Source organism: Mirounga leonina, unplaced genomic scaffold (genome assembly GCF_011800145.1).
Source record: "Mirounga leonina isolate KUSES-001 unplaced genomic scaffold, KU_Mleo_1.0 Mir_106, whole genome shotgun sequence".
Taxonomy (NCBI): Eukaryota; Metazoa; Chordata; class Mammalia; order Carnivora; family Phocidae; genus Mirounga; species Mirounga leonina.
This window is the reverse complement of record NW_023270232.1, coordinates 4,580,131-4,652,219: the sequence shown is the minus strand read 5'-3', so window position 1 is coordinate 4,652,219 and position 72,089 is coordinate 4,580,131. Positions and strand designations below refer to the sequence as shown.

Genomic DNA, 72,089 nt, shown 5'->3' with positions numbered 1-72,089 from the left:
GAATTCCACATATGAGTGAGATCATATAATTGTCTTTCTCTGATCGACTTATTTCACTTAGCATAATACCCTCTAGTTCCATCCACATCATTGCAAATGGCAAGATGTCTTTCTTTTAGATGGCTGATTAACATTCCATTGTATATATATATATACCACATCTTCTTTATCAATTCATCTGTTGATGGACATCTGGGCTCCTTCCATAGTTTGACTATTGTGGACATTGCTGCTATAGACATTGGGGTGCAGGTGCCCGGCATCTTGTTTTCTTTGTTTTGTTAATTCCCCAGATTCTACCATGAAGCCAGGGTGAGGAGCCACCAGCTAGAAGAATAGAATCAGGGGAGTGAACCCCACTGGGTTAAAGAGCTGGCATGAGAACAAGCCTGAACTCTGCTCCCATGACTGGAGCATGGGCATGGCTGCCCACTCATCAAGTCTTTACCTCTGGGTGCTAGCCCAGGCCGGGTGTTGTGTGGGGCATAGAGAACACCATGGGAGCCATCCTAGACCCGCACGGTTGTGTCCACTCTCTCTTTAAGTTCCATACCCTGGTCCATCCAGTCTCTCCCCACCTACCTTACCCCTAGCCAACTGCCTTGAACAATTCTAGCAGCACCACTTGCTTTGTGTTTTATGAAAATGGCACCCCCTGGAGTTGTGCAGAGAGGGGAACTGCCCGCCCAGCTCTGCACCCAACTCTATTCCCCACTGCCTCTCTGCTTCCGGCAACAAGCCTGGCATACTCTAGAGGTCCTCTAAAGAATTCCTTTCTCTGGCGCCTGGGTGGCTCAGATGGTTAAGCATCTGCCTTCAGCTCAGGTCATGATCCTAGGGTCCTGGGATTGAGTCCCACATTGGGCTCCCTGCTAGGCAGGGAGCCTGCTTCTCCCTCTGCCTCTGCCTCTCTCTCTCTCTCTCTCTGACTCTCATGAATAAATAAATAAAACATTAAAAAAAATAATAAAGAATTCCTTTCTGGGGGTGCCTGGGTGGCTCAGTTGGTTAAGCATCTGCCCTTAGCTCAGGTCATGATCCCAGGGTCCTGGGATCGAGCCCCGCATCGGGCTCCCTGCTCCGCGGGAAGCCTGGTTCTCCTTCTCCCACTCACCCTGCTTGTGTTCCCTCTCTCATCGTGTCTCTCTCTGTCAAATAAATAAATAAAACCTTTAAAAAAAAAAGAGTAAGTAGCAAAGAAAAAACCCAATTCCGTTCCTATTGTCCGGAAAAGAAAATACGACAACAGCATTGCATCACTTTGGCAATAGCCAGGGATAACCAGCCTCCGCCCAGCCAAACAATGGGGGAAGTAGGGCTGGAGGAAGTGAAACCCTTGAACTAGAAGCCTTGGAAGGCCCCTCCCCACTGCCACCCCCACCCAAGGCTGGCAGCTCCGGATGGAGAGGCTGGATGCCCTGTCCCCAACCCAGGCCTCTCTGCTCGGCCTGAGTCCTGGCACCTTGGGTGGGTGACCCACATCACCTGTGCCCTCCCTGTGTTCCTTGAACTCATCAGCACTGTCCTAATTCAGGGGCTTTGTGCCTGCTCTTGTCTCTGCCCTGAATCTCTGACCCCACATGCTTCTGTAACTCCCTGCTCTGTTCTCAAGTGTTGCCCCACAATGGTCTTCCCTGCCCATCCTATCCTATCAAAAATAGCCCACCACCTCTACCACGGGCTCCTCTCTGTCCCACCACACACACTGCTTACCACAACTCAACATTATATTATATACCCATGTATTGCTCATCTATTTCCATCACTAGAGAGTGAGTTCCATGGGGGCAAAGACTGTCATATTCATCATTGTGTCCCTAGAGTCTGGACCAGTGCCTGGCATACACTCAGCACTCTGTTCTGCCTTTCCTGGCATTAGGAGATGCTGCCGAAACCACCCAAGAACTAACCAGATTATTTGGAAATATTTTCCTCACAAAAGATACCCACCAACTGCACTGGATTGAATAGTGTACCCCCAAAATTCATGTCCACTGAAATGTCAGAATGTGACCTTGCTTGAAAATAGGGTCTTTGCAGATGTAATCAAGTTCCAATAAGGTCATGCTGGGTTTGGATGAGGCCTACTTCAACTGTCCCTATAAGAAGAGGAAATTTTGGATACAGAAGAAAGATGTGAGACAGAGGGAAAAGGCCATGTGTTCACGGTGGGGCAAAGATTGGAGTGATGCATCTAAAAGCCAAAGATCGCTGGCCACCACAGAAGCTAGGGAAGGGGAAAGAAGGATCCTCCCCTAGAGCCTTCAAAGGGAGCATGGCCCTGCTGACACCTGATTTCTGACTTCAGGTCTCCAGAACGGTGAAAAAATGCATTTGTTCTAGCCAGCCGCTTGTGGAGCTTTGTGAGGGCCGCCCTGGGAAACGAATACACCAGTGTTACCTGGAGCTCTGATCTCAAAAGTGGCACTTCATTAGCTGGGTGCCCAACCTGGGAGGGACCCAGAAGCATTAGCCGTGGCCCTGCCCTCAAGGAGCTTTCAGTCTAGCTTTGGGAAGACACGACTTAGAGCCTGTTTTGCCAAGATTTCCATGCCCGTTCTGGCAACTGCTTCCTGCGGAAAGAGGAAGGGCTGGGCTTGCAGTGAAGCATGCGGAGCTGTGAAGCGCTGGCGCTCCCTCGCTGACCGAGGGGAGAGGGCGGTGAGTCCCCGCCAACAGCTCCTCCTCACAGAGCAGCGCTGCTCTGTCCGGTAGATACATCGTGCCAGCCGCATATGTCCTTTCAAATGGCCCAGCCGCTTTTTAATTTTACTTATTAATTTTTTTTAAGTAGGCTCTACCCCCACCGTGGAGCCCAACCGGGCCCGAACTCACAACCCTGAGATCGAGCCCTGAGCTGAGCTCAAGGGGCAGCCACTTAACCCACTGAGCCACCCAGGCGCCCCTCTAACCAGTTTTAAAAAACAGAAACAGGTAAAAGTAATTTTAATAAAATTTTCTATTTTGCCCCAAATATCCAACGTATCTTTTAATATATAATCAATATAAAAATTACTAATGAGATATTTTCATTCTCTCATAGTCTTCAGAATCCAGGGCGCATTCTGCACTTAGAACCCATGAGAATTGAGACCAGCCGCAGGTCAAGCGCTCAGCGACCACACGTGCCTAGAAGTCGCCACAGCGGCCCACACAGTCACGGAGGCTTCCAGACCGACCAGCGGTGTTTCACGTGGGGCCCACGGACCCCTGGGGCTTCGTGAATGCACTCTGGGAAGTCCATTCATTTCCCTGACACTGTCACCCAAAACTTGGGTGTATGTGCTTCTCTCCAACCCCCTCTAGGCGCCCCTCGCCAGCGCCCCTCAACAGCTTAGCATCCCAAAGCGCCCCCCCCCCCAGCAGGTTAGGAAGCCCCGTAGTAGGTGCAGACTCGAAGGCCCGAGCCGGGAGGGTGCGGGCGGGGAGGGGGCGCCTCAGCGCAGGCAGCACCGCCGGCGGGGACTCGGCCGCCCCTCCCCACGCGGCCCCGCCCCTCCCCACGCGGCCCCGCCCCTCCCCACGCGGCCCCGCCCCGCGCCGGTGACGTCAGCAGCGGGGGCGGGGCGCGGGCCGGAGCTGACGTCAGCAAGCGGCGGTTTCCCGGCCTCTTGCGACACTGTGACACACTCCTTTGCGCTCATCCTAGTTCTCACACAACTTTCAACGGAAAGAACGGCTTCCTCTTTCTTTGCTCTGGCCTCACCTTCCTCCTTACGAGCCTGTCCTCCGTTTCCGCCCGGCCTCTGGGAGGGAGGCTCCCCGTAGAAACCCCTCAGCCCCACCCCAGGCGGACCGACGAGGAAGGTGCTTTACGCTGAGGGTCGCCAGATCAGACTCGCCTGGGGTGGGGGTGTTGAAAGTGTCGGTGCCTGCGCCGCGGTGTCTGGGGAAAGGGGCCCGGAAGGGGTCCTCTACTGATGCTCAGCTGTGCCGGGGCCGCCGTGCCTATGAGCCTTTGGCCTCGCTTCTTTCTCCGAAGGAAGGTGGCGTGGCCGAGGGAGAAGGGCCTTTGCAGGCACCTGAGTTTTGAAGCTGGACTCCTGCCGCTGTCCAGCTCTGCGAATTTGGACAAGCGTTTTTTGACGTCTCTGCCTCTCCGTGTCCTTACATGCAGAGTGAAGGTACCATGACATTAAATCATCCGCAGCTGTAGGAGCCCTGCTCTCAGTCCTCCCGATGCCAGCTTCCAGGGCCCAGCCCCCCCCGCCCCCACCTCACCCCTGTCTCACCCCACCGATTTCCCACTCTTCCGCATCTGACTGGGAGAACCAAATGTTTCAGACACCAGCACATTTATGGTCAAGATACTTCCTCGAGTTCCTTCCTCCAAAAATGCCAAAATAAAGATAACCATACTTATTTCCCCCCCAAAGGATGGAAAAGGAATATTCTTGCGACCAATGTCTTGACATGATCCCAAACAACACTACGGATTTCTCACAAAGCCAGGGTCTGGGATCCTACGATTTCCATCAACAGAAATGTTACCTTTGACCATCAGCCACACTGAGGGATGATTTCTTTTTAAAGGTCGATAAATTCCCAAGTTTCGGAAAGATCCCCTGAGGGGGTTGACATGAGGGATAAGCATGGATTCCGCTCTTGCTGGGTGGATGATGGGGGAGCAGGAAACAGCTGTAGCAGGCTTGGCCTCCTGGAACATCCTGACATCCCCCTCTCTCCCCCTTCCCCATTCATGGACCTCCACTCCAAGCAGGCGGGGCTCCTCCTGATGCCCAAGCACTGCTGGGCTATCCTAGCCTGAGCCCTCATCACTACCCATCCCCCTTTTCCTCTTTGCCCTGTCTCAGCCTCCAAGTCCTTTCCTCCAGGAAGTTTCCAGACGTCTCCAGCTCCCAAGTTTGCAGGCTCCCTCCTCAGACTTCCCAAAGCCTGGAATACCTGCACCTCCTCCTTGGCCTCTGTGCTGGAAGCTAGAAGCCTGGGTTCCCAGGCAGGGCCAGGGGGTGGGGGTGGGGCTTGCACAAAAGAAGTACTCAACACGGTTTTACTCATCACTGTTCAATATGCTGCTTCAAGGGGTAGAAGTGAAAATTCAAGTAACTTAGGGCCTAGACATAAATTATATCAGCCTAAGAACTGGGCCTGTATGACTCATGTTTACGTCCAATCCCACTGAACTTGAAGTTGCAAAAGAGGAAACAAGGGTTACTACAAAACAGCCTAACCACAGCGTGCACTCATCTTGTTTGTTATCTGCATGTGATGCTTTTGGTTTCAGAAACATAGACCTATTGCAAGAGTGGGTCTCTGGGCAGGAACTAGTTCTTCTCTATTGGATCAGCTGGGGGCAGTGAGGGGTGGGCCTCTACTAAGGGTTAGGAACTTTGTCACATTCAGAAACACTTTCCATAAAAGGGCTTCCCTTCAGTAAAATAAATCACAAAGTCAAACAGGAAACATATTGAGAAGGGTGTGTTTTTCCTGAGTCATCAGTTTGTTTTACTTCATGGACATGGTGTTGAACTGTGTAATCAATCTAGTTTCCCTTTTCTCTTTGGCTCCTGGGAAGCTCAAAGACAATTGCGTGACCCGCCAAAGTGAGGATGTTCATTTCTGTATTAGTCTCTTGGCTGGCTCCATTTCATGTTCCCATATTCATTTTTTCCTCCATTTTTATCATCAACCTGCTGAAATTTGCCTTAAGTCCTATTTAGAATAAGGAGGAGGGTAAGAGAAAGGGAAAAAATGGTCCTTACCCTTGAGGAATCAAGAATAGATAAAGAGATAAGTAACAATAATGAAAATATTATGGAAGTTAGTATTTATGTAGCATGTATGCAAGGCATTATGGTATATATCATCTCGCTAAATTCCCAAACAGGCCCAGCAGGTAAATATAGAACTATTATTTTCCCCAAATTAGTATCACAGATGAGGAAAGAGCAACTGAGAGAGGTCAGGATCAGACCACTGGTGAAGGGTGTGGCTGGGACCCAAGCCCAGGTCTGGGTGACGCCAAAGCTTGGGTTCATAGGCACCGCATCTAAGAAATCACATGTAAGTGAAGGAGCCATTTGGGGTTCACAGAGAGTCTGGGAAATTAAGGGTTAGAGAGATCACTTTCGGCCAGACCACTCTAAAAACTACCAACATCTTTGACTCTCACAGAGAATATCACTAGGTTCTGGGTACCTGGGTTGTAATGACAGCTAAGATCTAAAGAGCCTGTGGGTCCCAACTCTAATGCCATGCATTGCTCCCAAACCTAGACCTTGGGGGTGACTGGGACTGCACAGCCCCTGAGGGCAAGGCCTGCGTCTTATTCCTCTGGGTCCCCAGAACCCAGCATGGTGCCTGGCCCAAAGTAGACCCTCATAATAGGTGTTACACTAAGAAGTGAATAAACAAGTTCGCGGATGCTTCACAATCATTTTTGGCACTGTGCACATGAAGAAAGCTATATCCGAACCCACACAAATGTACTCTGATCACATACGTGACACAGACACACACATGTTCAGAACCTGTAAGTTCCTACAGAGGCCCTGCCTTTTCCATTATAGCCATCCTTATATACGCGCTACAAGTTTTTCAAATTTTGGTGAAAAGGGAAAAAATAGTAAGCTGACCACTTTATATCCAGGGTAAAGGAGAAGATTCCAGGGCCCTAAGTAGGCCATTCACACTTAGATGGCTGGGACATTGGATTCTGTCAGCAGGGAAAGCCGGAGCCAACATGGAATTAGTAAGACATGGGGGTCAGTCCCTGGGGTGCCCCTCGCCAGGCTAGGCCATGGGAGTCTCTGGACTTTTCAACGCCCCTCAGTTTTATTCAGTTGAGGCCCAGATTACTCTTTTAGTCAATAAGCACTATCAGCAATTGGAAGGCAGAATGGGATAGTGAGTAAACTCCAGGGCACTGGACTCCAAACTGGGCTCAGTTCCCTTCTCAGGCACTGTACTAGTCAAGGTTTTCCAGAGAAACAAATTCCTTTCTCCTGGTGGACCTCAGTCTTTTCTCTTAAGACCTCAACTGATTGGTTGAGGCCCATGCACATTATGGAAGGTAATCTGCTTCCCTCAAAGTCTACTGATTTTTTAAGTATTTATCTCATCTGCCATCAATCGATTGTGTACCCCCCAAAATTCAGATGTTGAAACCCTAATCCCAGTGTGATGGTACAGGAGTATTAGGAGGTGGGGACTTTGGGAGGTAAGTGAATCATGATGGCGGAGCCCTCAGGAACGGGGGCCAGAGAGCGGCTCGCTCTGAGGATGCAGCCAGAAAATGGCTGCCTGCAACCCGGAAGAGGGTTCTCACCAGAACCCAAACGTGCTGACACCCTAATCTCAGACTTCCAACCTCCAGAGCTTTGAGAAATCAATTTCTATTGCTTCGAAGCCACCCAGTCTGGCTTTGTTACAGCTGCCCCAGTTGACTAAGGGATCAACTAAAAAACACCGTCCCAACGATGTCTACACTGATGTTTGGCCAAACAACTGGATGCCAGAGTCTAGCCAAGCTGACGCATAAAGTCAACCATCTCGGGCACTTAACTAGCTTTGTGACTCGGGCCTCAGTGACAGTCGTAAAGTTGTTGGCAGGTCCGGCAGGGGCACATACACGAGTGCTTTGCACAGTGCCCGGCACGTGGTGGTGGGGTCGGGTCCCAGCGGGGCCGGGGCAGCGGCGTTAGGAAGGGAATCCAGGCCTCTGGACTCTTGTACAGGTGTCTGGCAGCTGAGCCACCTTCCCAACCTGGCACATGCCTCCCGCCAGCCTCAGGAGAAGGAGAGCAGCGTGGGGGCAGGGACCCGCCCTCATGACTCACTCCTGGCAACGCAGAAGCCACAGGTTTGAGTTGCCGCTCTCCACATGGCCGGACCCGGGGGGGGGGGGGGGGGGGTGTCACTTTTTTTTTTTTAAGATTTTATTTATTCATTTGAGAGAGAGAGAGAGAGAGAGCATGAGTGGGGTGGGGAGAGGCAGATGGAGAGGGAGAAGCAGTCTCCCCGCTGAGCAGGGAGCCCAATGTGGGGCTCGATCCCAGGACGCTGGGATCATGACCGGAGCCAAAGGCAGATGCTTAACTGACTGAGCCACCCAGGCTCCCCTAGAGTTTCTGACTGAGCAGACCTGGGTGAGACTTAGGAGTCTGCATTTCCAATAAGTTTCCCGGCGCTGCTGCTGCTGATCCAGGGAACACACTTTGAGAACCACCGCTTTTAGGAAATAACACTGAATTTTTTTCAAAATATTTTATTTATTTATTTGAGAGAGAGAGAGAGTGCGAGTGCACAAGTGGGCAGAGGGGCAGAGGGAGAGGGAGAAGCAAACTCCCCGCTGATCAGAGAGCCCGATGTGGGGCTCGATATCAGGAACTTGGGATCATGACCGGAGCTGAAAGCAGATGCTTAACTGACTGAGCCACCCAGGTGCCCCAACACCCAATTTATGTTTTCTATTAAACTGAATCTCCATATGCAGAGTTTGCTTCACATGGGCTTCATGTGCACAGCGATTCACATCTTTTCATTCAAGGCGGGCACGGGGACCTGGGAAGCTTAGCGAGAACACACAATAGCTCATACAGGTTGGTGACTGAGAGTTGATGTCCTCCTCCTCCGTGGGTGTGGTGTAAGAGTCCTTTTTTGGGGGGAAAGGGGCAAAGGCAGAGGGAGAGAGAGTCCCAAGCAGCTCCAATGTGGGGCTCAATCTCACGACCCTGAGATCGTGACTTGAGCCAAAACCAAGAGTTGGATGCCTAACTGACCGAGCCACCCAGACGCAGCCTTAATTGCCAATGATGGATACCCGAATCGATCAAAGCAGAAGAGGTAATTTGTTGGGCGAGTTGGGGCTTCAGGCACAGCTGGGTCCAGGTGTCACCATCAGTATCAAGAATCTGACTGCATCTTTGGGCTCTGCTTTCCTCCTGTCGCCTCTACTCTCAGAAAGGTTCTCTCCCCACATGGTGACACAGTGGCCCCAGCAGCTCCACGTGAGGCTCAGGCCAACCCAGCAATCTCTGTGGTGACCAAGCTCCTTTGTGCCCCCAAACCAGCCAAGTCCACAAAACCACAGGTTTGCCCAGAACAGGGTGTGTCTTCCAGACCCAAGAGTAAAATGAGGTGTGCGCATGTCCTCTTGCCCCTGCACCCTTTAGAGCTTGAATGACAGATGCTCAAGGAACTCTGCAAGCTAGGGAGTGATGTGTGCTTCCTCCTGAGTCCCACAACACCACTAACCACAGAAATGAAGCCGAAGTGAGGGACTTGGGCGGACCGAGCTCTTCCCTGGGCCTCAGTTTTTCCATCTGTAGAGTAAGGAGCTTGTGCTGTTGTATATCGACCTCACAGCTCAGTCAGAAAAATGCAAATTAAAATAACAATGAGATCCCCTTTTCATCCATCAGGTAAGCAAAAAGTTGCAACAAGTGACCTCTAAAGTTAGAGAGGATGTGGGGAAACTGATATATTTGTGCATTACCTGTGGGAATGTGAATTGCTACAACTCTTGGGGAGAATAATGTGGCAATATCTTAAAATGAAAATATGTGCCCTGTGGGGCGCCTGGGTGGCTCAGTCGTTAGGCGTCTGCCTTCAGCTCGGGTCATGATCCCAGGGTCCTGGGATCGAGCCCCACATCGGGCTCCCTGCTCGGCGGGAAGCCTGCTTCTCCCTCTCCCACTCCCCCTGCTTGTGTTCCTTCTCTCGCTGTGTCTCTCTCTGTCAAATAAATAAATAAAATTTAAAAAAAAAAAAAAGAAAGAAAATATGTGCCCTGTTAGAGGTCAGGATAGAGGTACCCTTGGGAGGGTGGCCCAGGGGCACGAGGCAGGCTCCTCCAGTGCTGGCGATGTTCTGGGGGTTTGTTTTCTTTTATTTTTGAAGTACAGTTGACACAATGTCACATCAGCTTCAGGTGTACAACATAGTGATTCCACACGTTTATAGCTTCTGCTGCGCTCACCACAAGTGTAGCTCCCATCTGTCACCATACAACATTGTTATAATGCCATTGACCACATTCCCTGTGCTGCACCTTTCATTCCTGTGACTTATTCACTGCATAACTGGAAGCCCGTCTCCCACACCCCTTCACCCATTTTGCCCACCCCCCACCCCACCCTCCCCTCTAACAACCATCAGTTTGTTCTCTGTATTTATAGGTCTGATTCCACTTTTTGTTGTTGTTGTTGTTGTTGTTCATTGTTTTTTTTTTTTAGACCCCACATATAAGTGAAATCATGTGGTATTTGTCTTTCTCTATCTGACTTATTTCACTTAGCATAATACCCTCTAGATTCATCCATGTTACAAATGGTAAATTTCATTCTTTTTTTGGCATATATATATAAAGAATTTGTGAGATAGAGATAGAGATTTATATGTGAGATAGATACATGTTCTATATATCTCACATATTCTTTATCCATTCTTCTACCCATGGACACTTAGGTTGCTTCCATATCCTGGCTACTGTAAATAATGCCACAATGAACATAGGGGTGCATTTATCCTGTTTTTGTTTTCTTCAGGTAAATAGTAGTGGAGTTACTGGATCGTATGTTATTTCTACTCTTAATTTCTTGAGGGACCTCCATACTGTTTTCTAGCGGCTGCACCAATTTACATTCCCACCCACAGTGCACGAGGGCTCCTTTTTCTCCATCACTTGTTATTTCTTGTCTTTCTGATACTAGCCATTCTGACAGGTGTGAGGTGGTTTCCCATTGTGGTTTTGATTTGCATTTCCCTGATGGTTAGTGATGTTGAACATTTTTTCATGTCTGTTGCCCATCTGTACATCTTCTTTGGAAAATGTCTGTTCAGGTCCTCTGCCTGTTTTTAATTGGATTATTTGCTTTTTTGGTGTTTGCTTATATAAGTTCTTTATGTATTTTGGATATTAACCCCTGATTGGATATATCACTTGCAAATACCTTCTCCCATTCAGTAGGTTGCCTTTTCATTTTGGTGATGGTTTCTTTCACTATGTAAAAGCTTTTTATTTTGGTAGAGTCCCAATAGTTTATTTTTGCTTCCCCCCCTTGCCTGAGGAGACCTTTCTAGAAAAATGTTGCTGATGTCAAAGAGATTACTATCTATGTTTTCTTCCAGGAGTTTTATGGTTTCAGGTCTCACATTTAGGTCTTTAATCCACTTTGAGTTTATTTTTGTGTATGGTGTAAGAAAATGGTCCACTTACATCCTTTTGCATGTAACTGTCCAGTTTTCCCAACACCATTTGTTGAAGAGACTCTCTTTGCCTCATTGTATGTTCTTGCCTCCTTTGTCATAGATTTGTTGACCACATAAGCATGGGTTTATTTCTGGGCCCTATTCCATTACATTAATCTATGTGTCCATTTTTGTGCCAGTACCATACTGTTTTGATTATTATAGCTTTGTAGTATATCTTGAAATCTGGGGTTGTGATATCTCCAGTTTTATTCATTCTCAAGATTGCTTTGGCTAATTGGGGTCTTTGGTGGTTCCATACAAATTTTAAGATTATTTGTTCTAGTTCTGTAAAAAGTACTACTGGTATTTTGATAGGGATTGCATTGAATCAATGTTCTGCTTCTTGATCTGAGTTCTGATCGCACTTTTGTGTTCTGTTTGTGAGAATTCATTAAACCGTACGTTTTTTATGATGCACTTTTTGATACATACGTTGTACTTCAATAGAAAGTTAAAATTATATATGCAATTCCTTTGATCCAGTTATTCTAGTTTTAGAACTCTATCCTATAAGAGTAAAAGCAACATTATGTATCGATATGTAAGGATTTATTCACAAGCATGTTTATTGGTTTACAGTTACATAAAAACTGAAATAACATGACTGCTCATCAGTGGAGATAAGTGAATGGACAAGGTCTATGCATGCTATGGAATCAGAAGCTGCTTATAAAAAAAAGTTGTATTGGGGCGCCTGGGTGGCTCAGTTGGTTAAGTGTCCGACTCTCGATTTCAGCTTGAGTTATGATCCCAGGGTTGTGGAATCGAGCCCCACTCCCTGCTTCTCCCTGTCCCTCTGCCCTACTTGTGCTCTCTTTCACTCCATCTCAAATAAATAAAATCTTTTTTAAAAATGTGTACATATCAGGCGCCTGGGTGGCTCAGTTGGTTAAGTGACTGCCTTCGGCTCAGGTCATGATCTTGGAGTCCCGGGATCAAGTCCCACATCGGGCTCTCTGCTCAGCAGGCAGTGTTTCTCCCTCTGACCCTACCCGCTCTCATGTTCTCTCTCTCATTCTCTCTCTCGCTTGCTCTCAAATAAATAAAATCTTAAAAAAAAATGTGTACATATCACTCCTGCCAATGTATAAGTGAATGGATAGATGATTTGTGAGGTCGATGGAAGTTAAAAGGGAAGGATAGGGACACTAATATCCTTATCTTAGTGGATGGTCTTGACATGGAACAATACACATGTGTACATACATAGATATTTACATTGAAATAGTTAATATATATTAAGTACATTTTCATATATACATATTCATTACATATTATATTTATAGGCCTACCTCACATAACTATGCTTTGCTTTATTGCATTTCACAGATAATTTCATTTTTCACAAATTGAAGGTCTGTGGCAACCCTCCCCAAGCAGGTCGATTGGAGCCATCTTTCCAACATTTGCTCACTTTTTGTCTCTAGGTCACATTTGGTCATTTCCACGAGATTTCTAACTTTTTCATTTACATTTGTTAAGGTGATCTGTGATCAGGGATCTTTGATGTTACTGTTGTAATTGTTTTGGGTGCCACAGACTGTGCCCATAACAACACAGTGAACTTAATAAATGTCATGTGTGTTCTGGCCGCTCCACTTTCCCCCATCTCTCTCCCTCCCTTCAGGCCTCCCTATTCCCTGAGACACAACACTATTTTTAAAAATACTTTATTTATGTATTTGTCAGAGAGAGAGCACGCACAGGCAGGGGCACGGGCAGCAGAGGGCAAGGGAGGAGCAGGCTCCCCGCTGAGCAGGCGCTTAACCAACTGAGCCACCCAGGTGCCCCGAGATACAACACTATTGAAATTAGGCCAATTAAAAACCCTACAAATGGCCTCTAAATGTTCAAGTGAAAGGAAGAGGTGCATGTCTCTCTCTTTAGATCAAGAGCTAGAAAGGATTATTAAGCTTAGAGCAGAAAGCATGTCAAAAGCCAAGATGGGCTAAAAGCTACACCTCTTGTGTCAAACAGCAAGTCGTGAATGTAAAAAGAAAATTCTTGAAGGAAAATGAAAATGCTTCTCCAGTGAACACATGAATGATAAGAAAGCAAAATAGCCTTATTGCCGTTATGGGGAAAGGTTAGTGGTCTGGATGGAAGGTCAAACCAGCCACAACATTCCCTTAAGCCAAAGCCTAATTCCGAGCTCTCTTCAGTTCAATGAAGGCCGAGAGAGGTGAGGAAGTGCACTAAAGTTTGAAGCTAACAGAGGGTGGTACATGAGGTTTATGGAAAGAAACCATCTGCCTCACATAGAAGTAAAAGATGAAGCAGCAAATGCTGGTGTAGAAGCTGCAGCAAGTTCTCCAGAAGATCCAGCTGAGATCATTCATGAAAGTGGCTGAGTTACACAACAGATTTTCAGTGTAGGTGAGACAGCCTTCTATTGGAAGTAAATGCCATCTAGGACTTTCCTAGCCAGAGAGAAGTCATGCCTGGCTTCAAAGCTTCAAAAGCCAGGCTGACTCTCTGGTTAGGGGCTAATGTAGCCGGTGACTAAGTTGAAGTCAGTCTTCCTTTATTGTTCTGAAAATCCTAGGGCGCTGGGGCGCCTGGGTGGCTCAGTCGTGAAGCATCTGCCTTCAGCTCAGGTCATGGTCCCAGGGTCCTGGGATCGAGCCCCGCATCGGGCTCCCTGCTCGGCGGGAAGCCTGCTTCTCCCTCTCCCACTCCCCCTGCTTGTGTTCCCGCTCTCGCTGTCACTCTGTCAAATAAATAAATAAAATCTTAAAAAAAAAAAAAAAAGAAAGAAAATCCTAGGGCCCTTAGGCACCTGGTCCCCCAAGAGCTCTAATGGAGATATAGAAGGAGATTCATGTTATTACACTACAGACAGAACGGTTGGCAGCCCTGGATCAAGGAGTCATTTCAACTTTCAGGTCTTATTATTTAAGAAACACATTTCTTAGGTGCCTGGGTGGCTCAGTCAGTTAAGCATCTGCCTTTGGCTCAAGTCATGATCCCAGGGTCCTGCGATAGAGTCCCACATTGGGCTCTCTGCTCAGCAGGGAATCTGCTTCTCCCTCTCCCCCTCCTCCCTCTCTCTCTCAAATAAATGAAATCTTAAAAAAAAAAAAAATACATTTCTTAAGGCTATAGCTGCCATAGATGGTGATTCCTCTGATGGATCTGGGCAAAGTAAATTGAAAACTACTGGAAAGGATTCGCCATTCTAGATGTTATTAAGAACATTCGTGATTGGGGCACCTGGGTGGCTCAGTCGGTTAAGCGGCTGCCTTCGGCTCAGGTTATGATCCTGGAGTCCTGGGATCGAGTCCCGCATCGGGCTCCCTGCTCAGCAGAGTCTGCTTCTCCCTCTGACCCTCCCCCATCTTGTGCTCTCTCTCAAATAAATGAATAAAATCTTTAAAAAAAAAAAAAGAACATTCGTGATTAAGAACTGGCTGGGCTCAGTCGGTAGAGCATGTGACTTTTGACCTCAGGGTTGTAAGTTTGAGCCCCATGTTGGGTGTAGAGATTCCTTAAAAATAAAAAAATCTTAAAAATAAGAAAGAACACTCATGATTCATGGGAAACGGTAAAATATCAACATGAACAGGTGTGTGGAATAAGTTGATTCCAGCCCTCATGGATGACTTCGTGGGGTTGGAGACTTCCGTGGAGGAAGTAACAGCAGATGTGCTGGAAACAGCAAGAGAACTAGAAGTAGAGCCTGGAGCTGGGGCTGCATGGCTGCAATCTCATCATCAAACTTGAACAGCTGAGGAGTTGTTTCTTATAGGTCAGCAAACAAAGTGGTTTCTGGAGTTGGAGTTTACTCCTGGTGGAGATGGCTGAAATGACAACAAAGGATTTAGAATATTACATCCACTCAGTTGATAAAGCAGGGGCAGGGTTGGAGAGGATGGACTCCAGTTTTGAAAGAAGTTCTACTGTGGGTAAAATGCTATCAAACAGCATCACATGCTACAGAGACATCATCCATGAAAGGAAGAGTCAATCAGTGAGGCAAAATTTATTGTTGTCTTCAGAAATCACTGCAGCCGCCCCAACCTTCAGCAACCACCACCCTGCTCAGTCAGCAGCCATTGACATTGAAGCAAGACCCTCCACCAGCAAAAAGATGAGGACTTGATGAAAGCTCAGATGATGGTTAGATTTTTTTTTTTAGCAATGAAGTATTTTTATTTTTTTTAAAGATTTTATTTATTTATTTGAGAGAGAGAGAAGGAGAGACAGAGAGCACGAGAGGGAAGAGGATCAGGGGGAGAGGCAGACCCCCCACTGAGCAGGGAGCCCGATGTGGGACTCGATCCCAGGACTCCAGGATCATGACCTGAGCTGAAGGCAGTCGCTCAACCAACTGAGCCACCCAGGCGCCCAGCAATGAAGTATTTTTAAATTAAGGTGTGGACATCGCTTTTTTTTTTTTAACCTAAGGCTACTGCACACTTAGTAGACTAAAGGACAATATAAACATTATTTTTATATGCTGGGAAACCAAAAAATTCATTTGACTCACCTTATCGCAACATTCACTCTATTGTGGGGGTCTGGAACTGAACGCATGAAATGTTTGAGGTATATCTGTACTACATATATTGTTTAACCAAAAACAGTGTTAATAGTGAGTGATACTGGGGCGCCTGGGTGGCTCAGTCGTTAAGCGTCTGCCTTCGGCTCAGGTCATGATCCCAGGGTCCTGGGATCGAGCCCCGCATCAGGCTCCCTGCTCCGCGGGAAGCCTGCTTCTCCCTCTCCCACTCCCCCTGCTTGTGTTCCCTTTCTCGCTGTGTCTCTGTCAAATAAATAAATAAAATCTTTAAAAAAAAAAATAGTGAGTGATATTAAAGAGGCAAGGAGGGAAGTAGGGGGCTGTAAGTGGAAGAAGCCAGAAGATGATGCTGTAAATTGATAAATCAAGAAATAGTGATAGGAAGGTATTATTATCACATATCTGAGTAGCCACCAAAAGACAGTTACACAGGTTCCTTCTTGGGAGTGGTTGAGGGGGGTGTGTGGGGAAGGACAGTACCAGGGACTGCTACTTTCTGTTTTAAACTCCTTGAAACTATTTTTTTTATTTTTTTAATTTTTGTTAAAGATTTTACTTATTTATTTGAGAGAGAGAGAGCACAAGTAGGGGGAGCAGCAGAGGGAGAGGGAGAAGCAGACTCCCCGCTGAGCAGGGAGCCCAACGTGGGGCTCAATCCCAGGACCCCGAGAACCTGACTGAGCTACCCAGGCGCCCCCTCTTGAAACTATTTTTAAATTAGGCATATTTCTTAAATTGATTTTGTAAAATAGTATTTAAAGTAGCTTTTATAATACTAATTCAAAGGGATACATGCACCCGATGTTTACAGGAGCATTATCTACAATAGCCAAATTATGGAAACAGCCCAAGTGTCCATCGACTGACAAATGGATAAATGGTATATATACACAATGGAATATTAGCCATAAAAAGAATGAAATCTTGCCATTTGCAACAACATGGATGGAGCTAGAGAGTATTATGCCAAGCGAAGTAAGTCAGAGAAAGACAAATACCACATGATTTCACTCATCTGTGGAATTTAAGAAACATAACAAATAAGCAAAGGAAAAAGAGAAAGAGGAAAGAGAAGCAAACCAAGAAAAAGACTCTTAACTATAGAGAACAAACCAGTGGTTACCACAGGGGAGGTGGGCAGGGGGATGGGTGACATAGGGGATGGGGATTAAGGAGGGCACTTGTGATGAGCACCGGGTGTTGTACGGAAGTGATGAGTCACTAAATTCTACACCTGAAACTAATATTGCACTGTACGTTAACTAGCTGGAATTTAAATAAAAACTTGGATAAGAAAAATAAATTAACTTAAAAAAAAGGAAATGAATGTAATCATGTGCGTGTCTGAGTAACATTCGGCAATTAGTGAACTAAAAAGACTAAGAACTACACACTGATGATAACCAGTACCCTAGGCATGGATGACATTGCCTGGAGAGACCGAGAACCTAGGTCAAATCCTAAGTATCGTCATATTTAATAGTGATAGATGGAAAAGGCTGTTAAAGAAAACACAAGCAGCAGCAGACAAGGTAGAAGTAGTGCAGTGGTGGAAGGATGGGCAGGAGGTGAGGAGTGAGGAGGCCTGGAAAGCTTCCATTGGGCTTAGCCGCAGGGAGGTCCCGGGACTCCCGGTCAGGGGCTAAGTCGGCGTGCACGTATACTGGTATATTAGATTACACGCCCTGTATGTGCGTATGCTGACGTCTTGGAGTGCCAGGCTAAAGACGTATGAGGGGATGGTTGTATTTTTCTCATCCAGAGTTCTAAGTTCTCATCCACCCGGCATGTGACTCTCCTCCCCTCCAAATAAGGCCGTATTAATGGCAGGTCCAAGTTACACACCTGTCTCCATTCTGCAAGTTGTGGGTTTCCTGAGGGAAGGGCCTCACTGTCTACTATTGGAGAAAGGATTCCATCTTCATAAGCAGGCACTCCATTTTTCTTTTAACCAGCAGTCGCCAGTCTTTCTTAGGGTGTGAGAGCGAAGAAACCCTTGTATTTGTTTCACCCTAAACTTGCCCATTTCCTGAGAGACGGTCCTGGCTCTATATTCAGAGTAGCTATTACCACGCCACAGGGAAAACGATTTGGGTATTTCCATCCAAATCTTCCAAGAACTGCTGCTTGGCAAACCACCCTTCCTTTTTCTCGCCTCCCTTGAGGCATTCTAGAATATTCCTGAGGAGTCATTAGAAAGTCCCTCTCAACCAGGAGGCTTCCCCTCGGGCCCTGAGAGACCTCCAGCTGTGGTTACCAGTCTCAGCGCCTCACTGGCATGCACCCAACAGAATTCTGCCAGTGCAGGGAGGTGCTTAGGGAAGTTGGAAGAGACAGTTGCAGCTTCTTGGCCACCTAAAACTGCCGGGAATGCTCATTTTGTCCCTCTGTCCCCAGGCCAGGTTCTCCTTGGGAACCAAAGGCACAGAGTAATTTTCTGGTTCTGGATGCTTCTCTCTGAAAAGCTGCTCCAGTACACTCTAGCTCTACCCTCCCTCTCTTAAGTCTAAGAGCAGGGGTTCTTGTATTTACTGCACATAAGAATCACCTGGGGTTCTACTAAAATGTAGATTCCTGGATCCCACCCCCAGAGTTTCTGATTAGTTCTGGGCCATGCCTGGGAATCTGCATTTTAACTAAGTACCTATAAATGATTCTGATGCAGGTGGTCCTGGGACTTTAGGAAACACTGCCCTATAGCTTGTGCTAATACAACCTATGATCTTAAGTATAATTATCCCAATTATCCAACAGTCATTAACTACTATTAAGTAATAAATTCCTGCTGCTGACCCTGGAACAACACAGCAGCCCATGTGAGAAGCAGGTTAATTAGCAATATTTGGAGCTCATATTTGAAACCTAGTGATTTGGTCTCCGGCACCTTAGTCCCATCTCTGCTGAACAGTGTCACCCAAGCCTCTCCTACCTTATCAGCTGCCCTGGTGGGCGTCTGCCTAGCTCTTGAAGCCCCCCAAGGACTCCCAAAGTGACATTTATAATGCACAATCATATATCGGGTCAGATCATTCCAAACATGCCTTCCTTGTTTGGCATACAGGCTCTGTTGACTTGACGTGGTAAGATATGCACATTATGTTCAAATTAAGGAGGTAAAAGCAGGCCCATTCATTACAAGTTAGAACACTCTGGCACCTCCTCGACGAGTGAAACTTAAGCTGTTCTTCCAGAGGAGCCTGAGAATCATCTCTCCATGAAACGTAAGGAGATTTTATGGTCTCCGTGCACAGAAAAACATAAATGAAGGATTAAATACTCAGAAGCAGAGTTCAAAACTCTTGAGTCTAAAAGGACAATAAGTTCCTAACAGAAAGCCATCTCATAGTTGTACACAATCAGTAGAGCAGATTGAGATTATCCTGTTCTCTTTACAATTTCTTACATGATCGCACCATTTTCTCAGGGTCCAAGCAATAGGTTTTGGCTGAAAATTAAAAGCATAAAAATCATCCAAATGAGGTAATAGATGACTTTCAAGAGTGATGAGTCTCTTGATAACCAAACCTGACTGAGGGTGCTAACAGGAAAGGCAAAGTGATTAAGATAACCAGTGGAGAGAGAGTGAGAGAGATAATTCAGAAGGAAGCGGGGAGGGGAGGCAGGGGGGGAGAAGGGGGGGGTGGGGAGAGCTCCCTGCCGATAGCTGGTATGTGGCTGCGTGGGTCATGTCAGACTCAGAAACTCATTATCATCCAGCAGGTTCTTTGGGGGTTTTTTTTCTTTTTTTAAAGATTTTATTTATTTATTTACTTATTTATTTGGTGGGGGGCAAGCATGCACACACAAGTGGGGGGAGGGGCTGTGGGGAAGGAGAGAGAGAGAAAGAATCCCAAGCAGGCTCCACGCCCAGTGCATAACCCAACGTGGGGCTCGATCTCACGACCCTGAGATCATGACCTGAGCCGAAAACCAAGAGTCAGATGCTCAACCGATTGAGCCACCCAGGGCCCGTTAAAGATTTTATTTTTAAGTAATCTCTACACCCAACGTGGAGCTTGAACCTACAACCCCGAGATCAAGAGTCACATGCTCCACCAGCTGAGTCAGCCAGGCACCCTGTTTTTTTGGTTTTCTTAACGATAATTTTGAACCCTGTTTTCATACAGGGCATGTTCAAGGCCTTCCTGTCACTTCCTGTGGATGAAATATTAGTATTAGGTCATGGCCTTTCTGAGAAAGAAGTTACTGGCTTAGAGTCTGGTTGGATAACATGGGTTGTATGGGTTATCTGGGTGAGAGTTTATGAGAACTGTACTTTTTCTGGGATTCCTCCTTAACACATAGTTCCTGGCTGCCTTCTTGAATTTTTTCCCATTCTAGATTTTCTCAAGGTCTAATAATAATAAAAAGTCATGATAAAAACAATTTGAATGGATATTATGGCCTCCAATTATTATTTTTTTTCCTCCCTAAGAAGATTACATGGCTCTAGAGTACAAAATGACTAAAGGCCCATTTACGTATGGCCTCTTATACATGAGTACATCTATACCTACTGGGCCATTTAGAAAATATGGTTGCCCGGACATATTTGAGTTTTCTCTCTTCATATCTCCTAACTAGTAACTGATTGTGATAATTGAAAGCAGACATGCAATGCGGGTAGCTATGAAAAGTTTGGAAATACTGCAACAGCTACTTTGCTACAAAATAATCTTAAAAATCTATATAGATAGTCCCGCATCGGGCTCCCTGCTCAGCAGGGAGTCTGCTTCTCCCTCTGACCTTCCTCCTTCTCATGCTCTCTGTCTCTCATTCTCTCTGTCTCAAATAAATAAATAAAATCTTTAAAAAAAAAAAATCTATATAGATATAACTATGGTTTGGACAATATGTGATTTTTGGTTAATCTGGCTAACTTAATGGCTTGTCAGCAGTTTTACTTGAAGTGTAGTTGTCCATTGAAACTAAAACTGATAGGGGTGCCTGGGTGGCTCAGTCGTTAAGCATCTGCCTTCGGCTCAGGTCATGATCCCAGGGTCCTGGGATTGAACCCTGCATCCGGCTCCCTGCTCCACGGGAAGCCTGCTTCTCCCTCTCCCACTCCCCCTGCTTGTGTTCCCTCTCTCGCTGTGTCTGTCAAATAAATAATCTAAAAAAAAAAAAAAAAGAAACTAAAACTCATAGAACTAGCCACTTGTGAACTTTGTAGAAGATGTGAATATTGACCTTAGTTCAAATAATAGCTCTGCCCCTTACAAGCCGTGTGACCTTGGGTAAGTCACCGAAGCTCTAAGCCTGTTTCACATTCTGTAAAAGGGGGGTAATTGTATACATGTCATAAAATTTTTGAGGCAATTATGTATGTATGTACATATTGTACATGTATGTAAAGTACTTAGTAGAGTGCCTGGAATAGATCAGATAGTGCTCAGTAACACTAGCTTTTATAGGTATGTTATATATAAGGTACGAAGAAACTCCAAAAGTAAACCAGTAAAAGCAAGAGTTAGCAAACTATGCCCATCCGGCTGCCACCTGTTTTCCTGCCTAAGGTTTTACTCGACCACAGCTATATTTATTCATTTATGTATTGTCTACAGCAGGATTGAGTAGTTGCAATAGACCCTATGGCCCAAAAAGTCTAAAATATTTACCGTCTGGCCCTTTACAGAAAGTTTGCCAACCCCTGAGTATAAGAAGAAATTTAATTGTCCAAAACAAACGGCATGTGGAGTGTGGACAGGTTGGGGTGCCCAGCTGGCTCCGTTGGTAGGCCATGCGACTCGATCTCGGGGTTGTGGAGTTCAAGCCCCACTCTGGGTGTAGAGCTTACTTAAATAATTAAATAAATCTCTGAAATGTGGGCAGGTCTATTTTCTAATCAAAAACAGAAAAGAAGGGGCGCCTAGGTGGCTCAGTTGGTTAAGCGACTGCCTTCGGCTCAGGTCATGAACTCAGGGTCCTGGGATCGAGCCCCGCATCGGGCTCCCTGCTCGGCAGGAAGCCTGCTTCTCCCTCTCCCACTCCCCCTGCTTGTGTTCCTGCTCTCGCTGTGTCTGTCTGTCAAATAAATAAATAAAAATCTAAAAAAAAAAAAAATACTGGAATTAAAAAAAACACCTGTGCTTAATAAGTAGGATTTCCCTAAAACATAACCTACACTGTTAGGAAAACCCTAAAATTCATATATAAATTTCAGTGTTCTTCTCAGATGACTGTTCAGGATTAACAGGTAATGCGCAGGCTTCTTATAGCAGGCATTCAGTACACACTTATTGAACAAGGGAATGAATAAACGATGCCTTTATCTTATTAGTTGTCTAAAGCTAGCAAGACTGAAAAGACAATTGCAAAGGACTTCTTTATCAAAAAACCCCACAGGGCGCCTGGGTGGCTCAGTCGAGTAAGCGTCTGCCTTTGGCTCAGGTCATGATCTCAGAGTCCTGGGATGGAGCCCCGCATCGGGCTCCTTCCTCAGTGGGGAGCCTGCTTCTCCCTCTCCCTCTGCCACTCCCCCTGCTTGTGCTCACTCACTCTCTCTCAACTAAATAAATAAAATCTTAAAAAAAAAAAAAAATAGCGAATGACTAGATAAATGAAGTTATGAAATTGAATCGGTTGGTAGCAAAATGGCTATATCAAGAAAGGCTTGTAACAAGGGGATTTGTTCTAGAATCAGTTTTTGAAAGAGTTGAAGAAATAAGAGTAGCCGAGACGCAGAGTCGTTATCACTATCCCCATGAACCTTCCCTCCCATCTTGATCCTCTTCACTTTCCTTTTAGAGCCAGATTAGGGGACTTATTAGCAATCATTTCATCTCAAGTATCTTAACATCCTAAACACAGTATAACCTAAACAGAACTCTTAATTCTAACCCTTCATTCCCTCACAACCACACGTTTCCCCTGCACACTCCAACTTAATATGGTTCCTGATTTTTCTTTTCCTTTCATGTCTTCCATTTAATCCTTTAGCATGTCCTGTCATTCTATTTGCAAATTGCATACTGAATTTGTCCACTCCTCTCCATCCCTACTCTATCACTCTAGTCCAAACCACTCGGATTAATCTTAATGGAACCCTGCTTGTGTCCCTGTTCCTACCCATCTGGTGCCTGCCCCTCCCCCTCCAATTTATTCTTCCTCTAGAAGCCAGAGTGATTTCTTAGAAATGCCATCAGATCATGCCACTCTCCTTTTAAAATTCTACAAAGTTTCCCACTGTACCTAGAGTAAAATTCAAACTCCTCCTCCTCCTCTACAAAACCTTCTCCATCTGGACTCTCCATCCTTGCCTGACTCCATCCCATTCCACAACCCTCACCTGCTGCAGCCACACTGGCCTTTCCTATCTCTTAAATGCCAAATTCCTTCCTCAACTTGTTCCAGCCTGAGTGCCTAGCACACTCTGGAATACTCTACCACAGAATCTTTACTGCCTTTTTCCCCCCATTTAGTTCTCAATGTCACCTTCTACATTTTCAGAGACCTCTCCAGATCACTATAGCTAAATTAGGCACCCCTTCCTATTAAATGTTTACCGTATCACTCTGGTTCCTTCCTTAATAGCACTCATGACCTGAAATCACTTTGCTCATTTGTTCACTTGCTCCATGAGTGCAGGACCTTGTTGATCTTGCTCATCACAGTATCCTTTATACTTAGAAAAGTGAGAACACAGTACCTGACCCACAGTCGACATTTAATAATATTAAATACTGAGTGAGTTATACATGGCTGTTATGCTGATTTTTTTTCCTGAAAAATTGATCTCAGAGGAAAAGCAAGGTGTTTATCACACCTATATGTTTCAGAATCTTAGAGTTGACTGAGTCCTAGGCTTTGTGAAGCAAATTAATAGGCAAGCCAACATACAGAGCTATTCTCTGTATCAAATCTCACAAATGGGGGCGCCTGGGTGGCTCAGTCAGTTAAGCGACTGCCTTCGGCTCAGGTCATGATCCTGGAGTCCCAGGATCGAGTCCCGCATCGGGCTCCCTGCTCGGCGGGGAGTCTGCTTCTCCCTCTGACCCTCCCCCCTCTCACGTGCTCTCTCTCTCTCTCATTCTGTCTCAAATAAATAAATAAAATCTTTAAAAAAAAAAAAAAAATCTCACAAATGATCTTGATTTTGTGCTTCATAGGGACTCCATTTCAAGTCTTCATTTCTTGAAATGACTAACATATATCAACAATGTTATTTTGAAGTACATGTCCTTTTTCAACAGTGCTTGAAGGTTTATAGATATACCAAAATGCTCTTATAAGAAACTCAGCCAATAAGATTCTTCTGGCACAGAAACTATCTCAAATACTTCTTCAGCGAATGAGGTTTTAACGTTTTCTAACTGCGCGATGGTGCCAAAGAAAAATTCTCCTCTGGCTTCAAGTTGAGCAATACCTTCGAAGTGTCAAAAATAAAACTGATTCTTACAAGAAAACAAAAGAGTAAATGGAACCTTTTATTAGTGAAACAAGTCAATTTATTTCCAACAAGGCCTTTTCCTCTATAAATGAGACAAACTACTTTACAGTACTTTACAACAACATAGCTTAGTTTTTTGATGTTTTCAGAAAAGGAGCCATTTCTCTGGGAAATAGGAAAGTAAATATTTTGGGAAGAATAACTACAGGAAGTTACTTTTCAATTAACAGGCTTGACTACCAGGTATGTAACTCCAGAATCGTTCCTCTTAACAAATCTATCAAGTACTAGCCAACAAAGAACCTACCTTTAGAAACTGAGGCAGGAAAGGTTTCTACTTAAATAGGAAACAAGCAATCTAACATACCAATCACATGTCACCTTAACAAGGCAATTTACATAATTAGGTATAAATTATCTTTATGTTGATTAAGGTCCTAGCAAAGACAATTGGTCTGTTATGTCAAGTTCAAACTGCACTCATCTGGCTAGAAAGGTAATCATCACAATGGAATGGGGCTTGTTTGACTAAGGGGAAAAACTCTCTTCGATATTGCACATTTTCTTTCATTAAAAACAAGGATTATTAAGTCAAGGCCATCTTGGTTCTGAATCTCTCCATTTTTGTTGGAAGAAGACTCACCATCTCTTTACTAAGTTCTAACTCAACTTCTATTTCCTGGGCAGCCTCAGGGTGCTTTTCACAGTAATCAACAATAAATTTGTAATGTTCCAATGATGTTGCCAAATTTTCTAGCTCTTTCTTGGGATCTGCAGTGATGATTTTGCCATAGAGACGGGCAACTCGAAATTTAGCTAACATGGCAGGGCGAAGAACATCTTCCCCTATATGCTCAGGAAAGACTTTATTTGGGTCTCTCAGGGAGTCTAAGAAGAGCTGGTAGTATTTCAGTGCTGACTTATTGAGATTATTTATTTTTTTTACAATGTGTGAATCGGGGTCCCTCAGCTTGTCAGCAATGGCAACCTTCAAATCCATCATATCATAGTACGCATGTGCAATCTCAAACTGAATCTGCCTGTTGACCAACAGGTAATACTGTGGATTCAGGTCCACAATGAGGGGCTCTAGCATGGCTATTCTCCGTTTATGCATCTTGCACCGTCTCTCCATATCGGTTTCAAAGAAGGCAAGTACCTTAAACAGAGCACTGTGGTCTTGGACCACTTCGATATGGTCAGTGACATAACCATCAATCTGAAAGAACTCTTTTGCCTCAAAGACATAGTGTTGACCCAGTAAGAACAGTTCTCTGGCTTCTTCAAAATCTAAAGGTCTCAGATAGCTCACTTTCTCTTCCACCGCAGAGATGACGTCACACAGCTCACCAGCTCCAAACTGTACAGCTTTCTTCCTCATCCTTTCTTCCTCATCTAATTCTTTTTTCCTTAAAGCTCTAAGTTCAGATTGTTTATCAAGATCAAGCTCTCCTATGTTGTCCTGAAAGAAAAAATACATTATGGTGAGATAGGACACTGATCTGCTGTTGAATAATATTATGGCAAACTTAAGAGGAAAGAAAAGAATGCCCTCTTTCTCAGCTGGGTTTATGGAGGTGCTATAATCTTACACATCTTTTAAGACTTCTTTCTTCTAAAATTGTATTTCAATTGTATTAAAAATGTAAGAAATAGGGGCACCTGGGTGGCTCAGATGGTCAAGTGTCTGCCTTCAGCTTGGGTCATGATCTCAGGGTCCTGGGATCAAGCCCCACATCGGGCTCCCTGCTCAGTGGGAAGCCTGCTTCTCCCTCTCCCTCTACTGCTCCCCCTGTTTATTCTCTCACTCTCTCTGTCAAATAAATAAATAAAATCTTTAAAAAAAAATGTAAGAAATAGGAAAAGGTATAAATCAAATAAGCTGCTTACATATGACTTTCCTCTCTGGGGAACTAAAACTCATTTATAGTTTCTCCTTCAGGTAAGATAAATGCATATGAAAGAACTTTAGAGACTGTGAAACATTATATACGTGTAATAAATTATTAGTATTTTAATATTAGAGTAAGACTGTAATCTACACCCTAAAAATATTGCACTGAGATGCCATTAAGATTAATGATACGATGTTTATGCTAGAAGTTATTTAGTGAAATACAGAGAAATGTCCAGGTCTCAAAGACACTAAAGTGAAGACACAGTTAAATCTACCATCAAAGTTATCTCCTCCTACCCCTCAGGTCAAAAAAAAAAAAAGGTAAAATGGTTTAAAAAATAGACTGAGCGGGGGGCGCCTGTGTGGCTCAGTCGGTTAAGCGTCTGCCTTCAGCTCAGGTCATGATTCCAGGGTCCTGGGATTGAGCCCCGAATCAGGCTCCTTGCTCAGCGCGGAGCCTGCTTCTCCCTCTCCCTCTGCCTGCCATTCTTCCTGCTTGTGCACGCACTCTCTCTCTCTCATTCTCTGACAAATAAATAAATAAAATCTTAAAAAAAAAAAAGACTAAGCTGAGGGTGCACTGGTGGTTCAGTCAGTTAAGCGTCCTACTCTTGGTTTCAGCTGAGGTCATGATCTCATAGGTCCTGGGATCAAGCCCCATGGCAGGCTCCTCGATCAGCACAGAGTCTGCTTGAGATTCTCTCTCTCCGTCTCATTCTGCCCCTCCTCCCACTCATACCCCTACTCTCTCTCTAAAATAAATAATCTTAAAAAACAAAAAACAAAAAAACTAAGCTCATCTTTCTCTTCCTGGCCAATAAAACTGAACATCAGATCCCTCTATGCTCCACCCCTAAGCCTTTTCTTCCTGTCACTCAACATGGTCTCTTGATCTGCACTGTTCAAACTGAGACGTGGGCTGTATTTACAACATATATATCCAATTTTTAAGACTTAATTCAAAAATAATTTTAAATCTCTTTAATATTGATGACCTACAGAAATGACAATTTTTTAAATATAATCTGGGTTTAAAAAGTATAAAGTTAATTCACCCTTTTTCCTTTTCTAATGTGGCCATTAGAAAATTGAAAATTACAGGGGCGCCTGGGTGGCTCAGTCAGTTAAGCGTCTGCCTTCGGCTCAGGTTGTGATCCCACGGTCCTGGGACCGAGTTCCCCATTGGGCTCTCTGCTCAGGAGGGTCCTGCTTCTCCCTCTGCCTGCCATTCCCCCGCTTGTACTCTCTCTCTCTGTCAAATAAATAAATAAAATCTTAAAAAAAAAAAAAAGAAAACTGAAAATTACATACATGGTTGGTGTTCTATTTCTCTTGGACAGCACTGCCCTACGGATGACTCTGTTCATACCCACGTCTGCCACTGTCATCCATGGGAGGGTGACTCACAAACAGAGCTACAGCCCATACCTCTTCTCAAGCTCCAGACCCACAGCTACAGCTCCCTGTATGACCTCTCCTCTAAGAACACTCAAAGGCTCCTCATCTGCAGGACGTCCACAATGGAACTCCTATTCTTCTTCAGCTGTTTCCTATTCTAGTGCTGTTTGAGTGAAGAAGCCTCCATCAGTCTGGATAGCCAACAACCTAGGAATGAATCATCCTTGAGATGTCCCTCTCCTCTCCCCTTTACCCTGCACTTTCTATCTATCACCAAGTCCTTTACATTTTGTTTCCCAAATACCTCTGGAATCCATTCTTTCCTCTTTATCTCTTCTCCCACCATCCTAGACCAAGCTCCCTTCACATTCCACCTGGACGGCTCCAGTGATCTTCTAACTAATCTCCCTCCCCTACTGTTGCTTCCCCTCAATTCATTCTCCACTCTGCCACCTAAGCGATTGTTCCAAAACCCTTCAAGCCTTCCACTCCTCGAAGGCCCTGCTGGTTCCAGCCCCTTTTGAACTCTATCTTACATCACGTGCTCTCCTACTCTGCTCCAGCCTCACAGGCCTTTGTCCCATCCCACCTAAGACACCATGCTCCCTGTGCCCCAAAACATGCTGCCTCAGCTTGCTGGAATGCTGAGCCTTCTTTTCTCCGGTCCAGCTAATTCCTACTCATTCCCAGAGCATCCTTCACATGTTACTTCCTCCTATATGTCCTCCGGCATGTGTCTCTCCTTTGTGGAACAAAGTTGCACTTTTTTTTTTTTTAAAGATTTTATTTTTTTATTTGACAAAGAGAGAGAGACAGCGAGAGAGGGAACACAAGCAGGGGGAGTGGGAGAGGGAGAAGCAGGCTTCCCGCAGAGCAGGAAGCCTGATGCGGGGCTTGATCCCAGGACCCGGGGATCATGACCTGAGCCGAAGGCAGACACTTAATGACTGAGCCACCCAGGTGCCCCCAAAGTTGCACTTTTAGGACAACGACTAGCATAGAGGTGGCATAAATTGTGTAGGTCTTAAGCTTGAATTGAAGAAGGCTTTTCAGGTAAACAGATAATCAAAGGATGAAGTTAAAATAACAAAGTCAGATTAAGGAAAATCTGAGTAATTTAAGAGCAGGCAACTATTTTAATTAGTTTCAAGTAATCAGGTGATACGTTCTGGTGCCCAGTCTGGAAAACATCAACTAAGTGAAGGGTATGAGTTAAATGATGGTGTATTTTGCTTGGCACAATTACTTCAAATGCAAGCCCTAAGTCTCCAAAATCTTATTTACTTACTTGCTTCCTGGCTGCTTGCTTATTTAGATGCTTTCCTGGCTGCTTTCTGAGCAGAAGAAAGCTGACAGCTTTTCCTGGATCCAGCTTCTCTAGACATAAAACTTCCTAGTTCTCCCTACTTCCTTTCTTTCCCAAATACGCCTCACCTTTACCCTCTACCTCTAAAATGCTCTCATCCTTGCACGATGTATGCTTCTGGGGTTTTGTGGTTTGTTTGATTTTCTTTCGTTTCGTAGTTTCATGGGTTCTATATTATCACTAGTAAAAATTATTGTATTTTAATGCATGTATGCAAAAAAAAAAAAAGCATAACTCCTCCAGGAAAGTTTTCTACATATCTATGTTTAGTATACTGCATCCAAAGGATTTACTTTCCTCCTTAGTGGTTAGAAGCTAGGATTCAGTATGAATTAGTAATGATGATGATGACCATGAACATTTACTGAGGACTTAGTATGTCTAGGGTACTTTTCTGAGCCCTTTGCATATATATTAATTTAACTCTGATAACAACATTATTAGGTAAGTACTGTTATCATCTCCATCTCCTTTGTGAGAAAATTGAGACAAAGAGAGATTAAGTAAATTGCCACAAACATACCACTATAAACTGGCAGGGCTATTTCCAGATATATATTTTTATAAAATAAATATAAATATATATACCGTATAAAGTATATAAAGGTTAGGGGCGCCTGGGTGGCTCAGTTGTTAAGCGTCTGCCTTCAGCTCAGGTCATGATCCCAGGGTCCTGGGATCGAGCCCCGCATCAGGCTCCCTGCTCTGCAGGAAGCCGGCTTCTCCCTCTCCCACTCCCCCTGCTTGTGTTCCCTCTCTCGCTGTGTCTCTCTTTGTCAAATAATAAATAAAATCTTAAAAAAAAAAAGTATATAAAGGTTAGATTGCTTATAGTCTAAGAAGAGGTGAAGGAAAAAAGATGAGAATATGAATAGAGATAATACAAAGCAAAATCTAAGTGATTTAGGGCAGGCAAGGAATGTTTTATGGAGTTTAAAGAAGGGAAATGATACCTGTAGGCTATGAAAAATTACACACTGAACAATTAATACACTGAGAACCTACCATGTCTGAGATAATGATATACCGTGAATATGACACAGCTCCCACCTCTCAAGGAATTTATATTCTACCCAAAGGAAAGTCTTTAAGGAAGAAGTGGTATTTGAGATAGACCTTAAATAGATAAGACTCTAAAAGGTAGAGATGGGAGAACAAGAACTATCTGACAGCATTCTGCATGCTTTGCATAATAAACATGCAGTGAGCCCAATGAGCATAATTCCCATTTTAAGCTTTTACTTCCATCCTGCTTATTTAGGAAAGAAAAGGTACCTTTTCACTACATTACCTGCATGGAAAGCTGGGCGTTCTGCAGGAGAGTCAAACAATACTTGATCCAGCATCTTGCTATTTCTCCTTTTCTTTGATGATAAAGCTCTGGCACATCTCCCTCAGCTTCAGTAGCTAAAATCACACAACATTATTTGCCTAAGTTAATGGTCACAATCGCAATTTTCATTGTGTATTACATTCTTTTTATAGCATTTTTCCCTGAATTTAAGAGTAACAGATTCTCACTGAAGCAGTGGGGGGAAAACCGACCCAAAATTCCTACCACCCAGAGGCACTCACTGCTATTATTTTTGTAGATTTCTTTCTAGTTTTTTCTTCTGTGTTATCTGTTGGTAAAAACTAAGGTCACAATGTATATTCAATTTTGAATATAGATTTTTCTTTATATATCATACCACTAACACATCACTCATATCATTATCAACTCTAACATTTTTAAGTACAGCATTGTTACAATTAAATAGATGTTCCCTACTTTATATAACTATTCTTCTAATATAACCATTCTTCTAATTCTGTTGTTTTTACTTCTTATATAAGAAACAAATCTAAACAAAGGTCATGATCTCGAGGCTGTGGGATCGAGCCTGACATCAGGCTCTGTGCTCAGTGCGGAGTCTGCTTCAGATTCTCTCTACCTCTCCCTCTCATTCTCTATTCTCTCTCTCTCAAATAAATAAATAAAATCTAAAAAAAAAAGATTCTCTCCCTCCCTCTGCCCTTCCCCTAAGTTTGTGCACGCACACATGGTCTCTCAAAAAAAGAAGAGAAATAGTGTCAAACAAGGTGAAAGTTAGCATAATTATTAATCAATTTGTCAAAAATTCCAATTTAGTGAAATTCAAATTGAAATAGAGTTCTCATGAATTAAAAGGTTGTCCTGAGTGCAAAGCTTCCCCCAAATTAATATTCAGAATGATGAATATGGTTTAATGAACGGCCAATTATTTCCTTTTGTAATGCAAGTCCCATGTCCAGTTTTACCAAAATATTTAAGTTACATCTGTGGAGGGCATTCCTCTTTTTTTTTTTAATTTTATTTATTTATTTGACAGAGAGACACAGTGAGAAAGGGAACACAAGCAGGGCGAGTGGGAGAGGGAGAAACAGGCTCCCCGCTGAGCAGGTATCCCGATGCGGGACTCGATCCCAGGACCCTGGGATAACGACCTGAGTTGAAGGCAGACGCTTAACCGACTGAGCCACCCAGGCGTCCCGAGGGCATTCCTTTTTAAAAGAAAAAATTTATTTTAAGATTTTTCATGATTTGGGGCGCCTGGGTGGCTCAGTCTGTTAAGAATCCAATTCTTGATCTCAGCTCAGGTCTTGATCTCCGGGTTGTGAGTTCAAGCCCCACACTGGTCTCCACACTGGGCATGGAGAGTACTTAAAAAATAAATAAAATGACAATGTAAATAAATAAATAAATTTCATCATTTAAATTATTTTGGTTTTCACTATTTAAAAAAAATCCTGGGGCTCCTGGGTGGCTCAGTCGTTAAGCATCTGTCTTCAGCTCAGGTCATGATCCCAGGGTCCTGGGATCGAGCCCCGCATCGGGATCCCTGCTCAGCAAGGAGCCTGTTTCTCCCTCTCCCACTCCCCCTGCTTGTGTTCCCTCTCTCGCTATGTCTCTCTCTGTCAAATAAATAAATAAAATCTTTAAAAAAAAATCCTTTGTAACATGAAATAACATTTTCCATCACCATATTAGATTTAATGCAGTACCGCATTAAACTTTCCTCTGTAGTCTACCTTTTTCCATCTACATGGGTGTGCCACCAACACCAAGTACAACAGTCACAGTGCCCAGCTCTACAGGGAGAGAGTCAAGTCGCTAGCCTCCCAAGCAACACGGAAGCATGGCACTGGTGGGTTGGACTGTCTCCTTTAGATGAATATTTATTTCAGCAGAAAAAGTGGGTTTGTTATTTAAGATTTGTTTATTTATTTGAGAGAGACAGAGAGCAGAGGGAGGGAAAGAGAGGAGAGAGGGGGAGAATCTCAAGCAAACTCCCTGCTGAGCGGGGGGCCCAACATGGGGCTCGATCCCACGACCCTGAGATCATGACGTCAGGCAAAATCAAGAGGCAGACGTTTAACCAACTAAGCCACCCAGGCGCCCCAAAAAAGTGGTTTTTATCTCTAACAGTAAAACTAAGGAACAACATACAGTCGATTCTCATTATCCGTGGTAGTTATGGTCTATAAAGTCACTGTGAACACAGAATTATTAGCAAATGCTGAAACACCACTCCTTGGGAAAATACAGGGTTAGATTCCCATGGGCTTCTGGTCCTATTTTCACCAACTGATCAATATGTATAACTTTATTTCATGTGTATTTCTGTTTAGCGACCCCTTATTTAGTATATATTGTTGGCTTATTAACACTGAGCTCAGGACCAATAGCACTCTAACTTGTGCCTGAATGGGTCTTATCTAACACTGCAGTTTCTCCATAAGGCAGTCACAGCCTTCATGTGTTTACAAACACCGGACAGCACCTCGGCACTACGTGGAGGCCATTTTAACGACTGAACCACCCAGGCGCCCCTACGTGGGGGCCATTTTAAACAATGAAATTACAAAAAAAAACACAACAATATGAAGAATGGGACTGAATAAACCACAGAAAGGACACTTATTTACTATATGAGACTGAAACAAGAAGGTGAGCGTTGCCTTGTTCAACATCAGCTGGGAACGTGCAACCTCAGATGACTCAACTTCTTTGTTGTTCTGCACAAATGACCACAGAAGTACCTCGAGTACTGAGTTTGGGGTTACAAGTAAATTGTAGCAAGAGGTGAATCCGCAAATACGTAATCCACAAATAACGAGGACTGACTGTACTCTGCAACTTGTACTTAGATACGAAGTCCTTTTTCTTTCTCTTTCAGAAATAGCTTGTGGATCTGGGTACTTGACTTCCTTAAGGTTTGGAAGCAAAAGTTATTGGGTTGATAACTTAGTAAAATGTGCTCAGGGGCCCTATGTAGATATGTTACTGATTTTATAATAGTAAAAAGTACCAATCTTTTTTTAAAATTGAGATACAACCGATATATGACATTATAGTTGACCTGAACTACAGAGGTTTGAACAGCACAGGTCCACTTATACATGAATTTTTTTACAGTATAGCACTGTAAAGGTACTTTCTCTTCCTTATGATTTTCCCATTTTCTTTTATCTGGCTTATTTCACTGTAAGAATAGAGTATTAATACATATAACATACAAAATATGTGTTGTTTATTATGGTAAGGCATCTGGTCCACAGTAAGCTCTTAGTAATTAAGTTTTGGGGAGTCAAAATTTATACATGGATTTTTTTTGGCAGAGAGAGAGACAGTGAGAGAGGGAACACAAACAGGGGGAATGGGAGAGGGAGAAGCAGGCTTCCTGCTGAGCAGAGAGCCCAGTGTGGGACTTGATCGCAGGACCCTGGGATCATGACCTGAGCCGAAGGCAGACGCTTAACTGAGCCACCCAGGCGCCCCTAAACATGGATTTTTAACTACACAGGGGATAGGCACCCCTAACCCCCCCATTATTCAAGGATCAACTATATATTAGTTTCATACACACAACATAATGATTTGATGTTTGTATATATTACAAAATGATCTTCACAGTAAGTCTAGTTAATATTTATGACCATACACAGTTCAATATTTCTTGCATTGAGACTTTTTTTTTTTTAAAGATTTTTTATTTATTTGACAGAGAGAGACACAGCGAGAGAGGGAACACAAGCAGGGGGAGTGGGAGAGGGAGAAGCAGGCTTCCTGCGGAGCAGGGATCCCGATGCAGGGCTCGATCCCAGGACCCTGGGACCATGACCTGAGCCGAAGGCAGACGCTTAACGACTGAGCCACCCCAGGCGCTCCAGCATTGAGACTTTAAAGATATACCCTCTTAGCAAATTTCAATATGCAATACAGTATTAACTATAATCACCATGCTGTACATTACATTCCCAACTTAATTATAACTGGAAGCTTATATCTTCTGCTAAAAAAGATTTTTCTTTTTCTCTTTTTTTTCTGAATAATAATCCACTGTACATATACACCGTATTTTCTTTATCCACTCATCCATCAACGGACATTTAAGTTGTTTTCATATCTTGGTGACTGTGTAAATAATACTGCAGTAAACATGGGGGTACATATATTTTTTCAAATTAGTGTTTTCTTTTTCTCTGGGTAAATACCCAGAAGTGGAATTACGGAACTGTATGTTATTTCTATTTTTAATTTTTTGAGGAACCTCCATACTGTTTTCCACAGTGGCTACACCAATTTACATTCTCACTAACAGTGCACAAGGGTTCCCTTTTCTTCACATCCTCACCAACACCTGTTATTTCTTGTCTTTTTCATAAAAGCCATTCTTACAAGTATGAGATGATATCTCACTGTGGTTTTGATTTTCTCAAATATACGTGTTAACTGTGATTTTTAAAACTAAATAAAATACTATAATTAAAAACTAGACATTTGGACACATCACTTATGCAGGATGCCAACCAAAAATGTGTCATCTGATTCTTAGCTTAAGGAAACATCAAACACCAACTTATGGAAATCTAATGTAATAACTGGCTTATATTTTTCAAAAATGTCTGTGAATGAAAGAGAAAGAATGGCTGGGAAACTATTCCAGAGCAAAGGACAGTAAAGAGATGTGACAATTAAATGCAGTACGAAGGGCACCTGGGTGGCTCAGCCGTTAAGCATCTGCCTTCGGCTCAGATCATGATCCCACAGTCCTAGGGTTAAGCCCCACATCGGGCTCCCTGCTCAGAGGAAAGCCTGCTTCTCCCTCTCCCACTCCCCCTGCTTGTGTTCCCTCTCTCGCTCTCTATCAAATAAATAAATAAAAATCTTTAAAAAAAAAATAAATAAATGCAGTACAAAATCATGAATTGGATACTCTAGTACTAGAAAGGACATTACGGGGATAATTAATGAAAAGGAAATATGCATTATAGATAAGAGATTTGTATCAATGTTATATTTCCTGTTCTATGATTATGTAAGAAAATATTCTTAGGAAATATACACTAAAGTATCAAAAGGGTAAAGGAGGCTAATGAATGCAATCTTCTCTCAAATGCTTCTGAACAATAAAATGTGATTGCAAATGAGGCAATTATTAAAAATTGGTGACTTGAGAAAGGCTACGGTAGTTCTTTGTTCTGTTCTTGAATTTTCTAAAATTTAAAATGATTTCAAAATGTTTTTTAAGGGGCGCCTGGGTGGCTCAGTTGGTTAAGCAACTGCCTTCGGCTCAGGTCATGATCCTGGAGTCCCGGGATCGAGTCCTGCATCGGGCTCCCTGCTCGGCAGGGAGTCTGCTTCTCCCTCTGACCCTCCCCCCTCTCATGCTCTATCTCATTGTCTCTCTCAAATAAATAAAACCTTAAAAAAAAAAAAATGTTTTTTAAAAGCTGTGTAATAAAACATGCATATATGAACTTACTACTGTCTTCTGTTGTTGAGATCTTTCCAGTTTGACCAAAAATGACATTAGCAGCAGATAAACAGTGCCTGGCCTCCATAAAACATAGCTGTTGAGGAAATAAACAAGAGTAAGTGCAATTATCACCCAACCTTATTTGCAATTAACACTTACATAAAGTCTTCTAATATGAGAAAAGCTTTATAGCTTTAGGTATATAGTATTAGGTAAGGAGACCTAAGGAGACCCTGTGTGGTTGCTGAACATTAAGAAGGTATATGACATGTATTCTCTGGTTAAAAAGCCACCTCAAATATTAAAATAACAATGCCCTCAAACTCGTAATAATAATCCAAACTGGCTGAGAGACAACTGCTGACTGAACTCAAAGTTAGCTCTCTTCCAGTTATCAATAAGTATAATTCAAGAATGCCTATCATCCTAGACTGAGAGTGCTTCAGACAGTCCTTTAGGTTCAATCCACATAGCCAAAATGCCATGCGTGATAAATGTGTCCCTTGTCAGAGGACTTGGAGATTTAATTTTCTGAGGTTTAGAGATCTCTCTATATATCCTACTTCAAAGGCAAAAAAGGGTAAATATGGATAGGAAGAGATTCCTGTCTCCTAGAATTTGGGGAATTTACATATAATGAATGTGGATTCCCACCGAGTTTTGAAGTTAACAGATCTCCACAGATGAACTTTCTGCAATTGTTTTACCAACACACTTGAAGACTTCCTAATACAAATTTGGGCATGGTAAAGTTCTCACTCACTTGGAGAAGATCTCTTTGTTAATATAAACATTTTGCATTTATCATGTAAGTCACAGGACCAACCCAGCAGAAATACAAAGTTAAAGTCCAACTTTTAGTTGGAAGCCACCCTCATCAATTAAATGTCTAGTTCATATTAATAATACCTCATTTTGTTGAGAAGATTTTTCATGGTTGGCTATGACTTTAAAATCTCGGCATTAAACGTACCTCTCCATGATAGCAAATTCAGAAGCCACCTTGAGAATAGCTGGGTACTGTGTACAGTATTAGCCCAGCAACATAATCTATAGATCAGAATGTTGGTATACACCTCCGAAGCCCAAAGAAAGTTACAGTTTACACGAAGAAGCTTTAACTGTCCCTCTACTATCCCTTACCCATCTTTATCACTTCAGCTTTGGTCAGACTGGTTCCCTGCAAGCAGTCACTGCTACGACAGCGAGTGCCTTGTGCCCTCAAGGTGGCTGGTAAATGTGGGACTTTAGCACCTGCCAGGTGGGGACACATCAAGTAGCAAAACCTCATCACTGGAACCGGATGAAGATGAGAATGATATAAATGACAACTGCATTGTTTTAAAGAAAATGGTTCAAATCTCTATTTACAATATAACTCAGCTAGTTGTAACAAAAACTTATAAAACATTTTGGTTTAAAAAAAAAAAAGCACAGGGTGGGGGAGGTACTCGTGAAAATTACTGCATGCTCCACATAAGCAATGCTTAACAACTTTAAATTTTTTCTTACACTTCGAATTAATATCTAGATATCTTAGTACTATTAATATTGGTGGAGTTTAAGGTGTTAATTAAAATCACAGTGAATACGTGGCTTTAAAGTTGCTAAACAAAACAAGTAAGGGGCCTCTGGAAGCTATAAAAGAAGGCGCCACAAGCAGAGGCACCGATAACACTTCTGATGATGAGCACGATGAAATGGATTCATGACAGTTAGGTTTAACTGAATGCTCCAACAGACGCGACAGCGTTACTTACACGCTTGATCTTAGACCAAAGTCCTAGAAGCGATGCTGCAGTCACCACAGCCCTTTCTCGCCTGCTAATAGCTTTTCTGAATGAAATTCGGTGGGACAATACTTTAAACATAGGGCGCATTTACAGAACCAGCACTAACAAAAAGCTTAGAAAGGACAAAGGCCCAGTAAGGATATGGCAGTAGGTAACCAGAGAGATTTAAAGAAGGAACTCTGATAAGCAAAGAATTACCGATATTTCAGAGTGAATCAGAAATACAAGTAAAAGTAATTTCTATTGTTGAATATCTTACTGAGGATTAATCGAAAATCTGGCTGGGAAAGGTGGCTGAAAAGCGTTTCAGCATTAAAACTCTTAGGGAAGAAAGGAATAAATAGTCCAATTGAAAATATACCAACATGATTCTGAATAATTGTGATAAACAACTGAGAAGCTCAAGTTTGTTCTGTATAATCCTCCAGAAGAAGTGTATCATAAAGAGCGACAACTCTGGAACTGAGCAGAGACATTTCCAACAGAGAAAAATTACTATGGAGGAGTTAATTCTAAAGAATAACTGAAATGGATCACATGCTTTTATCGAAGCCCACATTTAACAGTCAACTTCCTCGGACAAATCCTCATAGTTACCAGATTACCACGGTATAAAGATAAAGCTGTATCTATAAGATAAACTCTGCAATTTAAGGTAACATCTCAATAGAATGAATTGATACTGTTCTGTATCAAAAAAGATGGTCTTAGGTAACTAACATGTAATTTTAGGGCTAGCAGCATGTAAGACAAAGACAAAATTCAGCATCTTACGATTCAAAAGGATTAATGCAACAAAAAGCTACAAAAGTCTAATATACTGGCAAACTGGGCTGCATTTTTCTGTCCAGTTTACAGCGTAAAATACAAGCTACCTGTTTTTAAAAGATGACATTTTCAAGGTACTCCTCGTTCTATTTTTACACACACTAGCAGTAACTTTGTTAGACAACTATTTGAGAAGCTTACCTTATTGATGTAAAATTGCGACAAGGTAGCAGCATTAATAGCCCACTCTATAGGATGGTAGGCGTTGTGTTCAAGCTGCCGTTTTAGGGTACTGTGACAATAATGAGCAGCCTTCTCAAACATTTCCATATGCTGGTAGACTTGAGCCAGGTAATAGAGGTTATGAGTATAAACCTTCTCAAATCTATGAAGAAAAAGTAAATATTTGTATAATGGTTTACAATTTATAAGGAACTTTCATATAGCTTGGTCGTCTCACCAACCCTTTGATTTGGGTATGGCTATTGCATCTATCTGACAGATAAGGAAAACGGAGCCTCAGATTTGAACAGGGTCATATATCTAGTAAGTGGCAAATGGACATTTTAAAATCCATGTCAGAATCCACATTCTGTAACTTTAGGAGTGTCTCAAAAGAGAAAATACTGTGCTTTTTGGAACAATCATCTTATCTATACTATGTGGAATTACCTGTGAGAGCAGATTTCTGTACCTACTCACCTTTTTGATCTCTCTTGTTCAGTAAGTTTCTCTTCTTCAGGAAGAAAATGCTCAGTAGGATCAAGAGGAGGACTCCCAATCTACAATTAAAGAAAAACAAAACTCTAAAATTTTAAACTGTAAACACCAAGCGCCCTCCTCTGGAGAAACTGGAGAAATCAAATTTTTAAAGCCCAGTATATTTCATTTTTTACCAGTTCCTTTTCATGTTACCCAAGAAGTAATTTTCTTAACCATAAAATTTTAAAGAGTCAAACAAATAAAAGATGATTGCCTAGAAGCTCACAGTTGACAAAATTTTAACTGCTGTGGGAGGTGAACCTCAAATATACTAAAAAAAGATCTACCAATTTGCCTTTTTTCTCAAGGGAATGAGAAAAGTATATAGATTGCCCCCTTTTAATACAGAGGCAATAAAATCAGTGTTTCTGTTGTGTGTTACCTTGGCCAAGTCACCCAATCTCTTGTGCTTCTGTTTTCTCATTGATAAAATTCCCTCATAAGATTGCTATGAGGATTCAATGAGTTAATACATGTAAGTCACTTATAATACCATCTTAAGCCCTCTGAAAGAGCACCACTACTGCCTCATCTACTTCTGTGAGGACAGACCTATCCACAAGACCAGCCTTGCTTTAAAGTGAATTCGTTAAACTTCAAATAGCAAAAATGCCTTCCATTTTTAAAAATATGATCTTACATTCTGGATGTAAATGCTAAAAGTATCACAACTTGGGTTCCTAGAATTTACAGAAAGTAAAAATGACTAAGACAGGAAGCAAGGCCGAAAGCAAACACAATAGATAAGTAATTCTCCCAAGATCTCAATAATTTTGAGGGCTGTTTATAGGCTTACTCTTTAAAAAAAAAATATGCTTACTCTTTTTTGATGAAGGGAATTAATCAATGTATTATTTTCTATACATATTTCATTGTTACAGCTACCACATGTTATATATAACCCTAAATCAAACCACTCTCTTCTCTGAACTAAAACACAGGTATAACTCAGTACAAAAAGTCTGATATGTTTTATGTTTCTATATTAATACTAATGAAATATCATAAGTGTTTGGTATCTACACATTTTTTGAGGGCGGGGGAAGGACAGAGGGAGAGAAAGAGTGAGAATTTTAAGCAGACTTCATGTCAAGCACAGAGCCCAACGTGGGCTCAATCTCACAACCCTGAGATCATGATCTGAGCTGAAATCAAGAGTCAGATGCTAAACCGACTGAGGCACCCAGCTGGCCTGGATCTTCACCTTTTTTTTTTTTTTTTTTTTTTAAGATTTTATTTGTCAGAGAGCAAGAGAGAGAGTGCAAGGTGAGAGGCAGGCAGGGGAGAAGCAGGCTCTTCGCTGAGCAGGGAGTCTGATGCAGGACTCGATCCCAGGACCCCGAGATCATGACCCAAGCCAAAGGTAGACGCTTAACCGACCGAGACACCCAGGCATCCCGGATCTTCACATTTTAAATGAACAATTTCATGTATAAGAGTGTGAGCCTAAAATCATGAAAGGAGGGTGTTCTATATGGATAGATGTTTCTGTGATCTGTCACACATAACTGACCACCTAGACCTGCACATACACAGGCAGGCTAATGTTTTTGAGATTCATGCTATGTGAATAACCTTGGGAGCTTGGTTGTTTGAAATAGATTATCTGGCCTCCAGCCCAGAACTGGCCCTTCTGTTCTGGATGCCAAGAGCTACAAATCTTGTCTCACATCCCCTCCTGCTCCAGGCTGGGCTGGACCCCTGGAATGGGATCCGAGAGAGGAGGCAGACAAACATACCCTAGGCTCCTTGAAAATATAAAAACATAGTAACAGAAATGCAGCTCGCTCCACACGGCATGTAAGCAAACCATGTTTAACTCAAGCCCCATCATTTGCCCTATAAATATGGCCCTTATGAGGTCAGTTAGAAGTCTCACCTAGGGGGAGGATGCTCCACCCAGGCCTCTCCATTGGGACTCCAGCCTGGCTGTTTCCACGGGGCTTCCCCAGCTAACGAGATTGGATGTTGTAAGTACTCAACGTGATGTAATTTTGCCTTATTCTCATTTATTGCCTACTATTACCTTCATCTATGTATAGATTCCTTTCCTCTTCTGTTTCTATTAGGTTTCTACAGTAATAATAAAGCTTTCTTTCCTTTTCAAAACCTGAACACGGCTGTTGTGAATCTTTTGTTCAGAACAGAAAGTAACATCTCCATTTGGCTTTGTGGTGCTCTGCTCCTCTTCTTAGTACGTTAGGAGGAAAGTTAAAACACCAAGGTAGAAGAAGCACCATGACTTTTAAAATGTACATTCTAAAATTTCTTGGTTCGGGGGGTGGGCAGGAGGGTGCCTGGGTGGCTCAGTAAGTTAAGCATCTGCCATCTGCCTTTGGCTCAGGTCATGATCTCAGGGTCCTGGGATCGAGCCCTGTGTTGGGCTCCCTGCTCAGAAAGGAGTGTGCTTCTCCCTCTCCCTCTGCCCCACCCCACCCCCTGCTGTGTTTTCTCTTCCTCTCTATCTCAAGTAAATAAATAAATCTTAAAAAGAAAATCCTTGGGGATATAATTAACATGCTGATTTGCTCCAATCTTTATCCTCTAGGGGTAGCTTGTTATGGGTAGGGACCATATTTTATTCCTATTTGATTCCCTAGCATTTTGCACAGTATCTGGCACATAGTAAAAACAATACATGTCTAGTGATTTAAACTGACAAAGCAAATAGGAATGTTCCGTCTATGCCTCTGCTCACAGCACATTCCTTTTACTTGTTATCCTTTTGGTATAGTTATGGAAGTCCTCTACATACTACACAGTTTTTTTTATTTTTTTTATTTTACTTATTTATTTGTCAGAGAGAGAGAGAGAGCACAAGCAGGGGGAGTGGCAGGCAGAGGGAGAAGCAGACTCCTGCTGAGCAAGGAGCCTGCTGCGGGATCTGATCCCAGGACTCTGGGTTCATGACCTGAGCCTAAGGCAGATGGTTAACCAACTGAGCCACCCAGGCATTCCATTCTTTTTTTTTTCCTATATATATATTTTTTTATGCATTTGAGACAGAGGGCACAAGCAAGGGGAGAGGCAGAGAGGCAGAGGGAGAGGGAGAAGCAGACTCCCCACTGAGCCGGGAGCCCGATGTGGGGCTCAAGCCTAGGACCCCGAGATCATGACCTGAGCCAAAGGCAGACGCTTAACCATCTGAGCCACCCAGGTGCCCCTACACTACCAGTTCTTAAAGAAGCAGCTCAAACTTGTATTTTAGACTAAGTCCAATTACTGAGACAATACAGTGTAGTGGTTAAAAGTATGGGTTCTGGAATCAGATTATGTGGGTCAGAATCCCAGTTTCACCACTTCTTAGTGTGTGGCCTTGGGCAAGTCACAATCTAGTGTGCTGCTTTTTCCTCATCTATATAATAGGAATAATAAAAGTATCTACCTTATAAGTTGTCATGAGGATTAAATGAGTTAAAACTGGTAAATCATTTGTAATAGTGCCTGCAGGTACTATAAATAAGTGCTTAAATGTTTGTTAAATAAGTAAAATATCAACAGTGGGAATATAACAAACTAAAAAGCTTCTACAGAGTGAAGGAACCCAAACACAAAATGAAAAGGCAACCTACCAAATAGAAAATTTCTGCAATCACGTATTTGAGAAGGGGTTAATATCCAAAATATATAAAAAACTCATGCGACTCAATAGCAAAAAGACCCAACCAATCTGATTTAAAAATGGGCAGAGGATCTAAATAGACATTATTCAAAAAAAGACATACAGATGGCTAGTAAATACATGAAAAGATGTTCAACATCACTAATCATCAGGGAAATGCAAATCAAAACTACACTGAGGTATTACTTCACACCTGTCAGAATGGCTATTATCAAAAAAGACAAGAAATAACAAGTGTTGGCAAAGTTAGATAAAAGGGAACCCCTGTGCACTGTTGGTAGAGATGTAAATTAGGCAGCCTCTCTGGAAAACAGTATGGAGGTTTCTCAAAAAATTAAAAATAGAACTACCAGCAGAGTAGCGCAGCGGAAGAGTGCTGGGCCCATAAAAATAGAACTACCCTACAATCCAGCAATTCCACTTCTGGGTATTTATCCAAAGGAAATGAAAACACGAAAAGATAAAAGCACCCCCATGTTCATTGTAGCATTATTTACAACAGCCAAGACGTGGAAACAACCTAAATGTCCATCAGTGAATAAATGGAGAAAAAAGTGTGGTGTGTGTATACACACACACACACACAAGGAAATTATTTAGCCATAAAAAAAAGAAGGAAATCCTGCCATTTGTAATATGGATGGACTTTAAGGACATCATGGTAAATGAAATAAGTCAGAGAAAGACAAATACCATACGATCTCACTTATATATGGAATCTTAAAAAGAAAAAAAAGAAAAGCAAAAACACACAAGAAAAAAGAATGCCTAGATGCAGAGAGCAGACTGGTTGTTTCCAGAGGTGGAGGTAGTAAAGAAAAGGATGAAGGTGGTCAAGAGACAAAAACTTCCAGTTATAAAACAAATAAATCTTGGGGATGCACTGTACGCATGATGCCTACAGTTAGTAATACTGTATTGTATATTTGAATTTTGCTAAAAGAACAGATCTTAAAAGTTCTCATCACAAGAAAAAGAACTGTAAATGTATGTGGTAACAGACGTTAACTAGACTTGTGATCATTTCACAATATATACAGATATTGAATCATTGTGTGGTACATCCTATACTAATATAATGTTATATGTCAACTATATCTCACTTTAAAATAAAGATTTAACATAAATGAGCAAACAAATCAGCCAGAAAACACAAACTCAAGTAAATACATGTAAAAAGGCATGAAGTAAACACTTTCAAAAGAAAAAATAAAAATGGAATATAAACACTTAAAAATCGTCGAAGAAATTCAAGTTAAAACAAGATTATTTTGCCTACAATAACGGCACAGATTTTTTTTTTAAAGCTACATAAGGAAAAGTTCCGAAGGAGATGAGAACTTTCATATACTAGTGAAACAAAGAGTACATTGCTAGTGTTTTGTGAAATGCTTTTAAATGGCCATTCTCCAAATACTGAACGGTACAACTTATATGTGGCATCTAAAAAAAAAGGTTAACTCCTAGAAATAGAATAGAATGCTGGGTGCCAGGGGCTGGGAGAGAGGGAAATGGGGGAGAAGCTGGGCAAAGGGCACAAACTTCCAGTTATAAGATGAGTAAGTTCTAAAGATCTAATAAACAACATAGTGACTATAGTTAACAATACTGTATTATATACTTGAAAGTTGCTAAGAAAGTAAATCTTAAATGTTCTCATCACCCCCTACCCGCCCCCAAAAAAGGTAATTATGTAAGGTGATGGAGATTTTTTTTTAAGATTTTATTTATTTATTTGAGAGAGAATGAGAGAGAGCATGAGAGGGGGGAGGGTCAGAGGGAGAAGCAGACTCCCTGCTGAGCAGGGAGCCCAATGCGGGACTCGATCCCAGGACTCCAGGATTATGACCTGAACCAAAGGCATTCACTTAACCAATTGAGCCACCCAGGTGCCCAGGTGATGGAGATATTAACTAATCCTAGTGTGGTAATCATTTGCAGTATATTCATATATCAGATTATCACACTGTACACCCTAAATTTATACAATGTTATATGTCAATTATATCAATAAAGGTAGGGGGCACCTGGCTGGCTCAGTAGGTAGAGCATGTGACTCTTGATTTTGGAGTTGTGAGTTCGAGCCCCACACTAGGTGTATAGATTACTTAAAAAATAAAATCTTAAAAAATAAAAAGCTGGGAAAAATTCAAATAAATAAGTTAAATATCCCTCTCTCTTTTTTTTTTTTTTAAAGATTTTATTTATTTATTTGAGAGAGAGAATGAGAGACAGAGAGCATGAGAGGGGGGAGGGTCAGAGGGAGAAGCAGACTCACCGCCAAGCAGGGAGCCCGATGCGGGACTCGATCCCGGGACTCCAGGATCATGACCTGAGCCGAAGGCAGTTGCTTAACCAACTGAGCCACCCAGGCGCCCTTTTTTTAACTTTTTAAGTAATCTCTACACCCACAGTGGGGCTCAAACTCATGACCCCAAGATCAAGAGTCACATGCTCCAGCAAATGAGTTAGCCAGGTGCCCCAATATTTGGTCTCTTAACCTCACACAAAACCTACGAATGAATAACTCTTCATAACAATAAAATATATTTTCCTGGGCGCCTGGGTGGCTCAGTCTTGGTTAAGCGTCTGCCTTCGGCTCAGGTCATGATCCCAGGGTCCTGGGATTGAGTCCTGCATGGGGCTCCCTGCTCAGCGGGGAGTCTGCTTCTCCCTCTGCCTGCCGCTCCCCCTGCTTGTGCTCTCTCTCTGTGTCAAATAAATAAAATCTTTAAAAAATAAGTAAATAAAATATATTTTCTTTATTACTTATTCTATATCTGAACAATTTTATGGAGAAAAAGAATCCCTTTATCTTAACACAATAATTATTCAACAATATTACCTTGAAAGGCAGCATGGTACAGTAGAAAGAACAAGAGTTTGGGGTCTGGGCGCCTGGGTGGCTCAGTTGGTTAAGTGACTGCCTTCGGCTCAGGTCATGATCCTGGAGTCCCTGGATCGAGTCCCGCATCGGGCTCCCTGCTCGGCAGGGAGCCTGCTTCTGCCTCTGACCCTCCCCCCTCTCATGTGCTCTCTCTCTCTCATTCTCTCGGTCTCAAATAAATAAAATCTTAAAAAAAAAAATTAAAAAAAAAAAAAAGAGTTTGGGGTCTGACAACCAAATTTAAATCCTGACTCTGTCACATAGTGTATGTTAACCTCACTGAATGACAAGCTCCCTACCTATAAAAGGGAATAACAGTACTTCCTTCATAAAACAACAAGAACAACAACAACAAAACAGTACCTCCTTCATAGAGTTGTTGTGAGAATAAAATACAGCCTGCTTAAGCACTCAATAAACATTAGTGTTTATTAGTTATAACTTTTATTTTTTTAAGATTTTATTTATTTGTCAGAGAGAGAGAGAAAGAGAGCACAAGCAGGGGGAGCAGCAGGCAGAGTAGGCAGAGGGAGAAGCAGACTCCCCGCTGAGCAAGGAGCCCGAGGGGGGATCAATCCCAGGACCCCGAGATCATGACTTGAGATGAAGGCAGCCACCCAACTGACTGAGCCACCCAGGCGCGCCTACAACTTCTAAAACTAAAATGTTCATCTTTATCACTTATAACATCTAGTCCATCTTTACAGGGAAGATGAAAAAACGTGAGTAGAGTATAATCAAGGTGTACGCATGTATTGTATACATTTTCCATGTATTCATGATCCAGATGTTTATCATTTCAACGGTTATATCATATCCCCTTTTATTAGTGTACCATAGTTTACTTAACCATTCTGCAACTATTTGATACGTAGAGCATGTTTCTGGTGACTTTGCATTAACTACTCTATTATCTGATCCCCACAACATTTCTGTATTGTTGATAGGAAGGTTATCCCCATCTTACAGATGAGGAACCGGTGGCACAAAAGTCGGAATTCCCCCAAGTCAGTCAGTTATAACCACAAACCAAACTAGAATCCCTGGTCTCCTATCTTCAAATCCAGTGATTTCCCCTGCTGTGTTTAGATCTCTCCTTTACCTAGAACTCTATTTCCTAAATCTAATGTCAGATTTTTTTTAAATGACATTCTAACACCTGCCACTATTAGGGCAATAATTTATGAAATACTAAAAATATTTTTATTCAGAATAACTATTGATACTAGGCAAGTACAAAATCATATAAGCAATTAAATTCTCCAGCTACTGTAGATATATATTTAAACTGAAACGCTCTATTAAAATTCACTCAAGCATTCACACAGTAGTAACATTCTTTTTTTTGACTGATCTGGATGGACAAAGTGGAATATCACTCATTATTTCAAGAAACAGGTACTGTTCTAGATGCTGTGGAAACAGCAGTGAATACAGTTAAAAAAATATCCTTGTCATCAGGGAGCTTACATTTTAGTACTGAAGATGGGTGATAAATAAGATAAATCACTAAAATGAACATCGTGTTAGATAATGGTAAGTGTGAAGCAGAAAATAAAGCAGGAAAGGAGGACAGGAAGTGTCAGAGGGGTGGTTTGTAGTATCAGGCGGAGTGGCCAGTGAGTGCTCACTGGATGGGAGACATCGGAGTCACAAGCTGAAGGGAATGAAGGAGTGAGCCAGGTCAATAGCTAGTGGAAGAGCAGTCTCAGCAGAGGAAACAGTTAAGGGCAAAGACCCTGAGTCAGGAGCTTGTCTGGTGTGTTTCAGGAATAGCAAGAAGGCCAATGTAGCTACATCACAGTGAGACAGGAGAAAATAGTAGAAGATAAAATTAGAGAAGGGGCGCCTGGGTGGTGCAGTCGGTTGAGCAACTGACTCCTGGTTTCGGCTCAGGTTGAGATCTCAGGGTCAGGAGATCGAGCCCCAGGTCGGGCTCTGCACTCAGCGCTGAGTCTGCTTAAAGATTCTCACTGCCTCTCCCTCTGCCCCTCCCCTCCCCACCTCAAATAAATAAATCTTTTTAAAAAATTACAGAAATAATGGCAGCCAAACAGATAATGAACTTGTAGTCTTTATAAGGTCTTTGGGGTCTACACTAAGCAAGATGGGAAAGCCATTAGCAGAGCTTGAGGGAAGCAGTGATGTGATGGGAGCTGCGAACAGACTGAATGGGGCATGAGAGCATAAAGACCAGTTAGGAGACTACAGCAATAATCTCAGCAAGAGAGGGTGGTGGCTTGCACCAGGGGATAGCCGTGGTCTATCTATGGTTTAGATATAATTTAAAGGTGAAGCTAACTGTAGGTTAGATACAGTGTGAGGAGAAGAGGAGTGTCCAAGGTTTTAGGCCTCAGCAACTGGAAGAAAGAAGTTGGTGTTTACAGCAAGGGAGGTGGGGAGGGGAAGGTTACCAGTGTTAAGATGGTAGCTTTAGAGACACCTACTCCTTAAAAAGTGCAAATGTCACATCAGCAGTGGGACAGACAAGTCTGGAATTTGAGAGGTACAGACTGGAGATATAATTGGGAGCCATCAGCAAAGAGATGGTATTTAGAACAAGGGAATGAAGGCAGATGGAAAGAGGAGATGTCCAAAGACTCCACTCTGGGTACTCCAGCGTTCAGAGGCTGGGAAATACGGAGGAAGCATCACAGAGAAGAAAGGAAAAGAGGTGGAAGCTAAATAAAAAAAGTGTTTCAAGGAAGAGAGACTAACAACTGTGCCAAATGCTAGATTGATCAACTATGTCAAATGCTACTGAGAAGTCAAATAAGATGAGGACTAAAAATTTACAGTGATTTTAGCAACATATAAAACACTGGTGAACTTGGTAAGACACTGATATTTTTTCTTTTTTAACTTTTTTTTCCAGGCAACATACATTTATTTCACATTTCTAGGAGGTAAAAAAAAATATCAGATACCAATGCTTTATGCATGCTCAGGGCCAGCTTATAAATACTCCATTCCGGGGCCCCTGGGTGGCTCAGTGGTTGGGCGTCTGCCTTCCGCTCAGGTCATGATCCCGAGGTCCTGGGATTGAGCTCCGCACTGGGCTCCTCGCTCTGCGGGAGGCCTGCTTCTCCCTCTCCCACTCCCCCTGCTTGTGTTCCCTCTCTCGTTGTGTCTATCTCTGTCAAATGAATAAATTAAAAAAAAAAAAAAATCTAAAAATAAATAAATAAATAAATAAATAAATAAATAAATAAATAAAATAAATATTCCATTCAGTGAAGTCTTAACACAAATTTGCATCAGTGAAAAGAAACTGGCAAAATCCATTTCCTGCCAATCAACTTGTCAGATGGTGAGGACCAAAACAGAATGTTTCATCAGTTTTAATTTTTTTCAAAGATTTTAATTATTTATTTGAGAGAGAGAGAGAGTGCACGCGAGCCTGCACACATGAGGTGGGGGGAGGGGCAGAGGGAGAGGCAGACTCCCCACTGAGCAAGGAGCCCAACGCCACTCGATCCTAGGACCCTGGGATCATGACCTGAGCCAAAGGCAGATGCTTAACCAAATGAGCTACCCAGGCACCCCCAGTTTTAATTTTTAAATACGACTGTCACATTGGAAAAATGAAATAAATTCATTAAAATAAACTGTACAAAGGCAAAGTAGAATAACAAAAAATATTTTACTAAAACGAAAGATTACAGAAATTTCCAGACAAGCCATATAAAATGGTCATAAGCTTTTTTTTAAAGGAAGGATTCTACACTTGAATCATAATGTTTATTAGTGAGGGCTGTGATGTTTGTTTAATGTTCCCATTTTGGTTCAATCAAGCTTGTCCATCTACAGCATCTAAATAAAGTTAGACTTGGCTAGAGAGCATATTCTAAAGAACTGGTTAGCTGCTTTTAACCAAGGCAATTAGATCACCAAAGAAGTGGGAAAGGAACCCATAAAATTAAAACTACTTCTCTCCCTCAAAAAAAATAATAAAAACACCCATACCCCTATAGCTAATCCTGACAATTACCTTCATTCACAGTGCTTCATACTTAAACCATGATGGGGGAAATGAATAAAAGCAGAGAGGGGCCACTCCTTTTAAACGTTTCACAACAATCCAGATGGTACTTCTAGCCTCTGCTCATGCTTTACAACACTGAATCAGGACAAGACATAGATCTGCTAATGTGCATTTAATCACCAAAGGACTGAAGATGTCCAGGCTTTTATTCTATAATGTCTCTAAGACTGTGCAAACAAAAAAGGAAGAGGTCTCGGCAGAACAGAAGTGATGCACGCTTAATGATCAGATCGATTTTAAATATTATTCATGGCATATAGCCTAGTGCATGCTCTAGCTGTTTCTATGGCTTGGGCTTCATCGGTCTTCCCCCGCTCCGCTACATCATCATGGATCATCTGTATTGGGAGCACTTAACAAAGCCTGGATCGATAGCAGAACTTACGGATCTGCAGTGCTGAGGACCACTTATCTTTCAAAATATCTAAACATATTCTTCCCAACGTGTCTACATTAGGATGATAAATTTTGGTCATGAAACATAGTTTAAGGGCTACCATCGAGTATTCTTCTGGAAGGAATAATTCAAGTTTAAAAGTCCCTCCCTCGGGCGCCTGGGTGGCTCAGTTGGTTAAGCGACTGTCTTCGGCTCAGGTCATGATCCTGGAATCCCAGGATCGAGTCCCGCATCGGGCTCCCTGCTCGGCAGGGAGTCTGCTTCTCCCTCTGACCCTCCCCCCTCTCCTGCTCTCTCTCTCTCAAATAAATAAATAAAATCTTTAAAAAAAAAAAGTCCCTCCCTCAAAAATGAAACAAGACGAAACCAGAGAGGGAGATAAACCATAAGAGACTCTTAATCTCGGAAACAAACTGAGGGTTGCTGGAGGGGAGAGGGGTGAGGGGGATGTTTTGGCTTTGTGATGGACACTGGGGAGGGTATGTACTATGGTGAGTGCTGTGAATTGTGTAAGACTGATGAATCACAGACCTGTGCCCCTGAAACAAATAATACATTATATGTTAATTAAAAAAAATTTTTTTAAAGTCCCTCCCTCAAGAAAAATTAAATTAAATTAAAATTAAATAAAAAAATAAAAGTCCCTCCCTCAAATGGAAATCCTGGGGGCCAGCAATGACCACATGAAAATAACGGGCATTGTTTTCATCTGGTTCTGCTTTAATGCCAGGAACTGCTTCTGCCAGCAAACGCTGGGTTTCCTTCATAATCCTGTGGGGCAGCCCGGCCATCTTGTCAACTCCCGAGTTTGGCCTCTGGTCTTGACTCTGGCTCTGCTTGCTTCACACACGAGTGCTAAGATTTTATTTTTAAGTAATCTCTACACCCAACATGGGGCTCAAATGCACAACCCCGAGATCAAGAGTCACATAGTCTACTTGCTGAGCCAGCCAGGTGCCCCAATAAGGCATTGCTTCTTAACTCTGAATGTAAGAAACATCAAAATATCTGGTTATTTAAAAGAGTGCTACGCATAGCCTCAAAACAAAATTAACTAAAATCCACTGTAATTTTAGAAGACTGCCGACATTTAAAAAAAACTGGGCTTTATTTTTTAGAGCAGTTTTAGGTTCACAGAAAAATTAAGCTGATGTGGACACCTGGGCAGCTCAGTGGGTTAAGTGTCTGCCTTTGGCTAAGGTCTTGATCTCAGGGTCCTGGGATCAAGTCCCCCACGTTGGGCTCCCTGCTCAGCAGGGAGACTTTACCCTCTCTGCCATTACCCCTGCTTGTGCTTGCTCTCTCCCACTGTGTGTGTGTCAAATAAATAAAATCTTAAAAAAAAAAAAAAGAAAGAAAAATTAAGCTGATGATATAGAAATACCTCCTATATCCCCTTGCCTGAACACATGGGTAATCTATAAACTGCCAACTTTTAGCAGGCAAAATTTATTAAGGAATGGATCGTAACATACTGATTTGCCGCTTTTACAGGGCTGTGACCCTCTAAAGTAGAAATTTTCGATCTAGGCTCCCTAGAGCCCTAGAAAGTTCTATGGTACCTCTTTTGTACCACCACAGTGGGGTGGGAAGAAGGCACCTAGTGGATTGGGCTGAGAGTTCTTCTGACCTGCTTAACCACAGTGGCTCAGTTTTTACAAATTACATTTCAAAGGGATTTCACAAGTGGAAAAAAAAAAAAAATCACAAAAACCTTTTCTCTGAGGCAGTGGTTCTCAAAGTATAGTACCTGGACCAGCAGCATCAACATCACCTGGCACCTTGTTAAAAAGGCAAATTCTCAGGCCTCAACCAAGACCTACTGAAGCGTCTGAGAGTGAATATTCTGTTTTAACAAGCCCTCCAGAGCCCTCCACAGACAGATGCATGCTGAAATTTGAGAACCATGCCTTCAAAGATTTCAGATATTTTGCTTAAGTAGCTGTTTGCTTTCCTGCAAGCACTGCTATTCTCAGTGGAAATCAAAATAAAATTTTTATTTTTACTTATATTTCAAAATAGAATTTTTATTTTGTTATTCTTTTTTAAAGATTTTATTTATTTATGAGAGAAAGAGCACACATGCACTAGTAGGGGGGAGGGCAGAGGGAGAGGGAGAAGCAGACTCCCTGCGGAGCAGGGAGCCCAATGCAGGACTCAATCCCAGCACCCTGGAATCATGACCTGAGCCAAAGGCAGATGTGTAACCAACTAAGCCACCCAGGCGCCCTCAAAATAGAATTTTTAGATTATAAATGAAAATATGCCAATATCAGTATTTTAGGTTAATATCAGAATATTTCCTATATAATTATATTTGGACTAAGATTGCACTTAGACCCCATCTGAGGATTATTTTTAAGAACCCTATTTGGGGGGCGCCCAGGTGGCTTAGTCGTTAGGCATCTGCCTTCGGCTTGGGTCATGATCCCAGGGTCCTGGGATTGAGCCCCATATCGGGCTCCCTGGTCCACTGGAAGCCTGCTTCTCCCTCTCCCACTCCCCCTGCTTGTGTTCCCTCTCTCACTGTGTCTCTCTCTGTCAAATAAATTAATAAAATCTTAAAAAAAAAAAAAAAAAAGAACCCTATTAGGTAGCAGACCTATCCACAGAGACCTGACAGGCCAGAAAGGACTGGCATGATATATTCAGGGTACTAAACGAGAAAAATATGCAGCCAAGAATACTTTATCCAGCTAGGCTGTTACTGAAAATAGGAGAGATAAAAAGCTTCCAGGACAAACAGAAACTAAAAGAATTTGCAATCACCAAACCAGCCCTACAAGAAATATTGAAAGGGGTCCTCGAAGCAAGGAGAGAGCCCAAAAGTAACACAGACCAGAAAGGAACAGAGACAATATACAGTAACAGTCACCTTATAGGCAATATAATGGCACTAAATTCATATCTAAATTCATTATCGAGAAAGGGAAACCTGAGATCCGGCTGCTGACTGAGAAATGCAACACGGTCAAAATGTGGGTACAGCTCCTGATTCCCAGGATAGAAGATGGGAACAACTTCAGGGTCTCTATTCAGAGGAGACAGTTGCAGAACTAAGAACCGTTGTGAGTGAAGCTGCATCTTATCTGGACCAGATTATATTACAAGAGCCAAACTGGTTTCTAAAATAACTAAATATCCACACATAGACGACTATCGCTGCACTGTGACAGAGATTGATGAGAAAGAATATATCAACCTTCGGCTCATCATATCAGAGCTAAGGAATCAATATGTCACTCTACATGACATAATCCCGAAAAATATCAAGAAGATCAAACGGCCCCAGAGCAGCAATGCAGAGACGCTGTACTGAGGCCATGGCCAGGGCCAGGGGACTCTGTGAGTCTGGCTCAAGACCGACATTGCCTTGGTTTGTTATATGACTATCGTGATGGGGAAACTGGCTGGAAATAGTAATCACACCTCTCTCTGTTTTTAATTAGAGTCTTTTTTTTTTTTTTAAGATTTTATTTATTTATTTGACAGAGAGAGACACAGTGAGAGAGGGAACACAAGCAGGGGGAGTGGGAGAGGGAGAAACAGGCCCCCCGCCAAACAGGGAGCCCGATGAGGGGCTCGATCCCAGGACCCTGGGATCACGACCCGAGCTAAAGGCAGACGCCCCTTTAGTTAGAGTCTAATGAAACTCTCATGTAGTTCTGTGGGGAAAAAAAAAAAAAAAAAAAGAGCATCCTACTAAAGAATGAATGGGTCAACCAGGAAATTAAAGAAGAATTTAAAAAATTCATGGAAACAAATGAAAATGAAAACACAACTGTTCAAAATCTTTGGGATGCAACAAAGGCAGTTCTAAGAAGTAAGTATATAGCAATACAAGCCTTTCTCAAGAAACAAGAAAGGTCTCAAATACACAACCTAATCCTACACCTAAAGGAGCTGGAGAAAGAACAGCAAATAAAATAAAGCCTGAATTAATAAGATTGATAAACCCCTGGCCAGACTTATCAAAAAGAAAACAGAAAGGACCCAAATTAAAAAAATCATGAATGAAAGAGGAGAGATCACAACCAACACCAAAGAAATACAAACAATTATAAGAACATAATATGAGCAACTATATATGCCAACAAATTAGACAATCTGGAAGAAATGGATGCATTCCTAGAGACGTATAAACTACCAAAACTGAGCCAGAAAGAAAACCTGACCAGACCTATAACCACTAAGGAAATTGAAGCAGTCATCAAAACTCTCCCAACAAACAAGAGCCCAGGGCCAGATGGCTTCCCAGGGGAATTCTACCAAACATTTAAAGACCTATTCTTCTGAAACTGTTCCAAAAAATAGAAATGGAAGGAAAACTTCCAAACTCATTTTATGAGGCCAGCATTACCTTGATTCCAAAACCAAAGACCCCATCAAAAAGGAGAATTACAGACCAATATCCCTGATGAACATGGATGCAAAAATTCTCACCAAAATACTAGCCAATAGATCCAACAGTACTTTAAAAGGATTATTCACCACGACCAAGTGGGATTTATTCCTGGGCTGCAAGGTTGGTTCAACATCTGAAATATCAATCAATGTGATACAATACATTAATAAAAGAAAGAACAAGAACCATATGATCCTCTCAATAGATGCAGAAAAAGCATTTGACAAAGCACAGCATCCTTTCTTGATCAGAACTCTTCAGAGTATAGGGATAGAGGGTACATACCTCAAGATCATAAAAGCCATCTATGAAAAACCCACAGCGAATATCATCCTCAATGGGGAAAAACTGAGAGCTTTCCCCCTAAGGTCAGGAATGCGGCAGGGATTTCCACTATCACCACTGCTATTCAACATAGTACTAGAAGTCCTAGCCACAGCAATCAGACAACAAAAAGAAATAAAAGGCCTCCGAATCGGCAAAGAAGAAATCAAACTCTCACTCTTTGCAGATATGATACTTTATGTGGAAAACCCAAAAGACTCCACCCCAAAACTGCTAGAACTCATACAGGAATACAGTAAAGTGGCAGGATATAAAAATCAATGCACAGAAATCAGTTGCATTTCTATACACCAACAACAAAACAGAAGAAAGAGAAATTAAGGAGTCCATCCCATTTACAACGGCACCCAAAACCATAAGATACCTAGGAATAAATCTAACCAAAGAGACAAAGAACCTGTGCTCAGAATACTATAGAATACTCATGAAAGAAATTGAGGAAGACACAAAGAAATGGAGAAACATTCCATGCTCATGGATTGGAAGAACAAATATTGTGAAAATGTCAATGCTACCTAGAGCAATCTATACATTTAATGCAATCCCTATCAAAACACCATCAACTTTTTTCATAGAAATGGAAAAAATAATCCTAAAATTTGTATGGAACCAAAAAAGACTCCAAATAGAGGAATGCTGAAAAAGGAAAGCAAAGCTGGTGGCATCACAATTCCAGATTTCCAGCTCTATTACAAAGCTGTCATCATCAAGACAGTATGGTACTGGCACAAAAACAGGCACATAGATCAATGGAACAGAATAGAGAGTCCAGAAATGGACTCTCAACTCTATGGTCAACTAATAATCCACAAAGCAGGAAAGAATGTCCAATGGAAAAAAGACAATCTCTTCAACAAATGGTGTTGGGAAAATTGGACAGCCACATGCAGAAGAATGAAACTGGACCATTTCCTTACACCATACACAAAAACAGACAGAAAATGGATGAAAGATGTAAATGTGAGACAGGAATCCATCAAAATCCTTGAGGAGAAAACAGTCAGCAACCTCTTCAACCTCAGCCACAGCCACTTCCTCCTAGACACATTGCCAAAGGCAAGGGAAGCAAGGGCAAAAATGAACTATTGGGACTTCATCAAGATGAAAAGCTTTTGCACAGCAAAGGAAACAGTCAACAAAACCAAAAGACAACCGACAGAATGGGAGAAGATATTTGCAAATAACTTAGCAGATACAGGGCTAGTATCCAAAATCTATAAAGAACTTATCAAACTCAACACCCAAAGAACAAAGAAGCCAATCAAGAAATGGGCAGAAGACATGAACAGACATTTTTCCAAAGAAGACATCCAAATGGCCAACAGACACATGAAAAAGTGCTCAACATCACTCGGCATCAGGGAAATCCAAATCAAAACCTCAATGAGATACCACCTCACACCAGTCAGAATGGCTAAAATTAACAAGTCAGGAAACGACAAATGTTGGTGAGGATGCGGAGATAAGGGAACCTTCCTACACTGTTGGTGGGAATGCAAGCTGGTGCAGCCACTCTGGAAAACAGTATGGAGGTTCCTCAAAAAGTTGAAAATAGAGCTACCCTATGACCCAGGAATTGCAATACTGGGTATTTACCCCAAAGATACAAATGTAGTGATCCAAAGAGGCACATGCACCCCAATGTTTATAGCAGCAATGTCTACAAAAGCCAAACTATGGAAAGAGCCCAGATGTCCATCGACAGATGAATGGATAAAGAAGATGTGATATACATATAGATACACACGACGGATTATTATGCAGCCATCAAAAAAATGAAATCTTGCCATTTGCAACGACATAGATCGAACTAGAGGGTATTATGCTAAGCGAAATAAGTCAATCAGAGAAAGACAATTATCATATGATCTCACTGATATTTGGAATTTGAGAAACAAGGCAGAGGATCACAGGGGAAGAGAGGAAAAAAATGAAACAAGACGAAACCAGAGAGGGAGACAAACCATAAGAGTAAACTTTTAATCTCAGGAAACAAACTGAGGGCTGCTTGAGTGGAGGGGGATGGGAGGGATGGGGTGGCTGGGTGATGGACATTGGGGAGGGTTTGTGTTGTAGTCAGCACTGTGTATTGTGTAAGACTGTATTGTGTAATCACAGACCTGTACCCCTGAAACAAATAATACATTATATATATATAAACCCTATTAGGTGATCACCTAGATAGCTCTACAGAGAGATCCCTGGGTATACTGAAGAGTCATGTACTAATAACGTAAATGAGGAATAAGAGCCTTCAAATCTTGACTAGTTTTTCTTTCCTTTTTTTTTTTTTTTAACATTTAATTTATTTATTTGAGAGAGAGAGAGAGCATGGCAGAGGGAGAGGGAAAAGCAGACTCCCCACTGAGCGGGGAGCCTGATGTAGGGCTCGATCCCAGGACCCTAGGATTATGACCTGAGCCCAAGGCAGACGTTTAACCAACTGAGCCACCCAGGGCCCCCACATCTTGACTCGTTTCAATAAAAATTTAAAATTTATCTGACATCCAACATACCTCTTTCATATACTGGTTATACAGTGCTTCTGATGATTCTAGGTAAGCCTGTGCAGTTTCAATTTCTTCTCTTTCAGACCACAGGATACCCAGGTTATTCTGGAAAATAAAGAAAAGAGAAATAAATAATGACAATATAAATCTTCCAATTAAAGTAACTTTCAGGGGCGCCTGGCTGGCTCAGTTGGTTGAGCATGTCTCTTGATTTCAGCTGAGTCATGATCTCAGGGTCCAGGCCCAGCAGGGAGTCTGCTTGAGATTCCCTCTCCCTGTGCACCCCCTTAAATAAATAAATAAATCTCTTAAGAAAACATTTCAATAAACTTCTATGTTATTGATTTCTTTTGTAACCCTTTACATTTTATGTTATACATTTAAAATAATTATTCTGTTTATGAAATACAGGCTTTACTAGACTGCAAAAGGGGCTCATGGCACAAAAAAAAGGGGGGGGCACACGTAGAAACCCTACAGTTTACAGGTGACTTGATCATTCCTCTGGAACACAGACCTCTGGTCTTCTGGCTTCACATAATGTTTCTATTCTATCATTTTTTTAAGTTAAGTGATCAGTCCTCAGTAGGGACTGTAGGTCACAGGGATAATGTATTGAGATGGGACAGTTGTTTTCTTTTTATCTAGGAGGGTCCTTTGCAGGACCCTGGGGAAACCCAAAGGGGCTCTTGCCCACTACTAACTTACTGATTACTCTGCCCACCCAGACTCAAAGAATATAATCTCCCTTAATATTCATTTCCTGATCATAGAAATGGATGCACAAACCACCTTGTCCCACTCTCTAGTTCAACTTATTTTTCCTGACAAGAGTCCCTGAGAAACTCCATTCAGCCAGGACACCAATCAGCCCAACCCAGTACACCGTATCTAGCCTACAGAGTCTAGAGATTTCCCTAGTACCAGGAACTGGTTGGCCACATGTGCTCTGTTTTGATGGGATGGTGATATATTTAACCTGCTAGCTCCAGGGTAGGCTGTGCCACAGAAAGCAATGGTTCCCGTGTGCGATAAATCTTAAACCAAGTAGAGAACCCCAGAGTGTATCTAAGAAAAACTAAGGTTTTTCTTTTGAGCCATAACCTATTGCGATCTTGAAGGTAAAGACCATGCAAAAAATCTAGAACTGATTTGATTTTTAAAAATTAATAATGTAATGTTTTGTTTTTTAGTTTTGCAATTCTTTTTATTGAGATATAATTGACACATAATGTTAGTGGTTTTTTAAATGTTCACTCCACAAAAATAACTACTATTGACATTCTACATAAATTATGTTTAAATATAATATAAATCCTAAAATACACCAGAAACTACTATATCATTCACAGAGCATCATCATGTTCTTGCCCTCAGGATACCAAACTAGGTAGGAAAAAAATTAAATATAAAATAAAAACAGCTAGGAGCACCTGGGTGGCTCAGACAGTTAAGCATCTGACTCTTGGTTTCAGCTCAGGTCATGATCTCAGGGTCATGAGATCGAGTTCCGCATCAGGCTCCACATGCAGCACAGAGTCTGCTTGAGATTCTCTCTCTATAATAAATAAATCTTTTTTTTTTTTAGGTTTTTTTAATTTATTTGAGAGAGAGCACAAGTGGAGGGGAAAGGCAGAGGGAGAGGGAGAAGCAGGCTCCCCATTGAGCAGGGCGCCCAACATGGGGCTTGATCCCAGGACCCTGGGATCCTGAACTGAGCTGAAGGCAGACATTTAACCAACTGAGCCACCCAGGTGCCCCAATAAATAAATCTTTAAAAAAATAAAAAATAGGGGCATCTGGGTGGCTCAGTTGTTAAGCGTCTGCCTTTGGCTCAGGTCAGGATCCCAGGGTCCTGGGATGGAGCCCCGATCGGGCTCCCAGCTCCGTGGGAGGCCTGCTTCTCCCTCGCCCACTCCCCCTGCTTGTGTTCCCTCTCTCGCTGTCTCTCTCTGTCAAAAAATAAATAAAAATAAAAATAAAAACAGCTAAAAAGGTACTACTGGTGAATTCTACCAACGTAAGAAATTATACCAACTCTGCACAACTCTGCCCAGTAGAGGAAAGAACGCTTTCCATCTCATACTAAACCAAAGACATAACAAGAAAACTACAGCCTGATATCCTTCATGAACACAGATATGAAAAAATATTAAAATTTCAGCAAATGGAGTTCAAAAATATATAGAAAAGGGTAGTATTTCACCGAAGTTTTACTCGGTAAAAACTTCAAGTGTATTTTTACCACAGGAAGGAAAGTTTGGTTTAACACTGGAAAATCAATCAAGGTCATTCACCATATTAACAGACTAAAAAAGAAAAAAACCATGAATATCTCAGATGCAGCAATGAAATGACGATGCTGAAAGAAGTCAGACCAAAATAAGAGAAACACTGCATGATTCCATTATGAAATTCTAGAAAATGCGGAGGAGGAGCCAAGGCGAAGGGAGAGAGAGAATAAAGGAGGGAGAGAGGGATTACAGAGCACAGGAAGCCTGTAGATGGATATGGTCAATGGATACGGTCAATACCTTGATTGCAGAGATTGTTTCATGGGTATATACATATGTCAAAATTCATCAAATTATGTACTTTATTTTTTTCTACTTTAGAATTTTTATTTCTGTGTAAAAGAAAGACAGAACTCCTGGAGGTCAAACAAAGAAAACAGACACCAAATTCAAAGCACTATTAAGTCAGGAAACGAAGAATCTGAGGTAGAAGTCAGGCAACATAATCCACAACCTTTTTAGGGGCATACTGAACAATCACATCTCTAGTAAGATCTCATTTTTTTTTTAAAGTCACAAGTTCCAAAAAGTTAATAATCCACTCTCTGAAATCAGATGTAAAACTATGACCAACAGAAGATACACACAAACTTTTGTCATGGTAACAGAGAAAACAGTTTTACTAAAAGCTGCTGACGTTTCCATCAGTAGTAACCATAGGGAGGCCGTTGGTTGTAACCATACTTCCATTTTGGTGGGGGTAGTAAGGTTCTTGTCTGTGCTGCGGGTAACTGTTACCCCCAGGACCATCCATGCCACTGATTGGATCGACTGTCCCTTGGCCACCTCCGTCTACTATTCCTACCTCTAAACTGTCTGTTATCTTGCAACTAATTGCCTCTATTTCTCTGGTTCCCACCAGCTCTGCTATTCCATTCTTCAACGATTGGAGGGAACTCAGGAGGGCATTTCAGGTACTCCTGGTACTCTTTGTCATCTTCTGTGAATCTACTGGCAAACATCTCTTCAAATTTGGGAACTGCTTCAGAAGTTTCTGTCATCCTGAAATTCCCAGCAGTCTCAGGCAGCTGCAATGTTTAATGTTTATGTTGTTTCGATCTCCGGCTCACACCGTGGGCAAAGGACCTCCCACTACTTCAGCGCTCCAAGGTAAGGGACTCATGTACTTTAGATATACAGTTTATCGTATGCCAGTTATACCTCAGTAAAGCTATAAACACACACAAAAGCTACTCTTTATACATTTATATCCTGGGAGTGGAGAGAATAATCTCCTAATTTGTTAGGAAATTTTACTTAGGTGAAGTAGTTAAATTTCACTCAAGATGAGAGGCACCTGGCTGGCTCAGTGGGTAGAGCATGCAACTCTTGATCTCAAGATCAGGAGTGCAAGCCCCACACTGGGTGTGAGCCTACTTAAAAAATATACTTTTTTATTAAAAAAAAAGATGATAATGCAAGTGTATATTGCTGATAGCAAAAACTGGAAGGAAAACTGGAGAAAAATTATTCTTTTTTTTGTTTTGTTTTTAGAGAGAGATCATGCCCGAGGTGTGGGGGGTGAATAGGGGGCAGTGGGGGAGAGAGAATCTTAAGCAGGCTCCCACACCCAGCACAGAGCCCGATCTCATGACCCTGAGATCATGACCTGAGCTGAAATCAAGAGTCGGATGCTTAACTGACTGAGTCACCCAGGTGCCCCAAGGAGAAAAATCATTCTTAAGGCCTCCAGAACCCAGTGAAGATAGAAGGGGATAGTCTCTTTTGATAATCTAATGTGGATCCAGGTTTTCTATTTCTATAGTTTCCCAGGAAGGAAACACCAGGTTGAGACAAAGCAGTCAGAATATCATAAATTCCCATGAGCTGTTACTTTCAAACTTTTTCCTACACACACACACACACACACACACACACACACACACAGTCTTTTACAAAATAGAATCATTCTACCTAATTCCCAACATGCCTTAGTCTTCCCCCTCCCTAATATTGATATTTTTTAATTTTTTTTTAAGATTTTATTTATTTATTTGACAAAGAGAGAGAGAGGGAGAGCACAAGTAGGCAAAGAGGCAAGCAGATGGTGAGGGAGAAGCAGGCTCATCGGCAGGGAGCCCGATGCGGGGCTTGATCCCAGGACTCTGGGATCATGACCTGAGCCGAAGGCAGACGCTTAACGACTGAGCCACCCAGGCGCCCCAATATTGATATTTTTTTTTTAAAGATTTTATTTATTTATTTGAGACAGAGAGAATGAGATACAGAGAGCATGAGAGGGAGGAGGGTCAGAGGGAGAAGCAGACTCCCCGCCGAGCAGGGAGCCCGATGCGGGACTCGATCCTGGGACACCAGGATCACGACCTGAGCCGAAGGCAGTCGCCCAATCAACTGAGCCACCCAGGCGCCCCCAATATTGATATTTTTGATTAACAAATATGTATCATTATTTTTTAGTGGCTGCACACTGTTCTTCTGTATGGATGTATCCATATTTTTGTTGTTGTTGTTAAAGATTTTATTTATTTGACAGAGAGAGACACAGCGAGAGAGGGAACACAAGCAGGGGGAGTGGGAGAGGGAGAAGCAGGCTTCCCGCGGAGCTGGGAGCCCGATGCGGGGCTCGATCCCAGGACCCTGGGACCATGACCTGAGCCGAAGGCAGGCACTTAACGACTGAGCCACCCAGGCGCCCCTGGATGTATCCATATTTATTTAACCATATAGCTACTGACTGATATTTGTTTTTTTTTAATTGACAATGCTGTGATGAACATCCATGCTGACATACCTTTGCATACCTGTCCCAATATTATTTTAGGATATTGATAGGAATTTTATTTGATTTTTTTTTAAGATTTTATTTATTTATTTGACAGAGAGAGACACAGCGAGAGAGGGAACACAAGCAGGGGAGTGGGAGAGGGAGAAGCAGGCTTCCTGCTGAGCAGGGAGCTCGATGCGGGGCTTGATCCCAGGTCCCTGGGACCATGACCTGAGCCAAAGGCAGATGCTTAACGGACTGAGCCACCCAGGCGCCCCTGATACGGAATTTTAAAGTCAAAATCTTGACTCCAGAATTCTGATACCTACTGATCTTCAGAAAGTTCTATGAATTTGTATTTCCACTAACAATAATGCTAACAGATATTACCTGTTTCCTCATAGTCTCTCCAGTAACAAGTATAAGCCATCTTTAATAATCTCTGCCAATCTGATCCAATTTTTCTATTTTTTTTAGTTTGTTTTATTATTAGTGAGATCAACTCTCTCATCACTGGGACACCTGGGTGGCTCAGCTGATTAACCTTCAGACTCTTGGTTTTGGCTGCAGTCATGATCTCAGGGTTGTGAGATGGAGCCCGGTGTCCTCTACACTTGGCGCTGAGTCTGCTTGAGATTCTTTCTCCCTTCCTCTCCCTCCCACTCTGCTCCTCCCCTGCTTGCATGCTCTCTCTCTAAAATAAACAAATCAAGAAAATCTTTAAAACAAAATCTCCCATCCTATATAGCAAATATTAAATGTAATAAAATTCTAGTGTGGTAATGTCACTGGAAAAAAAGATCAACCAAACAGGAGAGTTAGAAACACACTAGCACAGACAAATTACTATTGCCGTATAGTTTTGGTATCTGGTAAACTAGGTACTAGCTAATTAAATTAAATTACCATTTAATCTAATCTAATTAAATTATTATTTCTGTAGAGTTTTAGTACCTGGTAAGCTAGTTTTAGTGCATTTTTCTTTTTCTTATGTTCACTTTTCTTTATTCTTTCATATACACATACTCATTTTGTCAAGCTCTAAGAAAAACTATTATGATTTCAGCAGAAATTGCATTAAACCTACAAATGAGTATCAGAATATGACTGTTATGTGGGTGCCTGGGTGGCCCAGTCGGTTAAGCGTCTGCTTTCCGCTCAGGTCATGATCCCAGGGTCCTAGGATCCAGACCCAGATCTGGGGAGCCTGCGTCTCCCTCTCCCTCAGCTACTCCCTCTGCTTGTTCTCTCTCTCTGTCAAATAAATAAATAAAATCTTAAAAAATATATATATATGACTGTTATGTTTAATTCTTGCCACCCAGGAAACTGTTATATTTTTCCATTTAGGATTATCAGTTCTATTACCTCTAATATTGCTGTTGTGAATGCAATTTCTAAAAATAGTATTTTTAACCAGTATTGCTTATGTACAGGAATACTATTAATATTATATATTTATTTATATCCTCCCACTTTATTGAATTGATCACAGTTCTAATAGTTTTTCAGCTGATGACTTTAGTTTTTAGGTATACAAGGATCACATATGCAAATAGTTACTTTTAGAAATTATTTTATTTTTTTCCCAAATTAATAACTCTTATTTGCTTTCTATATTATTGCAATGGCCAGAACTTTTTTTTTAAGATTTATCTATTCATTTTTTTTTTAAATATTTTATTTATATTTGGTATTTAAGAGACAGAATGAGCAGTGGGGAGGGGCAGAGGGAGAGAGAGAGAGAGAGAGAAGCAGACTCCCTGCTGAGCAAGGAGCCAGATGCGGGGCTTGATCCCAGGACCTGGAGATCATGACCTGAGCTGAAGGCAGACACTTAATGGACTGAGCCACCCAGGCACCCCTCTTCCATTCATTTGAGAGATAGAGAGTGGGGGGAGGGGGAGAGGAAGAGAGAGAATCTCAAGCAGACTCCACCTGGAGTGTGAAGCCCTATGCAGGGCTCAATCCCACAACCCTGAAATCATGGCCTGAGTCAAAATCAAGTCAAATGCGTAACTGACTGAGCCACGCAGGTGCCTCTGCAATGGCCAGAACTTCTAATCAAGGTTTTCTTCCTGATTTTAGTACGAATACCTAAAATAATTCACCCTTCAGAAAAGGTTGGCTATTTGAAATACTGTATTCACTGAATGTAAGATGTCCCATCTGTAAGACAACTATTTTATCAACAAGAAAACACTGCCAAGTAAATTATGACACAGCTATAAGATGCATCCTGATTTTAGACATATTAAGATATGAAACAATGTGCATATTAAAATCAAAATATAGTAAATACTGGACATTCCATATTACATTTAGGGTGGTTTCTAATTCTATTCTTGAGATGTTGAAATTGTTCAATGCTTATTAAGGTTTTAGGCAACCATATGATTAAAGAAAATTTTGAGGTTTTGTCTGAGTTCAACATCTTATGAATTTCATTAGATCATTCATCCACTGGACATATATTTAGAATGGCCTACTATGGAGGAGGCACTGAGGTTATAAATAGTGTGCAAAAAGAGACATAGTTCCTGTTATTGTGTAGCTTTTAATTTTATTGGGTCATGTTAAAAGAAAATGACCTGTACAATTTCCTTTTTAATTCTGAGGTTTTTCTTTGAGGCCATATGATCAATTTTGGTAAATGTTCCCTGGATCACATATATTAAGAACTGGAACTACTGGATGTAAAGGTTTGTGAGCTTACTCCAAGTTCCTGGCACATAAAAGGAGTTCATAAAATTTGTATTCTGAAATGTTATGTTCCCGAAGAGAATGTCAGATTTATTTCTTAATAAACCAAGGACCATGGGGCGTCTGGGTAGCTCAGTCGTTGGGCGTCTGCCTTTGGCTCAGGTCATGATCCCGGGGTCCTGGGATCGAGCCCCGCATCGGGCTCCCTGCTCAGCGGGAAGCCTGCTTCTCCCTCTCCCACTCTCCCTGCTTGTGTTCCTGCTCTCGCCATCTCTCTCTCTGTCAGATAAATAAATAAAAATAAAAATAATAAACCAAGGACCACATAAATGGGAAACGGTAAGTATTACAAGAATTCAAAGATACAAGTTCGGAACAAAATGATCCAAAGAAAGTCACTAGAAGTATGAAGTCTGTTTTGAGATGGGTTTTGAAAAATCGGCAAGAATTCCCTGGGGAGGGGCGGCTGGGTGGCTCAGTCGTTAAGCGTCTGCCTTCGGCTCAGGTCATGATCCCGGGGTCCTGGAATCGAGCCCCACATCGGGCTCCCTGCTCTGCGGGGAAGCCTGCTTCTCCCTCTTCTACTCCCCCTGCTTGTGTTCCCTCTCTCGCTGTGTCTCTCTCTGCCAGATAAATAAATAAAATCTAAAAAAAAAAAAAAAAATCTAAAGAATTCCCTGGGGAGCAAACGAATATATATACACACACACACACACACACACACATATGGCAAAAACAGAAACTGATGATTTTTGAACAATTTGTTTTAAATTAAGCATGCACTCGGGACATCCTCTGTAATTTCCTCGAGACCTTAAGATTTAAATTACTATGGATTTCTTCTGAATAGAATGAACAGGATTTGGACTGGTGGAGAAGAGCTGGAAAAGGCATTTATGAGGTAGTAGGGTCTCAGGAAACCAATGCGTTGACCACGACTAAGCGAAGCAGCAAGTGATGTCGGTGGAATTTGCAAGCTGTTCATTCCAAAGCTTCAAAAACACGGGGTCAAATTGTGCCTGATAACATCTGCCTTTAGCCTTGGCGAGAGTGGGGACCCTCTCCACCCCTCGCCTCTGGCCGACGACAGTGGGCCGTGCTCGCTCTCACCTGCGCCTGGATGTAGAGGGAGACGCAGTCCTGCGACAGCCGGTACTTGCGCAGCAGCCTCAGGCATTTCACCAGATGCTCCTCCCCCGCCGACAGCTCCTCGGTGTCGATGTGGTTCACACCGAGGTGGAACTCGATCACCGCCAGCCTCACTGCTCCCTGGGCGATGGGCCCCTCGGCTTCCACCACTTCGGCCGGCGGCCCCAGGGCGTGGTCCCCCGCGCCCAAGCCCTCCTCCGCCTGAGGCCGCTCATCCTCGTCCTCAGGCGCGGGGCCCAACAGCGCCTTGACCTCTTCCAGCAGCGCTCGGGCGCCGTACTTGGACTTATAGGGTTCTTTCTCGGGGTTTTTATGCAATTCCACCCGCGACAGAGCCAGCGCGGCCTGGAATTTCTCACGAATCTCGGCCCACGGAGGACTCGCCATAGCGGCCTCTACCGCCTGGGCGTCCTCAATGTTTGCAATCGGGACTCCCGCCTTCTTTCTGCTTTGCGACACTTCACTTACGGCCCCGGACAGATCCCAACACTGCGGAACCGTAACCAATGAGGTCCGCCAGAGGACCCGCAATGTGCTCGGCTGTAACCAATGGAAAGGCGTAGTGGGCACCACAGCAACCGTTGTCATGGAAACGAAGCTCTCAATGAGGGTGGTCCCACCTCCAGCCCCACCCTCTGCGGTGATGAATTCTATCGCGTGACCCGTAGAAGTTCTTCTACCTTTAACAGAACACATTAGAAACATACCTAACTACTCTCGTTAGTTGGTATAACCTGAATGACAGAAAACTTTTGATGTTAGAATACATTAGAAACATACCTAACTACTCTCGTTAGTTGGTATAAACTGAATGACAAAACTTTTGATATTAATATATAACCTAGCCCATGACTGGATGAAGATGTAACAAGGATTCATTTATTATTAATATATAGCTTCTGGAGTGAAAGTTAGCTTTCACTACGTAAAAAGCACTCAGTGATCGACAAATGTTTTCACTTCAACACTGAAGAAGGTTGTAGGTATGTGTACAACTTCCCAACGTAACACAGAAGTCCCAGACCTGTGATAAGCCGCTTCAGGCGTGGCTTTTTCCATTCCATACCTTCCTAAGTTATGAAGTCAAATGCGAGTCAAATGTGGGGGGAAGGGGCCGGGCGGAGGTGTTAACTATGAGGCGCTAGCTAGCTCTGTGCGCTTGGGGACACACAAAGGAGCACCGATTTTAGAAGCTCATAGACATAGTTTGATTCTCAGCTCTGCTTCTAATTGATAAGTTAACTTCTCTAAGCTTCAGGTTTTTCATGGTAAAACATAAGTGATACTATTACTTATCTCTACAGAATTATCCTAAGGAAGAAGTGAAATTAAATATCTATCCTTTAAATGTTAGTGTTCCTCAGGACTCCTTCCTAAACTTTGTCCCAGGGAGATCTTACGCATTTCCATGGCTTCTATTACAAAACTTGGGTCTCCAGGCCCGATGATTCTCTGGAGTTCCAGACTGTAATATCCATCTCCTAACTGGAACCACCACACCTGAATGTTCCACTGTATATCAGTATGTTGAAACTGGAACTCATTCTCTTCCTCTGAGAGAGTGAGCCATGAAGACATCAGGGGAAGTATATCCCAGACAGAGGAAGAGCAAATACAAAGGCTTTGACACAGGAGCGTGCCTGGTGTGTTCAAGGAACAGGGAGACCTCTTAAGAGCCTGGGGTAGAGAGAACGGAAAGGGCAGTAGGTGATGGAAGTCAGAGAAGCAATGTGGGCCCAATCATGTAGGGTTCCTAAGGCCACCATAGGGACTTTGGCTATTCTGAGTGAGATGGGAGCCATTGGGTGGTTTTGAAGGAGTGACAAAATCTGACTTAAAGAATTATTCTGAAATAATAAGGAGGGGGATAGAGAAGAAGTGGGGAGACTGAAAAGAAGCAGGGAGACTGGTGAGGAAACTACCGTAATAATCATAGTAGGTGCTCAGTACCTGGCTGATCACGAATAGGAAAGCAAGTGGCACTGTTAATAGTGGTAGCTAATTACTTACTATGAGCCAAATAACATTCTATATATTAAAATCATCTAATCCTCGAAACTAATATTGCACTGTATGTTGACTAGCTGGAATTAAAAAAAAAATCACCTAATCCTCAGAACTCTGTGAGCAACTATTATTATTCCCGTTCTGCACGTTAAGAATTGAGGTCCATAGGGCGCCTGGGTGGCTCAGTTGGTTAAGCGACTGCCTTCGGCTCAGGTCATGATCCTGGAGTCCCGGGATCGAGGCCCGCATCAGGCTCCCTGCTCAGCGGGGAGTCTGCTTCTCCCTCTGACCCTCCTCCCTCTCATGCTCTCTGTCTCTCATTCTCTCTCTCGCAAATAAAAAAAAAAAAGAATTGAGGTCCATAGAGATTAATAATTTACCAAAGGTCATACACAGAAGTAGGCAGTTTTGCTCTAGGACCCACACTTTCAATCAATATGTTATGCTGTCGTAGTAGGAGCTCAAAAAATAAACCTCCATGACACATGGTGCTGACCTCTACATATCTAACTGGAAGAACACTTAGATGAAAACTAAAATGAGGATTTTTGGAAAATCCTTACACAGACGTACTAAAAAACACAAAGACATGAGACTAGGAAATTTGCGATAGAACTCTGGCTGCTATATGGGGAGTATATTCCTTTCTTGGCCTTCTTTGTATATCGGTATTTTGAGGGCTGAGCATTCTTAGAGCCCTGTGAAATGTTATAAAGCAGTCCCTGTGAAAGGTGTGCAGTGGGTGGTAGAGCACAGATCACCATGGGGCAGTGAGCTGAGCTCTGTGACAACGGAGACAAAAAAGTGGAAGGCATCTGCAGTGAAAGGGAGTTAACTTGCCTGGCCCAACCACTGCTAATGTCTACCAGTTACCTTCATTGCAGTAAAAGCTCTACACTAAAAGCACTAATTCTGGGGCGCCTGGGTGGCTCAGTCAGTTAAGCGTCCAACTCTTGATTTTGGCTCAGGTCATGATCTCAGGGTCTTGAGACAGAGGCCTGTCTAGGGCTCTGTGCTGGGCGTGGAGTCTGCTTGAGAGTCTCCCTCCCTCTCCCTCTCCCTCTGCCCCTCCCCACCTCAGAAAACACAAAAACAAAGAAAGAAAACAACAACAAAAAGCACGAATTCCTTTGTCTTTTACGTCAGAAAGCCCACTTAATGGAAAACTCCTTAATGAGACCAGTGTGACTGTATCATCTTCAGTATATAACACTGATCTGAAATCGTCAGAAAATGCAAATGGACAAAAGAACAAAATAAGAGGTATAATGGTTGGGAAGAAGATGGGGAAATTATTATATTGTCTTCCTGAAAAAGCAAAGTAAAACAAGTGAACACAGAGTAAAAAAGTTCAGTTAAGTAGGCCACTCACAAATAAAAATCAACAACTTTTCATTGGGGAAAAGATACAGTGAAGGAAAAGATCACTTTTAAAGATTTATTTTATTTGAGAGAGAGAGAGTGCACACACACACACACACGTGCACAGTGGGGAAGGGCAGAGGGAGAGGGAGATAGATATCTCAAGCCGACTGGCACTGAGCTTCCATCCTGAAGACTGACCCAGGGCTGGATCTTATGACCCCAAGATCACGACCTGAGCCGAAACCAAGAGTCAGACGCTCAACCGACTGCAACACCCAGGAGCCCCAAGATCACTTGTATAATAGCAACGGTGACAACAATTGAGAACAAACTTAAGCTATTTAATGAGTCAGATAAAAAAATAATAATATAAGATACAACGTAAGTCTTGGTTTCCTGATTTAGGGCCCGTTTAGGCATGTCCTTTTTTTTTTTTTTTAAGATTATGTATGTATGTATGTATTTAAGAGAGAGAGAGAGCACGGTGGGGAGGAGCAGAGGGAGAGGGACAAGTGACTTCACTGAGCTCGGAGCTGGAGGCGGGGCTTGGTCTCAAGACCCTGAGATCCTGACCTGAGCTAAAATCAAGAGTCCAAAGCTTAACTGAGTCACCCAGGTGCCCCAGCATTTCCCATTATAAGGAAACATGATTCCTTGGAGAAAATAGTCATTTTGGTTCTGGGGCAGGATGCGCCCAGGTATCTTGTCCCACCAGAAATCAAGGAAACTACCAAAGACTAGGAGGGTAAGGTCAAAAGGACTGAGAAGGTACCAAGCTAGAAAGAGGCTCTTGCTGGCCAAAAATTGGATAATTTGAACATCAATAAAATAACTACCATTGATTAAGTCATATCAAATATGTAAAAATCCAGCATATTATCATGAATCAACACTAACAATGAAATACTCACTGGCCACCTTTGGAGGGAGCTAGGGAACCAACTGTAATTTTGAAAATTTGTACATAAATAAAGGGAAAGAAGGGAGCCTAGATGGCTCAGTCGGTTAAGCATCTGACTCTTGATTTCAGCTCAGGTCATGATCTCAGGGTCATTAGATCAAGCCACGAGTCCAGCTCCTCACTCAGCAGGGAGTCTGCTTGAGGATTCTCTCTGCCCCTCACCCTGCTCTCTCTCTCTAAAATAAATAAATAGGGGCACCTGGGTGGCTCAGTCGGTTAAGAGGCTGCATTCGGCTCGGGTCATAATCCCAGGGTTCTGGGATCAAGTCCCGCATCTGGCTCCTTGCTCAGCAGGGAGTCGGTTTCTCCCCTGTCTGCTGTTCCCCCTGCTTGTGCTTGCTCTCTGTCTCTCTCTCACTCTCGTTCTTTCTGTGTCAAATAAATAAAATCTTAAAAAAAAAAAGAAAGAAAGAAATGGAAAGAATCAGCACTTATCTGCCCTTTCTGTAGGAATAGTATTCTATTCAGGGTATCAAGTGTTAAGACAAGTTTCCTTCTTGGGGCGCCTGGGTAGCTCAGTTGTTAAGTGTCTGCCTTCGGCTCAGGTCACGATCCCAGGTCCTGGGATCGAGTCCCACATCGGGCTCCCCACTCGGCGGGAGGCCTGCTTCTCCCTCTCCCACTCCTCCTGCTTGTGTTCCCTCTCTCGCTGTGTCTCTGTCAAATAAATAAATAAAATCTTAAAAAAAAAAAAAAAAGACAGGTTTCCTTCTTTAGAAGTATTCCAGCTAACGAATGAAAAAGAAATGATAGAGTATCACCATTTTGCAAGAACCCTAATGCAATTATACATGTAGACAGTAATGATCTTTTTCTGCTAACATGAAAAGACAGAGAGAGAAATGGACATTGTGTACCTTTCTAGATCTGATTATCAATTTACATTAAATACAGGGGGAAGGGGCGCCTGGGTGGCTCAATTGGTTGGGCGTCTGCCTTTGGCTCAGGTCATGATTCCAGGGTTCTGGGATCGAGCCCCGCATTGGGCTCCCTGCTTGGCGGGGAGTCTGCTTCTCCCTCTCCCTCTGCCTGCTGCTCTGCCTACTTGTGCTGTCAAATAAATAAACAAAATCTTTAAAAAAAAAAAAAAATACAGGAGGTAAAAGAGCTCGTTAAATGACAGATGGAGATGCATCAGCAAAATTCAGAATGCGGCAGAATCTACAAAACAAATGGCCTGGCTTCTTCACAAAATAAGTGGCAAGGCAGGAATTCCTCTTCTAGAGGGAAATTTGCCAACATATAATAAAACTACATATAAAGTCAAATTTTAAAACTACATATGCTCTTACCTTTTGGCTCAGCTATCCCATTTCCAGGAATATACCATGAAGATACACCTCCAACAGTACAAAAATACATATACACAAGGTTCCCCACTGTAGCATTGTGTAACTGCAAAATACTGGCAACAATCTACATGCCCACAGTTAAGAGTAAGAAAATGGTTGAATAAACTACAGTGCTCCACACAATGGAGTACGATGCAGTTACGAAACAAAAAGAGTTAAGATTTCTAAGACCTGACGTGATTTCCAGGATATGCCATTAAAGGGAAAAAAAGCAGTGTAAAGAAGTATCCACGGGATAACGTCTTTCATGCTGATACCCTGGTTTTGATCCTTGTTCTATGGTTATGTAAAATGTTACCATTGGGGGAAACAGAATTATTCTAAGGAATCAATGAAATTACATGTCTGTCTTTTAAGTGTTAATGTTCCTCAGGATTACTTCCTCAGCTTTGTCCCAGGGAGATCTTACACATTTCCAGGTGACAGACAAG

At 42.4% G+C, this 72,089-nt stretch overlaps 1 protein-coding gene and 2 pseudogenes across 1 annotated transcript; 1 reads left to right on the top strand and 2 right to left on the bottom strand.

Annotated features, from left to right (window-relative positions):
* Nucleotides 1-24,566: 24,566 nt before the first annotated feature.
* On the bottom strand, nt 24,567-66,457 carry LOC118018069 (KIF-binding protein). The gene is made up of 7 exons (XM_035016548.1): nt 65,935-66,457; nt 57,109-57,207; nt 38,832-38,911; nt 38,331-38,514; nt 35,575-35,662; nt 30,078-30,193; nt 24,567-25,587 (listed from the first exon to the last, which is right to left on the bottom strand). Exons 1-7 carry the CDS (start codon nt 66,358-66,360, stop codon nt 24,712-24,714), a joined length of 1,869 nt encoding a protein of 622 aa, XP_034872439.1. The 5' UTR covers nt 66,361-66,457; the 3' UTR covers nt 24,567-24,711.
* Nucleotides 52,732-53,161, top strand: LOC118017793 (annotated as a pseudogene).
* LOC118018081 lies at nt 59,047-61,232 on the bottom strand (annotated as a pseudogene).
* Nucleotides 66,458-72,089: the final 5,632 nt, after the last annotated feature.

Bases quoted from the DNA above. Each gene is read 5' to 3' on its own strand.
- LOC118018069 (XM_035016548.1), bottom strand. From the start codon at position 66,360: ATGGCGAGTCCTCCGTGGGCCGAGATTCGTGAGAAATTCCAGGCCGCG. The intron at 35,663-38,330 runs GTAAGCTTCTCA...TTTCCTCAACAG, and splicing joins CGCAATTTTACATCAATAAG to CTATGTTTTATGGAGGCCAG. The intron at 30,194-35,574 runs GTAAGTTCATAT...GTGTGATTTTAG, and splicing joins CTCAACAACAGAAGACAGTA to CTACTGAAGCTGAGGGAGAT.